This window comes from Euprymna scolopes, chromosome 2 (assembly GCF_053919585.1).
Source record: "Euprymna scolopes isolate OS-2025 chromosome 2, ASM5391958v1, whole genome shotgun sequence".
In the NCBI taxonomy this organism is placed as follows: domain Eukaryota; kingdom Metazoa; phylum Mollusca; class Cephalopoda; order Sepiida; family Sepiolidae; genus Euprymna; species Euprymna scolopes.
In genome coordinates this window covers 28,089,780-28,156,484 of record NC_136483.1, presented here as the reverse complement: position 1 = coordinate 28,156,484, position 66,705 = coordinate 28,089,780, and the positions used below count along the sequence as shown (strand labels likewise).

The following is a 66,705-nucleotide window of genomic DNA, read 5'->3' as shown; positions in this document are numbered from 1 at the left end:
TAAAAATTAAAAAAAAAGCCGTTTACAAGTGTTTTTGATATAGATGTACATAATAATACTTTGATAAGTATGTTTTAACTTAAATAGGGAGGGTATGATAAAATTGTGGGGTCTGCGTTCGCGCCTGGCCTCCATAGAATGGAAATAGGCACAAACTTTAATAAAGACTTTTCATACCTATCTGCGTAAGTATACCTTGTTAATTATGTTTCAGTTTGAAGAAATATAGTATAATAAAATTATGGGGTGTTCGTTCGCACCTGACCTCCATAGAATGGAAATATGTTACAAAGTTTAACAAGGTTTTTTAATATAGATCTACTGAATAGTGTGATAAGTGTTTCCGTGTGAACAGGTATGGTATAATAAATTATAGGGTTTATCTATTTTATTTTTACTTTCATCATATTTTGCTTTGGTTTTAATACTCCCAAATTCGAAGCTATCTCTTTACAACCTTTCCTTTTCATAACCTATCATACTTTCATAAATCAGAGTCCATTTTCTATAGGCTGCTTTTGAACCCAGTCAATGACGGACATTTTTGCTAGTATATATATATATATATGTTTTGTTTCGATACCACTACGATATATAAGGTTCAATATAGGAATCGATAGAGAATTGTCTCTATAATATTAAATAGGTAATCTCCATAAATTAAACGATCATTATTAAAAATATCTTACGAATGAACAACACTGGGTGGTTTGCTAGTTAATATATATATATATATATATATATATATATATATATATATATATTACCTCTACAAATGTCTAAATTCAATATATTTTAATAATTTTAAATTAATAGAGAATGTACTGTAATGTCACATATTTTGTAATCCGTATTCTATGATGTCTATATTGAATATTTATATCAGAATCCATTAAGTTAGAAATTTCTTTATAAATATTAATATCATTATTAATATTAATATAGATTTAATATAATATAAATATTAATATATTAATATAGATTTAATATAATATAAATATTAATATATTAATATAGATTTAAAATCCCTTATAAAAATAGGAATTTTGCTTTTCATCTATAGAATTACAAACGAATATTTACAAAAAAAAACAATAATTTTATTAGAATGTGTAGCATTTAAATGAAAGATTAATTGTATATAACTTTAAATATTTCCCAAAATTTAAGATCCATAAATGAATTTAATATTTCATAATATATATATATATATATATATATATATATATATATATATATATATATAGCTACCCCTACCACGATTTTTAGATCCATTTGTGCTAGTGTTAGTTACTTTATATTTTATCTCAATGTCCTTATACCCACTATTTTTAAGTGCTGTATTATAAATAGCTTTGCAATCATATATATATATATATAGATATTACTACCCGTCAATCACAAAGGATCTCTTTGGAAAGGCAATTGAATTTGCTAAGACCTATTTGCTAACCCCCATCAAATACCCCCCCACAAAGAGGATAAGTGAGGTCGCAACTATGATCATACCCGTATGGGTTACGTAAGTCGCTTAATATTCTACTTCATCGAGCAGTTATGGTATTACTAACCGAAATAAGTACCTGTATGAAGGTATATTTGTAACCAAACGAGTAATAGATTGTTTTTGAGTGAACCTCGTAATAATGTATGCATATGGATATTTTTGCGTGTGTGCATGTATGGATATAAGATCTTTATATACCCAGGTAAGAAAAGTAATTTATAAAAAAAAAATTTTTTAAATGAAGAAATATATAGATGAAAGAAAGTAAGGAATGAAAGGTGAATGAAAGAAAAGGGGATAAGGAAATTAAGGTGAATAAACAAAGATGAAGGTAAGTACTACAATATATAAGCTTGTATACTCGGTTTGTATAACCTAAATACTCTGATTTCTGTCATATGTCATTATATATTATTATTGTATCGTGATACATCTTATGTATATCTGCCTTACCATCGAAAGAGTGTTTGCTTAATATGAGGATAGGCCTATGAGCTTCATGCTGAATTCAATATAAATTTTTACGTAGTGTAAATTTTTACGAAAAAACCTACAACTTAGGAAAATGTAACAAGTGGGTGGAGCCATGAAATATAACTATGCGTGTGGAATTTGATAGAAAAAGGGAATTTATATGGTAAATGTATTCATGTCTGTTTCTAATTTAGATGTATCATTTGGTAGCAAGGTACAGGTATATATGTATATGTCTATATTTGTGTGAGTATGTATGTATAAGTGTATTTTATGTATGCATGTATGTTTGTATATTTATATATATGTGTATCTATATATCTGTGTGTAGGTTTGTATATGGATGAATTTCTGTGTGTATTGTATGTAGATGTATGTATATGCATATATATTCTTGAACTATTAGAATAGGCTGCCTCGTATATGATTGTTGTAACAATATAGACTACAAGAATGTATGGATGTCCGAATGTTGTTTATATATATGTTATACGTGTATGTATATGTGTGTATGTATATATGTCTATATATATATATATATGTATATATATGTATGTATGTGTGTATGTGTGTGTGTTTATGTATATATATATGTACACCCGTCTGGAGTGTGGTAGCACACTATTGCATATACGAACGGGTTACCACGCTACAGAAGTAAAGAAAAATGCTATTATTAGTCTCTGTATGTCTGTAATGTGTGTGTGTGTATATATGCGCGGGTGTAGGAAAATGTAGGCATTTATAAGTATATTGATATATGTATATAGGTACATGTGGGGTTTAGATAACTTTCGTGTTTTATATTTATTCATATTTTGTTTGTTTATTTGTTTTATTCATTTTTATTTAATTTTATTTAATTTTAATTAATTTTATTTTTTGTTTTGTTTTATTTACCTTAATGTAATTTTTAACTCTATTCCTGCGTAGTTTCAGAGTTATTGTCTAGTTTCAGTATGTGTGTTGTGAAAAAAAAAAAAAAAAGCATACAGCTTGGATTCGCTTTTGGATATACGTATTGATGTGTGTGTGTGTGTGGCAGTGTCTGTGTATGTGTGTGTTGTATGTGTGTTGCATGTGTGTGTGGGTGGATGTAGAGTAAAAGGCACCGTCAGTACTTAGTTGACCATCGCTAAGGTTCTTAACTTACAGACTCCAAGACAAGAAAACTAAATTCTCAAGTACCTTATGCCATAAAAACCAAAAGTTAGGTTGGATGGGGGAAAGGGAAAAGAAAAAGATGTTTATTATCTTCAAAGACCTCACTCATCCTTTTACCGTTTTTTATGACTCCCACCCAGGTTGCATGCTTACTTGATAAACGAAATAGGAAAGTGTATTTGGTGGAAATATCACTTTCGACGGTAATTCTTGGCCTGAAGACGTAATCCCTCAACGTGGGTGATTACAGAAACATGTATGCACATATGTAGCCATTAATGTTTGTATAAATAAAATTAATATACTTGCTCTGTTCACTCATTGAGCACTATTTTGGTAGACACATGTTGTTTCATTGGATGTACTTCTAGGAAACTAAACTCTACTGGTTATATATATATATATATATATATATATATACACACACACACACACACACACACTCGTGAGCAACAAATGGGCCAAACAAATTTTATGCATTTTATTGCACTAAAAGCTATATTGAAAAAAGAACAATTGAATAAGGAAACTTAAATGAGACTAATAACACAGAACAAGACATTTACTTTAATAAATGCTTAGTATGGAATCGCATTTCCTTTTGATTTCTTTAAAGGATCAATCCTTTTAGACATACTCTCAACCAAAGTGGAACGTTGTGAAGAGGAAATGCTATTCCATTCGCTTTGCACAGCTTCCTACAGTTTGTCATTGTTTGAAAAATTTCTTCCAGCCAATGCACGAGATATTACGGACAAAATATTCTCAATTGGGTTTAAATCGGGGCTTAGACCTGGAAAGAAAACTCACATAAATTGACTTATCAGAAAACCATTTTTTGTGACTTTAGCAGTGTGTGAATGGGCATTATCATGTTGAAAAATAATGTTCTGGGATATTCCCAGCCACTGGATAGTTGGTAACAGTACTGTTTCTAATATTCGAATGTATTCCTTTCTATTGATTGACTTCTCAAATCTAATAAGTTCCCCAACTCCTGTGGCAGTAAAAGTTCCCCATATCCTTATCCCTCCATTCCCGTGTTTAACTTTCGTTTTTATGCATCTTGGCGAAAATCTTTCTCCAGTTCTCCGAATGCACCGTTCAGGAGCATCACTAACAAGATAAAATCTTGATACATCTGACCAAAAAACATTCCTGAACCAGTCTGTATATTTTTTGCCATAACCTGAGAAAAATCTCTTTATCATAGATGTTCTTCTTAGATAAAAATGGCTTCTTTGCACACCTTTTAGAAGAAAATCCCATTTCTTTCATTCGTCTAGATATTGTATATCTGGAAAGAGAATTTCCAGCCCCTGTTTTGAATTCCTTACTATGGTCAACATAAGTTTCCTTTCGATCCTTCAAAACAGTTACTTGAAGCCTGTGGTCGTTCTTCAAGGTGGATGCTCTAGGGCGACCAGATTCAGATTTTCTTTTTACAGAGCGTTCGACTTCGAACCTTTGACCAATTCGCTTCACTACAGAAAGAGATGTTTTCACATTTTGTTTTCTGAAAATATAAAAAACCTGCTTGTAAGTTATTTTGGACTGCCTTAATCCTGCAATTCGGTTTTTTATATCCCCGCCAAGATGAGGTCTTACCATTTTAGGATTAATTTTCCACTTATTATTATATGCTATAATAATAATGATCTGCCACGTCTACTGAAAGCTCATGTTCCTTCACCAGTTAAGGTATTTTATTGTTTTCTAATGAGCATATCACTGGCAGCCTTGGTGTGAACTCGCGCTTTTCCGCTGAGAGTGTCTTACACCCAGTTGTCTACACACACAGAGTCGGTCTTTATGTGCAACACCTTGGTCTTCCACTGGAGTGACAAGTTAATTTCCCTAAACACGGCGTCCAATTCAGCTGGATTAATATACTGCGTATCGTTCTCAGTTCGCAGCCAACAAGCGTCCTCCACCACAGTTTCACCTCTTTCCAATGCCACTCCGGTTGCTAGCGCACTGGCACAGGCCCATACGTTCAGTTCCTGGCTGTCCACGTACCAGTCCCCACAAACTAGATCATGCGTCCACAGCCTCGCACTTCATATGTCAGAGGAGGGAGTCTGTCACCTTTTCATTCCAGCTGTTTGTGATTGAACAGGCTCTTCTCTTTATTACTTTGCATGCTACACACAGCCACGCACATACTGGGAGATGCCATACGAGCTTTACACACAAGGAAAATACAGTCTGTCGTGTTATTATATTGGGAATTTCTGAAATTGCATTCCCTCGCTTCTAGCGCAGGATACGATGCTCTCTTAAAACTGTCAGTCCCAGCACACATGTGCCGTCCCCAAGCCGTTCCGGGTCCTTACATTCTAGCCTAAGCTAAAAGTTCCCGGATTCGAGATGAGGACAGAACGTGTTAGTCAACAAAGATATTATCGATGTAAACCGATGTTGCGCGGTCCACATTTTCCTTCTGCAATAGCACCCTGCTAATAATAGCCTTCATGAAGAGGGAGCCACGTTAAAGCCAACCCCCAAACGTGACAGTATCTATTTCAATCGACCTCTACCATCTGGAATAGCTACAGTATCTTGCGGACTCCAACTTTGAGATATGCTCTCTGGATGTCCAGCAGTGACACGTTTGGCCCTTTTTAGCACTACTCGAGCCACTTAGCAGCGCAAATATCTGCATTCGCCATGAATGCATCTACATGATTGTTAAATTCGTGGTAGTCCATCACTGGTCGCACTTTTATCTCGCTGCATCACGACTATCAACGGAATTAATCCCTTGGGAGGTCCGAGTATTTCTTCCGAGTATCGCACAGATCAACCCTTGTCCACCCATGCCCGGAATTCTTGGTTATAATCTGCAGCAACTCGATATTCAAGCCTTATATTATGCATCCATTAAGGTGGGTAGTTATCTGCCCATTTTCATATCGCGATCCATGCTCGTTTGTTGAAATAGCGACTACTCCTCTTCCATAGCACGTGCGGGATGAGCTTCCAATAGTCAGGATGTCCACTTTTGCTGTTTTCCAGGATCGACATCGATTCGCATCTATTATTGCATGCGAGCCTCCTCTGTCAATTAATGCCGAACACCGCATTCAATCAATGTAGGCGACAATCTCCAGGAGCACCGCATTTACATCTTGGTTGGGAAGTAAGCTGGCACTGATGGCTTGTCTCCATGTTCGAACAGTGATTACGAAAAGTCGTTTTGTAGCTATCCTTGAATCACAAATTAGTTTTAGGAATACATAATTGAGCTAATATTTGTTACAAGACAAATACAAGATCAGTATATGAACAATGTAATCATTTATATAATATTTTAATCAAATGACTAATGTAGTCATCGGAAATGCACTCTGGATAAAACTTGCAAAGGTAATGTATATGTTTATATTGATGAGTATATGCCACAACTTATCCTCTCCCGCTCGACAGGCGCCAACGACCTCAATGCTGTTTGCGTGATCCTCTTCTCTTTCATCCTTTGTCGTTGTCGCTTATATTGGTGGCTACCGAGTGGCTGCATGCAAGGGTTAACAGGTATATTTTTAAAAAATCAAACGACTCAAAATAAAACATAGAAAACACATTCAGTGGATATCGGTTTGGCTCTGGGTTCGTACGTGTCACAATCACAGGTAACGACTCTTTAAGCGCTCGGATCGTCATCTGCGTCTTCTGCCGAGGTCGTGTTCGTCAGTTGTCGAGAACTCATCACGATCTTCTCCGAGCCACACACTGCATTCCACTGTCTACTGTATCAAACTTAAAACTGTCCACAACTGTTGCAAGCCCAAGACTGTCTGTAAACGGTCCCTAGCTGTCGTAAACTGTCTCAAAACTCATTACCACGCCTAAAAAAAATTTTTTAAGTAATGACTGATCTTTTGTTTCTATTACTGCCACACCTGGATTAACAATCATATTTTAGCTTTCTTTTGTGTTTCTTTGGTGAACATCTTAAACTATTTTCTGTTGATAAATTCATTTCCTCTTTTTTATATTTTTTTCTTTTCTTTTTACGTCCTAACAATTGGGAAGGAACAGCGACAGTATCACAAGTATAAGCCAACATGCATACAGAGATAAGAAAGCCTGTATTGTGTGGTTGGTTTACTCTCTAATCAAATCCATATTTATAGCGGCGAGAAGCAAGATGATAATTCACGCGCTAAAGTGTTTCTCAATTTTGTTTGCAAGCTGGCACAATAGTTGCATGATTTAGAACTGATAACTTAAGAAATTTTAACGACAAATAAAAATTTCAAATTCTTATCAGAGTTCATATACTTATCTAAAATGCTAATGTGACTTTTAGAAAACTGTAGCAGAAAGTAGTACAATAATATGTGTATAAAGAATATCATATAACTGCTATTTGGTGTTCTTTTTAAATATTGATACTTTTCTGAAAATATTTCAAATCCCTTGCATGTTTTCTGCGAAAATATATTATAAAAGTTTTATTGTTTGAAACAGAGCGATGTTTTATTACAATTTGTTTCATGAAAAGTAGCCTATCTATATGTTATTGCTATCTATTGTTATCTCCTATAATTATTGTATGCAACGTGTCAGGTAACATATTCCGTAATGTGTAAAACAATATTATATTAAAACAAAAAAATGGGTGCTCACCAAGTTATGTGCTTTATTAAATTTTTCGAATGATATATATGGGTTGAATAGGAGGACATTCAGTGAGATGAAAACTTCCTTTGTTTAAATTCGATCCATGGAAACAAAATAATAAAGAAGGTTGAATACACACGTTTTAAATATCAATTGAAAATGAGAAAAAAAAATTTTCAGAACACAAAACAAAAGAAATTTGTTGTCGTTTTTATTTATTAAGATACTACAATCAATAAAATATGTGAAATTCTCACGTTTTATTATACGTATAATTAAATCAAATATAAGTACAAGGTCTCCATTAACGCAAAATAATAATAAATAATAATAATAATAATAATAATAATAATAATAATAATAATAATAATAATGAAGAAGAAGCAAACATTGAATGGGAGGAAACTTCTTAAATGGTGTTTTCAAGTTGTCTTCTGTAATGGTCATTGCTTTGTTGAGAATGATACAAAAATGGCGAAGTCATCAGCCGTTTCAAATCCTAGAACAAAAAAAGGGTAATTTATAGAATTCTACTTGAGATAATACGACATTCGAAAACTATCTTTTTATTAGCATTGCATTTTTCTTTCCAGCCTTCAAGAAAATTATGTCAGAAATAAAAAATTATTTGCATCAATAATTATTACCATTTAATATCATTGATGATTTATAAAAAGGTTATGGTAAGTTGCTTTAAGTATTGCTACTAAGTAAGTAAGTAAGTGGATATTATTATATAAGCAACACTGTGAAAGCCGAAGAAGCGAAATGAAAAAAAAGAAAAGAAAACTGGCCGAGAAAGACAATACAAGTGAAAGTGTTCGTAAATAAAACATTTATTTATTTCTAAATTTTCAATATCTTTTCCACTCACTCTTGCGCGTGGAATTCCAGATCAAAATCGGTCGCAATAAAACAGCCCTCAAGTATTGATAGCCGATCATATCGAAGGTTTTCGACTGATCTAAATTGATCAGCGCGGCCTCAGTGCCGACTTTTCCTATGATCAAGTGTATTGAATGCAGGTTAGTTTAAAAAATCCTACTTTTTACAGCACAAATTTGCTCGGAGCTAATCAGGTCAGCTAGGACAAGTTGTACATAGCTGACAATAATTAAGCATCGTTAAGGGTCAATAATCGTTGAACCCATCCCCTCCATTTTTACTGTCGTGTAACAGCTTCACGATGCCTATGGTAAAGTACTTTCTGTAAACGTTAAAACAAGAATGATAATTTCTCACAGAAAAGCTGATTGTCGGAGTAGAAATAAAAACAATAATATATTTTTGTAGGTCAGCTGTGTTGTGATGTTTACTTCGCTGTCAGTGTGTGTATATATTTTGTGCCAGTGACAAAAGTACATGTAAACTTTATATAGACTGGACACAGGCATTTTGAACAACCGTGCAGATCGATTACATAACAACCCAGTTTTGGTGGCGTGACCAATTTTATTCTAGAAATAAGAAAGAAGAGAACCAGTACAATGAAGACACAACGAAAAAAGGGGCCTTGAAAAACATAGAAAGAAAAAACAAGAAAATGAATAAAGGAGGTAAGTGGCGTTTGAGGAAGATGACGTACCGTTGATTGAGCGAAAAGTCGAGATGGTGCCACAAGCTATTAACTTAGGGGCAAGTCATCCCCTGTTTGTGTAATTTTCAGATCCGGTAGAAAGAAAAAGGGTCCAGCCGGAAATAAATAGGATTAGCACGGAAATAAATAGGATTAGCACGGAGAAGGGAGAGTAAAAAAAAGATAAAGAGAGAGTCAGTTCTTTAAGATGGTTAAGGACTATAATCTGTTTTCAGTAACGTAGGATTTGCCACCCTAAAATAAAAGAAATTATTTCTATATTGGTTTATTCATGAATGACATTTGGAAAGATAACAGTGTTTCCTGTTTCAACAGATTATGTGGAATGGAAGAAGTTAAGAATCAAAGAAATTAACTAAGCAGAAGCACGCATTAAGCTATCCACTGTCATTTGCCGGTGCCAATTTGATAATTGCGACACGGTTACCGTCGATGTTTAATGAACATGCATCGAGGTATCTACAGGAAAAACAAGGGCATTTTTATGTGAAATTGGATTTTGTCTAAATTTTAAAACATAATGTTCATGAAAAAAATGAAGTAATGCGTACAATATTTCAAAATAAATGTCCAAGGAACTAAAACGTAAACAAAAGAAAAAATAAATAAAAGAGAAAAAATGGTTAATGAACATATAATAAGATAAATAAAAGCATTAACTCCCCACCACTACCCACCCACCCCCACCGTACCCTTTAAGTACCAGGAACAAACCTGCTAGCTTCTTCCTTCTTTTAGAGATGACCCCAGGAAGACGGGGTCGGGGTCTTAAACAATTCTTATCCATAACTGTTAATCTATTTTTGTCTTAATACTGCCTACATCTGTGTATTATAAATATATATATATATATATATATATATATATATATATATTTGTTTGCTTATTTTTTTTTTTTTCTTATCTCAGTTTTGACTTAAAACTCGAAACATCTTAACTTTACTTATCCTGTTTTGCTATTTCTTTTCTCTTGTTTTAAATTTTTTTTGTCAAATCTGCCTGGTACTACTCTAAACCAATCCTTAAATGAGATTCTCCAATTTAAAAACATAAGCCGACTTCACAATTCCACTTATTGGAACTTAATTATAAGGTACAGCTCAAAGGTTCTTCCTCGAGGTATCTAAAGCCCAAAAACAAAAACTTCCATGGATTAATATGGGAGGGGAAACTATCTTCAAGTACTATCCTAAACTGGGATTGGGGCAAAGGACTTATACTAAGTAGATATTAATAAGTCCCTCTTACCTTTTTTTATTTTTTATTTATTTATTTATTTATTTTTAATGGAGAGTAGATAATGCAGTGGATGTTATCGGCAGCTCCAGTAACTCTCGCTTCTCCTTTTCTGTCCCTCAGTCCTCATTTTCAATGAGTTATTTTTCTGACAAAGGGCGAAGAAAAAGATGCTTCCTAGGTAGGTAGTACTTCGTGAACAGTAGTCTGAGATGCCGGAAATTTTCTGTCTCTATGTCTATCCTTGTGGCCATGTCACTAGTAAGGGTGTTGGAGGTAAACGTTTTCATCTGGGCTGACGTTAACCCGAACCTTGGATTAACCACTAAGGAGGCTGTCCTATCAGCAGGTGCAAAGTACTGGGGCTGCTGTATTACCATTTGCTGAATAGATTCTGGACCACGCAGTAGTCTCTGGTGGGGCCTCTCGATGCCATACTAGTGGGTAATTTTTACGGTGTGACCTTATCATGTGCTACAAAAAAAAATCCCGTTTTTCTTTCTTACTTTCCCTTTCTGCCCTCGTCTAATCAAGTATGCAGACCTGTTCCACAAATCCCAAAATCCTAAACATGAAATATCTCAAAAAAAAACACGACTAAACCTAGAACCCCATTCTCAACGTAGACCCTTACTACCATGTCTCCTTCTCCAACATCAGGGGTCTACTTCCAAACTCCCAGAGGTTGAAACCCAATTACGGGTGACGAAACCAGACATATTCTTTCTAAGCGAAACTGGAATAGGGCCGACCATTTCCCTAGATGAGTTCATAATTAAAGGATACTCTAACTTAACACTTCAATCTGACCCCCAAGATCGCCATGGGCATGGAATATGTGCCTACATTAAAGATGGCTTCTCGTGTGGCAGGGATATCTTTAGAGAAGACCCTAATTTACCTTATATGTGCTTCCGGGTTGCACTTGCTTACACCAGCGCATTTATATTTGCCCTCTATCGGCCCCACAACAGCGGATTTATTATCTTTAAGAGTACATCGGATAAAATTGACCACATACTGTCTGCTCATCCTGCGGCTAACATTAACATTTGCGGTGACTTCAATGTCCATAATGTGGAATGGCTGACCCACTCAAATAAGACTGATGATGAGGGGAGGTTCTGTCATGATTTTTCCATTGTCTATGACCTCACTCAGATTGTTCGCGAACCCACCCGTGTGCCCGACACTATCGGTCAGTACGAAAGCCTTCTAGACATTTTTCTCTAAACTTCCCCTGAGCTATGCTCATGTGCCATTCTATCTCCTCTGTGACCTTCCGATCACTCTGTTGCATCAGTTAAGATGAAAATCAAATATAATAAGTCTATAGACGTACCTCCCCACCGTACTGTATACCGATACTCTATGGCTGACTGGGATAGCTTCCGTACATTCATATCTGATCTACATCTCCATTCTATGTTTAAAAAGGACGTGTCCTATATAGTATCAGACATGACCGAATGGTTACTTGTAGGCATAGACCAATTCATACGATCCAAAAAATTCCAACAAAAACCTAACAGCCAGCCATGGTTCTCCCCTGAATGTGCTGCTGCCATCACGCACAGAAATCACTTTTTCCATAGCTGCCAACGTAATAGATGTACTGAGACTAAAGCTGCTTTCAGGACTGCCAGCAACCACTGTAAAAGAGTAATAAAACATGCAAGAGAGCTATATACTGAGTCTGTTAAATCCAAAGTAGCTGAGCAGCGGCTTGGTTCCCACCAGTTCTGGCAAATAGCAAATAGGATCCTGAACAGAAGCGTGGGTTCTATCCCAACCATTATCAATGGACCAGATGTCATCTCGTCAGCATCAGACAAGGCCAAACTATTTGCCAAGAACTTTGCATCTAATTCTACCCCATGCGATGAAGACTATCAACTCTCCGTATTTCCTCCTATAACAGACAACACGCTATGCAACATACAAATATCCATACATGAGGTCGCCAAGCTAATCAAGAACCTAGATTCCAGTAAAGAAACTGGTCCTGACGGTATTCCAATTATATTGTTAAAAAAGCTCCAACCAGAACTTGCCCCCATACTTACGAAACTGTTTAAGGGTTGCCTTAAGGAGAAGTGCTTTCCAACACCCTGGAAAACCTCATCAGTATGCCTTGTATTTAAGAATTCAGGTGATAAGTAATCTCCCTCTCAATACAGACCAATAAGTCTCCTGTGTGTCATGACTAAGTTGCTGGAATCCATATTAAATAGAGAAGCAGTCAACAACCTCAGCAGAAATAACATACAATATGGTTTCCGTTCTGCTAGATCTACAGCAGATGTGCTAACGGCTTATATCACATAGGATTAGTGAATCACTTGACAAAGGTTTCCTTTCCAGGGTAATTGCTCTTGACATATCGAAGGCCTTCGATAAGGTATGGCATAAGGGCCTACTTTACCAGATTTCCAGCTACGGTATTACTGGAAATGTTTTCTCAATCATTAAATCATTTCTCTCTGATAGGTTCATAAGAGTAGTGGTTGATGGGCAGAAATCAGAGGCCCACAGTATTAATGCTGGAGTTCCCCAGGGGTCCATCCTGGGCCCAACTATCTTCTTGATCTACATCAATGATCTCCCAAAACACATACTTAAATCATTCGTTGACATCTATGCTGCTGACATGACTATCTATGGCAACACATCAAAGGACATAAATGACAATGTTCTCTCTGATTCTCTCTCGTTAGATCTTGAGCGCGTGGTACAGTGGGGGAAGAGCTGGCTAGTTATCTTTAATGCATCTAAGACCAAGCTCCTATCATTACATCATAAACGTTCTGATCCCCATCTAGAATCAATTGAAATGGATGGCTCTCGTCTGGGAGAGGCTCCGTGTTTTGACAAGCTTCTGGATTTGACATTTACTCCTGATCTGAAATGGAACACATGCATTAAGTCTGTGGCCAAGGTCGCTGGGAAAATGGTGGGATCCTTCTACCGCTCCAGAAGATATCTCACTACTGATACAATTCTCTATCTATATAAAAGCTAAGTTCGTCCAAGAATGGAGTACTGCTGCCATATCTGGGCAGGAGCTGCTAAAAACAGCCTATCCTGCCTTTACAGAGTACAAAATAGACTTCGTGGCTTGGTGGGGGATGCCTTTTTCTCTTCCCTGCAACCTCTCTCCCACAGAAGAGACGTTGCGAGCCTGTCTCTGTTTTTATCGTTATTTCCATGGCAAGTGCTCGTCTGAGGTCCATTCTCTGGTCTCCCCTCGCCAATCTATCACGAAAAACACCCCACTAGCTGAAACCACTGTCATTAATTTTCCCCACTCTTTATCCGTGCCTAAATCAAAACGTAGATTCCATGAACAAAGCTTCTTTTTTAGAACTGCACGCCTGTGGAACTCTCTGCCGCTTGCCTGTTTCCCTCCCGACTTCAACTTAAATGTCTTCAAGTCCAACACAAACAAATTCCTGATGAACCGCCCGCTTAAGTAATGATACTTTATCAAATCTCTAATACTAACTATTACTACGATACTATCCCATTGATTACTGCACACACAATAACCCTTATCCTCGAGTGGCTTCTGGGCCTTGATAAGTGATGACCGCCATGTAAAAAAAAACATCAGACTAAAAGACAGATTATTGTAACTGTTACCGGTACATGTATACTGACAGGCAACGCCGGGAAGAAAAAAAATCAGTGGGTTGCACACGTGCAAATGGATTCAAATGTTAAGAATTCGATATTTTCAATATTGTCTAACGGAATGTATAATTTGACCCAGAAAGTGGAAAAATATAGGTCAAAGGTTGAGACAATAGACAAAGGAAATAATAGACATTCCAATGGGAAAAATGTAATTATAAATAAAATCGTCACAGAAAAAAGTCGGAGAGAGAGAGAGAGAGAGAAAGAGAGAGTAAGAGTGTCATCATTTTTTTTCTTCAATCATCTAATCACACACCCGCACGCGCCTTTTGGTAAACGTTAAAAAAAGAATAACAATTTGTCACAGAAAAGCTGATTGTTGGAGTAAAATAAAAACAATAATATATTTTTGTAGATCAATTATCTTGTGATATTTTCATTCGCTGTCAGTGTGTGCATAAACCAGTGACAAAAGTACATGTTAACATCATATTGACTGGAGTTGCATTTGATTAATAACTGTTTAATCTGCCATAACATCGTAGTTAATACTTGCCCTGATACTGTATTATGTTTACCTGTTATGTTATAAAGTATTTAGTTTGACTGATCATGCATTTTATTTAACATATTTAAAACATGCATCATACTTTCTTTACTGATCGATACATAACATTGTTCGCTTTTGACCACCATTGACTAGTATTGCACCAATATTTTACCCACCTTTGCATCATATTTCATACTAGTAATAATCTTTGATATTAAACATTCAATTATTTCTACCACAATTAATGTATATGAAACAGTTACATCATTTATATTAACTTTTTCATTACCATTCCTGTATACTTTTTTTTTTATTTAATCCGCCATTGGATTATATCTAATATAATCACTGCCATTAATATTTATGTTCTTACTTATTAACCTTTATACGAGGACAGATTTTGTTTCCTCAATTGATGATCAATTATACTTTTTAGATAGCTGAAACATTCTTTTATATTTGTCTGGGTGATGTCGGGAAACTGGTCATGCTACTATTTAATATGATAACATACTATTAAAATTTAGTAGAAAATTGGGTAAACCATTCTGTTATAGTTACAGCTTATATCCACTGTTAACTCATAATTTATTAAAATAATATCTAGCAGTAAGGTATAATTACGTATAGTTCTACTTACTTACATCCACTCGAGAGATTGTCCTTATTTATCAACTATTTATTACCTTTTTTATGCAATATTTTTTATTAATTATTTTCTTTTTAGTTGTTGAAGCATTCTGAAACAAAAATGTAGTAGGCAAAAAAAATAAATGTTCTGTCAGCAACAGTACAACTTCAAAATAGTCAATATCGCCCACCTCCAGAAGAGAGGGAATTCCTGTCCGTGATAACCGTGGTAAAAGAAGACACACTCCAATCGCCAGAAACACCCACACACACAATTTGCAGGACACTGCCGACTCGTCTCTAGCCTCCTGCTTTTATAGTGGCCGGGAATTATCCATTTGCATAATCACATGAGAAAGAAACGTGATTTTCCGAGAGTTGCATGGGGTAAACGCTAATAAAAACCCCCGGACGCCATCTTGGAATTCTCTTTTCCCCCCAACCGGTGACACAACAGACGTACCCGAGGTGAGCTCTTTTTCCCCTCATTTTAGTTATTGCTACTTCTGCTACACTCCCCCCTGATCTCATGATCACAAATGGGGCAGGGGGGCAGTCGTCTCTGTCTGGTACTTCTCCGAAGAACCGGAGGCAGCACTTCCTCCCTGCCATCCTCTTCATCGCCATTATTGCCACCAGTCTGCTCCATAGGCGGTGTTTCACAATCAGGGCAGGGGGGCAGTATTCGTCTCTGTCGGGTACTCCTTCGTAAAGGCAAGACGGGTGGTCCTTACTCCGCTTCTTCAGTATGTACATTATATGGCTCAAAATCCTCTCCGTCGTCCTGCATCATACTCTCTGTCTTTTCAGAAGACACCATACTGTCTGAGTCTCCCTCTTCCTCCGATGTAACAACATAATGGCGAGGACGCAAATCCTTCACGTGACGAGGCACACCGTCCACCAAAATCGACTGAGGGCTGATCACCTTGGTCACCTCACCCTTGCCGAACCTCGTGGTACATCGATTTTGCGGTCTTTTGACCCATGCGCGATCTCCAACCTGGTAAAAGCTGTTCTTGGGACCTGGGGACGCAGTTGCGAGATTGGTCTCCTTTACTCGAACTTCGTATTGATAAATCCTGTTGGCAGGCGCAGTGGAGGGAGATGTGTCGTCTCTTGGTGTGATGTTATACCAGTAGACAGCCTCCTGTATGGGGCAACACATTCTAGCCGCTATTCGTTTCACTGTACGGTGACATCGCTCCGCTATGCCATTCCCGGCTGGAGCGTATGCACAACGGAATCGCAAGTGAACTCCCCATTTACATGCAAATGCTTGGAACATATTGCTGCAGAAAGCTGTGTCATTGTCTAAAAGGAGTTCATGCGGCGCGCCATGCTCGAGGAACACTGCCTCCAACTGATGAATCACGCTTGCCGAGTCCTGCCTTGCCAATTTCCTCCAAATGGAGAAACGCGATGGACCACAGTCTGTTAAAGTTAAAAAATGGAAGGTGCCATAATGTGTGATATCCATTCCAATTCTCTGCCAATTCTCGTTAACTTCCAGCTTTCCCTTTTCCCACCTGACTGGCGCTGGGTCAATGGACTGACATTCCTCGCATTTCTGTATGACCGTTCTGACAGTTGCTTTTGTCGTGGTTGGACATCTTCTCCTGACAAAGTAGGTAGTGCGTCGCACCCCCAGATGTCCACTATCTTTGTGAATAGCCATGATTTGACTCTCATCCAGCTCGTCTGTGTGGACCGCGCCTATCACTGGGTCAAGACCGTTTTTTTTTTCATTGCCTCAAACCACCGCTGTGGCACTCGTGTCAGTTGGTCAGCAATGTTTCGTGCTGATGGAACCAGCGTCACATCCAATGTCAGCCCGTACTCTTTCACTAGCTCCTTATGAGTGCTTAATTGCATCCTAATGAGCATCTCGCTTGCTGCTTTGGTGCATACTCGCGCCTTTCCAGTTAGCGTGTCCAAGACCCAATGGTATACGCAAACAGAATCTGTCTTTATGTGTAGCACCTTGCTCTGCCACTGGAGAGCCAAATTGATGCCTTTCAATACGGCATCCAGTTCAGCCAAGTTGATATGTTGAGAGTCATCTTCAGGTCGCAGCCAACATGTATCTTCCAACACAGTTTCACACATCTCCAAGGCTGCCCCAATTGCTAGGGAGCTAGCATCGACCCATACATTCAGCTCTTTGCCGTCCACACACCTTCATCAGTGGATACAGAGACCGTTCCAACACCGCAGCATGCATGGGACATTCCACCAATTGTGTTGACATTTACGTTTGTTTTTCTCCAAGACCGGCACCGGTCTGCATGTAAAATTGTCCTGGAGCATCATGTATCAATAAGCGCCAAACATCGCATCCCGTCAACATGGATGCTTATCACCGGGAGCGTCGTGTTCACATCTTGGTTGGGAAGGAGACTGGCACTTATGCGTCCTCCCCTTGCTCGTTTCCCGAGCAGTTCCGAGCCCAGTGTCCACTCTCACCGCAACGGTAACACCGTGTTCCACATTTTCGACAGTCCCTTGCAAGGTGGCCTTTAACATTGCATTTGAAACAGGTCGCGTTAACAGGATTATTCTGGGCCCTGTTGTTGGGTGAGCGTGTGGCCGCAACCACATCCTGATTTTGTTCGCCAGTCGTCGTCAAAATTCTCGCTCTCGACATTAGCTCCCCCATGGTCAGGGCTTTGATGTTCGGCACCTGTTGAAGAGCAATTGAGATGGTGTTAGGGAATCCAGTGACAAAAATTAATTTTGTGAGTCTCTCTAAGCTTTCTCCTGTGAATCCGGCCAATCCAACCAACTACCTGATTTTGTTGGCGTATACATCCACACGTTCACCAGCCCATCTAACCATAGTTATTTTTCTATATGCTGCAAACGCGTCATCAGTAAATGCCTCCTTTAATCGAGCCTCAATCTGGTCTATTTTCTTTTGATCGTCCTCCTCCATTTCCATGTAGAGGGCCAGCGCATCGCCTTCCAGGTATAAAGGTAGCAGACTCGCTACGTCATCCACCTGCTGAAGTTGTGCGACAAGTCTCACTTTTTTCAGCCACGCTACAACGTCTCCCTCGCCAGAGAACGGCTTGATAATATCACTGCTTATCCGCACCTTCGCCATATTCGGGCCGAAATAGCTTGAAACAAAAATGTAGTAGGCAAAAAAAATAAATGTTCTGTCAGCAACAGTACAACTTCAAAATAGTCAATATCGCCCACCTCCAGAAGAGAGGGAATTCCTGTCCGTGATAACCGTGGTAAAAGAAGACACACTCCAATCGCCAGAAACACCCACACACACAATTTGCAGGACACTGCCGACTCGTCTCTAGCCTCCTGCTTTTATAGTGGCCGGGAATTATCCATTTGTATAATCACATGAGAAAGAAACGTGATTTTCCGAGAGTTGCATGGGGTAAACGCTAATAAAACCCCCGGACGCCATCTTGGAATTCTCTTTTCCCCCCAACCGGTGACACAACAGACGTACCCGAGGTAAGCTCTTTTTCCCCTCATTTTAGTTATTGCTACTTCTGCTACACATTCTTTTATATTTGTCCGGGCAATGTTTGAACACTGGTCCTGCTAATATTTCATATTATCCCTACCATTAAAATTTATAAGAAAATTGGCACACTATGTTGTTATATTTACCAGTTGCATTCACTGTTGCATATAGTTCACTGAAATGCTACTTAGTAACATTACATATGTTCCTATTTGGTTGCCATCACGAGGGCAGATTTGTTTTTTTTCAATTGATAATTAGTAATCATTTTTTATAACTAAATCATTCTCTTATATTTATTTAAGCAATGTCAAAACTCGAATCCTGCTAGTATTCAATAAAATCATTGCCTATGTAATTAAGTAAAACGTTGAAATACCATTGTGTTATATTTACTAGTTCTATTCACTCTTACATAGAGTTCACTTAATTGCTATTTCGAAGCATAAGATACTTACGTTTGTTTTACCCATTTACCTCCACACAAAGGCGGGGTGTTTTCCTCAATTGATTATTGTTTTTTATTTAAAGCATTCTTTGTTATTGGCCAAGGCAATGTTGGGACACGGGTCCTACTAGTATTTAATATGATCACAACCATTAAAATTTAGTAAAAAATAAAATACCATTCTAGAAGTTGGAATGATAAAACTGTTGCCCTAAAGAAAACAACAGTACAGCTTTATTTTAAAACTTTTGTTGAAAAAAATCCATTTAAGTAACTTGATTATGTAGTAGAGCTGAAATCATTTCAATACTCAATCATCGCCTCTATAAGGGTCTGGAACTGGGAGCATGCGGTTTCCACAAGCGCCGACGGGAGCTCGCCAAATACTTGGCGAATGGTGGCGATCAGGCTGGCATTGGTGTTGTGGAAGGTCATGTTAGTGATGTTCTCGACGTATAACCAAACGAAGTAGTCCAGCGGATTTTTACAAGGGGAGAAGCGGAACCAGTGTGAGAGTGGTACAAAGTCGTAGCACTCCTTATGAAGCCAAGTTTGGGTGTCTTTGGACTTGTGAGCCGACACCGAGTCTTGCCACCACACTCCAGGTCTGTCAGCAGCCACCTGATTGCATAAGGGGATCACCACAATCTTTAGTACATCCAGGTATACTTTAGTGTTGAATTTCAAGCCGACTTCGAAGATGTGAGGTGGCATGATGAGGCCGTTATGTGAAACCATAAACGTGGCCGGAATCTTTTTCATAATCCCGAGCACGTCCCTGTTATTCGCGGCAATCCAACGACGCATTTTGAGGATGCTGGCAATAATCCTGTTGTTATAACTTAGATCGATAGAGAGCATGAGTTGTACAGCAGCGTACCTTTAATCTCACTCCTTGAACATTGTGTCAATTTCAGACATGATAAGTAAATAAAAGTATACGTTTTCTATCGCTCTTGGGATTTGTGCACAACTGACCAACTAGTAGATAGCCTGCAGCAAAAACAGAAGACCGGTTTTCGTCAAACGGAAATGGAATCGTGTCGTCTTTTCTAGGGCGACAATTTTATCGTTCCACCGTTTATTATATCAACCAGTTACACCTACTGGTACATAGAAGTCAATGTAATACTATTAAACAACGTGACATAATGTTTATCAGTTCCAAGTATCTTTCATTTTACTCAATAGTAAATAGTAGTGGAGTTTTGTGTTATTTAGACAGACTTAAGTTTATTTTTGTAAGTGAAACCATGTCACAAAAAAGCTTACCTTGGCTCCAAGTGGTAAACGTAGTTTTGTTTGTGTACAAGATTTGGGGATATGGTTTCTTCTTCTCGTAGTCGCACTCGTGAACATACCCAGTCACCATAAACCAGCCTTTGTTGTCCGCACATTTATTGTGATATGATGAAATATAGAATTTCCTATAATTACTGAAAAATGTAGAATTTAATTAAAAAATGTGAATTTTGGCAATGGTATAATATCGCTTTTATTTAATTCCAAACATAACTATGAGGAGGATATAGTATAGAAAAAAAACGAAGTTTGTTTTCTGGGGGTTTTGGGGTGGGTGAACTGAATTGTCTTTTGCGACCGGATGGCGATCTGTTGAGTGTTTTTCAGCGTACGGCCGACCTGCAAAACAAACGGCATATCAACCCTTGACTCAAGGAGGACTGAGAAACACCCAACCACGATTGAAAACTTACCAGGTGTGACCAGAGGAGTGTTCAGACTGGGTCCTGCTATATCAGAAAATGGCATATGGGCAACTAGCTCCATTGCCTTGAGAAAGGCAAAAGCTAAAAGAGTAAACTCTGACAAAAATTTGATTTACATTTATGTCGAACTCTGCTAACTAGGCAAACCTAGATCTTATGACCTGCTCAGGTCTACTTCTGGAGACGCAACTCCAGCTTCGACTGTATAGCCAGAGAAGACGTTGAAGTACACCAGACTAGATGCAGAACGCCATTTTCTCACATGACAGAAAGTTGCCATCATCATCATCATCATCATCATCATCATCAATTGTAAAGAAGGATCAGTTAGCAACGCCCACTTTAGAAACGTAGGGGTCAAATTCTTTTACAGCTAGGGATTATGACTTTACATTTCTAACAATAATATTATTTGGTTTTCTAAAATTTACAAATTAACTTGACGAAATAATATTTTTAAAAATCTGGCGATATTTCTTTTATTTATAATTCGCGCTAACTTCGGGGTATACTATCAAGAAAATGAAGAGAAAATGACAAGTTTCCTTTTTTTTTATATAGACAAAGGTGTCTTACACCGGAAGTCTCAGGAAAAATTATATTAATTATTTAATAAAATGTTTTATAAACATTATTTCGTTTTCTAAAATTTAGAATTAATTTAATGTTTTCAAAGATCTGATAAAACTCCTTTTATCTTTTCCCTTTCTCTCTCCTATCTCTCTCTTTAATTTTCGGTGGCCTTGAAGTAAATATGATAGCCTATGAAGTCAAGGTTTCAATCTTCCGACCAACAAAAATTAATACTTCATACACTGATAATTGTGGAAGCATGAAGCACTAATGTCTTTAGGTAGAAAGATATTTGTTAATATTTATAAAAAATATATATATATCATAATTATAAATCGCCTATAAGAAATCAAAGTTGAGCTCTTTTTGGAGATTTGAGGAGAAAGCGTTGAACTTTAGCGCGAATGAAACATTCCATCTTCGGGTCGTTTAATATTCTCCGGCTGTTTACTAGAAATGGCATTTATAGGCTCTATATTTTAATCAATTCTTATGTTAATTACCGATGGTTTGAGATAAAGATGCTGGTCTACGAAATCGAGAGTGGCTTTGTGACTAGGTTCAAGTCTCCCTATCACCGGAATTATCACTTCCTATACTGGTTATTGTGAAAGCATGAAACACAAGTGTCTGTAGGTGTAAAAATAATTGTTAATATTTATTTTTTTAAATCTATATATACCAAATTAAAAGTATTAAGACTCATGAATTAAAACGAGGTTATAAGAGTGCTCGATAAAAAACAGCAAAATATAATATTTTTATTTATATAGACAAATATTACGTAGTCGCTACACTGAACATGCTAATGTTTCGAATAATTGGTTGGCAAGAACTAAAAGTTTTCATCATATAGCTGATTTAGCACTGAAGGCGACTGGTTCTCAAAGAACCAGTCGCATTCAGTAGCATATAAGCTATAATACGTTCAGCGTAGCGGCTGTGTAATATTTTTCTATATAAATAAAATTATTATATATATATGATATACGTAGGCATTGAGAAATTTCATATATTTGACGATACATATAAAACGAGAATACGAATTTCACAACACAATAATCAGAAACGTAACTGAGAAATGTTACTTTGGAATAAATTTAATAATAAATTTAAATAGTAAAATAATATTTTTGTAGTTCTGACATTTTATTTTAAAGAAACAAATATTGTAAAATATTAAAAACTCTGGAATTTTGTATTCAATTATGAACCAACAAATAGACGTGTTGATTAGGATTAACAAACTAGAAAAATTAGAATGAACAATTTATTGAATCCTTTAAAATTAATAATTACATGTCTACATCTCTAATATATTTAATATATATCCACCCAACCGTAATTTAGTAAAAGCTGTCGACTTAATGTAAAAAGACATATAGGGAGCTTATCCGATACGACATTTTGAAAAATGTAATATGTATATTCATATGTTTATATTCTGGGAGATCATAAACAAGTGATGGTGGACAAGGAATATTATCAAAATAAATTAGATCCTGTATTATAGAAACAAACAAAGAAAACGGGCACATAAATAAACAAGAATGTAATAAATTCTACTGACTCGACCTCAATGCCGAATTTATTAGTTGGGGTTTCATTTGTAAAATTTTCCCAAGATGATTCCAATACACGAGACTTTGAAAACCAATTTTCTTTTGTCGACTTTTGACCATCAAAAATCAGTGTAACAACATCTTTGTTGTTTTTTCTTGCAAGCATCTTCACCTGGAAATAAAAAAAGACATGAAAAAGAAATATCATTTTATTACAACAATAACGTATTAAACGGAATCTGAAATAAATATACAAGGTTTAGTAAGTTTTCAGACTTTTTGTACAGGCATTTAAAATTGTCGTAGACTCTTGAAAATTCAATATATTATTGCCATACATTTTATTAGGTAATTGAGCAATGTTCATGATTTCAAGTTCAAATGACCAGGTACAGCATGAATTGGAATACACTCTACTAAAGTATGATTGTCAAAGCTAGTGAATTTCAAAAATGCAATCTGAACGTGAGGACAATTTAGAAGAACGATATGCAATAAAATTCTGTTTTAAACTTGGAAAAATACCTAGAAATGTACTAAAATTTAAAAATGCGTACATTTTTTGAAAATAAGGGTGGTAGGAATATTTAAACACAGCCGCCGAGAGTAAGTGAATAAATATGAGATAGGATAGCCGAGGATTCGAACTTGCGAAGCTAGATTTGGAATTGAGAATTCCGATCATAAATTAAAATAAATAATACAGAATGGTATTGAAAATGGAATGTAGAATTACTATTGTTTAGTTCACATTAAATAGTTAGATATCTGTTTATTGAAAAAGGAATGTAATGATGTAATTTTGTTTCTGCTAAAGAAATGAAATTAAAATAAGGAATTTAAAAAACGGACAATGGAACTTGTTTGTAAAGTGGGTAAATCAAGGTCTCCTTCTCCAACATCAGGGGGCTACGTTCCAACCTTCCAGAGGTTGAAACACAATTACAGGAGACGAAACCGGACATATTCTTTCTAAGTGAAACTGGCATAGGGCCAACCACTTCTCTAGACGAATTCATAATTAAAGGATACTCCAACTTAACATCTAAATCTGATGGCTTCTCGTGTGGCAGGGATATCTCCAGAGAAGACCTTAATTTACCTTATATGAGTTACACTAGCTTACACCACTGCATTTATATTTGCCTTCCATCGCCCCCACAACACTGGGGTTACTATCTTTAAGAGTATATCGGAGAAAATTGACCATATCCTGTCTGCACATCCTTCGGCTAACATTCACATTTGCGGTGACTTCAATGTCCATAATGTGGAATGGCTGACCCACTCAAATAAAATCGATGACGAGGGAAGGTTTTGTCATGATTTTTCCATTGCCTATGACCTCACTCAGACTGTTCACGAACCCACGTGTGTGCCCGATACACCCGGTCAATATGCAAGCCTTCTAGACCTTTTCCTCACAATTTCCCCTGAGCTGTGTTCATGTTCCGTTCTTTCTCCTCTGGGATCCTCTGACCACTTCCTTGTATCAGTTGATAAAAATGAAATGTAATAAGTCTACAGACGTACCTCTCCACCGTACTGTATACCGATACCCTATGGCTGACTGGGATAGCTTCCATACATTCATATCTGACAGACCTACCTCTGCATTCCATGTTTAAAAAGGATGTGTCCTCTATAGTATCAGACATGACCGAATGGTTACTTGTAGGCATAGACCGATTTATACCATCCAAAAATCCAACAAAAACCTTACAGCCAGCCATGGTTCTCCCTGAATGTGCTGCTGCCATCACGCACAGAAATCATTTTTTCATAGCTACCAACGTAACAGATGTACTGAGACTAAACATTAACTCATTTCTCTCTGATAGGTTCATAAGAGTAGTGGTTGATGGGCAGAAATCAGAGGCCCACAGTATTAATGCTGAAATCCCTACGGGGTCAATCCTGGGCACAACTCTCTTCTTGATCTACGTCAATGATCTCCCAAAACAAATACTTAAATCATTCGTTGACATCTATGCTGATGACAGGACCATCTATGGCAACACATCAAAGGCCGTAAATGACAAAGTTCTCTCTCATTCTCTCTTCGATCTTGAGCGTGTGGTACAATGGGGGAAGAGGTGGCTGGTCACTTTTAATGCATCCAAAACCAAGCTTCTATCTTTACATCATCAGCGCTCTGATCGGTATCAATTGAAATGGATGGCTCTCGTCTTGGGGATGTTCCATGTTTTAACAAGCTTCTGGGTTTGACCTATACTCCTGATCTGAAATGAAACACGTACATCAAATCTGTTGCCAGGGACGCTGGGAAAATGGTGGGATCCTTTTACCGCTCCAGAAGATATCTCACTACTTATGCAATTCTCTATCTGTATAAAAGCCAAATACGTCCAAGAATGGAGTACTGCTGCCAAATCTGGGCAGGAGCTGCTAAAAATAGGCTATCCTGCCTTTACAGAGTACAAAATAGATTTCGTGGTTTAGTGGGGGATGCCCTTTTCTCTTCCCTGCAACCTCTCTCCCACAGAAGAGACGTTGCGAGCCTGTATTTGTTTTATCGTTATTTCCATGGCAGGTGCTCGTCTGAACTCCAATCCCTCGTCTCCCCTAGCCATTCTTTCATGAGAAACACCCGTCTGGCTGAAACTACTGTCAATAATTTTCCCCAATCTTTATCTGTGTCTAAATCCAAACGTAGATTCCATGAGCAAAGCTTCTTTCTTAGAACTACACGCCAGTGGAACTCTCTGCCGCTTGCCTGTTTCCCACCTGACTATTACTTGGACGTCTTCAAGTTCAACATAAACTCCTGACAAACCGAACCCTTTCAAAACTCCCAGTACTAATGATTACTACAATACTATCTCATTGATTACTGTACATGCAATAACCCTTATCCCTGAGTGGCCTTCGGGCCTTGATAAGTGGTGACCCCCATGTAAAAAAAAAATTAAGTTACAGAGTCGGCTTTGTAGACACGTTAGAAACAATGCATGTAAGGCAACGTGTCTGATATGCACGTGTTGGTCATGCAATGACGTCATGAGTTTTCAATAATGTTGGAGCTTGGCAAAGGGTAAGTCAGTCAGTTCGTCAGGGGAGAAGAGAGGAGTCAGAGACAGAGCTGACATTGAGCCTTGGAAGCGAAGGGGAGAAGAAAGAAATCATGTAAAGACTTGAATTCCTTGATGCAAAGTCATTGACTGGTAAGAATGGAATAAACGAATATCATCATAATGTTGTATCTGTGTCTTCATGTTATATTATTCAACACCAGAAAGGTATTGTGAATTTATATTATAAAAACTTTATGAAAATCATCATCTCAAAAATAGGTAAAGAAATATATGTGTCAATGTTATAGAAACACTCCCATTGTCAGAACTGTCAAACAGTATAAATGTCAATATCACTATCAATCTCTCGATCTATCTATCTATATATCTAAATCTCCTCTCATTGTGATTACATGACGTCAGCTCTCCTGCATTAACATGTACCCTGTCTCTTTATATATGCAGAACTGTCTCTCTCTTTATCGATACGCGATATATCTGCACACAGCATGAACACTCTAAGACCCTCTCTTACTAACAATATTAACAACAACAAATATATAACATCAGTCCTCTTCTAATAAGAACTATGCAATAGGCATCAAGTTCTCTGTGACTTTGGTTATTCTCTAAGCTAAATGAAAGCCTTAGAGGCTGTCGCTATGAGACAATTGAGGATTGAAAGAGGCTGTGACGAGAGTCATTGACACGCTCACACAAGAGGACTTCCATGGTGCCTTCCAGGAGTTGTAGCAACGGTACAGCAAGTACATTGCAGCCGGGATAGATTACTTCGAATAGGGCTAGAGTTTAATGTGTGTAATATCAATAAAAGTATCTATAGAAAAAAGTATTTTTTTAAATGGAGAGTAGATAATATAGTGGATGTGTTATCGGCACTCCAGTAACTCTCGCTTCTCCTTTTTTGTCCTCAGTCCTCATTCAATGAGTGATTTTTCTGACAAAGGGTGAAGAAAAAGCTGCTTAAAGGTCGGTAGTACTTGGTGACCAGTAGTCTGAGATGTCGGAAATTTTTCTGTCTCTGTCTGTCCTTGTGGCCATATCACTAGTAAGGGTGCTAGAGGTAAACGTTTTGTCTGGGCTGACGTTATCCGCCTGATAGTCAGGGACCCGAATCTTGGATTAACCACTAAGGAGGCTGTCCTATCAGCAGGCGCAAAGTACTGGGACTGCTGTATTGCCATTTGGTGAGTGGATCTGGACCATGCAGTAGTCTCTGGTGGGGCTTCTCGATGCCATACTAGTGGGTAATTGTTACGGCTTTACCTTTTCGTGTGCTACAAAAAAAAAGTTTTTCCTGTCTTTTTCTCTCATACTTTCCCTCTCTGTACTGCTCTAACCAAGTATGCCGACCTATTCTACAAATCCCAAAACCTCAACATGAAATATCTCCAGAATAAAAACTCGATTAAACCTAGAACCCCATCTTCCAACGTAGACACCTACTACCATGTCTCCTTCTCCAACATCAGGGGTCTACGTTCCAACCTTCCAGAGGTTGAAACCCAATTACAGGAGACGAAACCGAACATATTATTTCTAAGTGAAACCGGAATAGGGCCGACCACTTCCCTAGATGAGTTCATAATTAACGGATACTCTAATTTAACAGCTAAATCTGACCCCAAGATAGCCATGGGCATGGAATATGTGTCTACATTAAGGATGGCTTCCTGTGTGGCAGAGATATCTCTAGAGAAGATCCTAATTTACCCTATATGTGCTTGAGGGTAGCACTTGCTAATACCACTGCATTTATATTTGCCCTCTATCGGCCCCACAACAGCGGAGTTACTATCTTTAAGAGCATATCTGAGAAAATAGACCACATACTGTCTGCAAATCCCTCGGCTAACATCCACATCTGTGGTGACTTCAACGTCCATAACGTGGGATGGCTGACCCATTCAAATGAGACAGACAATGAGGGGAGGTTTTGTCATGATTTTACCATTGCTTATGACCTCACTCAGATTGTTCGTGAACCCACCCGTGTGCCCAATACACCCGGTCAATATGTAAGCCTCCTAGAAATTTTTCTCTCAACTTCCCCTGAGCTATGTTCATGTTCCGTTCATTCTCCTCTAGGATCCTCCGACCACTCCGTCGTATCAGTTAAGATAAAAACAAAATGTAAGAAGTCCCCAGACGTTCCCCTCCACCGTACTGTATACCGATACTCTATAGCTGACTGGGATAGCTTCCGTACATTCATATCTGATTTACATCTGCACTCCATGTTTAAAAAGGAAGTGTCCTTTATAGTATCAGATCTGACCGAATGGTTACTTGTAGGCATAGACCAATTCATACCATCTAAAAAATTCCAACAAAAACCTAACAGCCAGCCATGGTTCTCCCCAGAATGTGCTGCTGCTATCGCGCACCGAAATCACTTTTTCCGTAGCTACCAACGTAATAGATGCACTGATACTAAAGCTGCTTTCAGGACTGCCAGCAACCACTGTCAAAGAGTAATAAAAAATGCAAGAGAGCTATATGCCCAGTCTGTTAAATCCAAGGTAGCTGATCAGCGGCTTGGTTCCCACCAGTTTTGGCAAATAGCAAATAGGATCCTGAACAGAAGTGTGCGTTCAATCCCAACCATATTCAATGGACCAGAGGTCATCTCGTCAGCATCAGACAAGGCCAAACTATTTGCCAAGAACTTTGCAGCTAATTCTACCCCATGCGACGAAGGCCATCAACTCCCCATATTTCCTCCTATAACACAGACCAAGCTAGGTAACATACAAATATCCGTGCATGAGGTCGCCAAGCTAATCAAGAACCTAGCTTCCAGTAAAGCAACTGGCCCTGACGGTATCCCAATTATAGTGTTAAAAAAGCTTCAACCAGAACTTGCTCCCATACTTACGAAACTATTTAAGCGCTGCCTTAAGGAATAGTGCTTTCCGACTCCCTGGAAGACCTCATCAGTTTGCCCTGTATTTAAGAATTCAGGTGATAAGTCATCTCCCTTTCAGTACAGACAAATAAGTCTCCTGTGTGTTATGAGTAAGTTGCTGGAATTCATATTAAATAGAGAAATAGTCAACCACCTCAACAGGAATAACATTCTTAGTGACACACAATATGGTTTCCGCTCTGCAAGATCTACCGCAGATGTGCTGACGGTTATATCCCACAGGATTAGTGAATCTCTTGACAAAGGCTTCCTTTCTAGGGCAATTGCTCTTGACATATCAAAGGCCTTCGACAAGGTATGGCATAAGGGTCTACTTCACAAGATTTCCAGCTATGGTATAACTGGAAATGTTTTCTCAATCATTAAATCATTTCTCTCCGATAGGCTCATAAGAGTAGTGGTAGATGGACAAAAATCGGACGCCTGCCATATAATGCTGGAGTCCCTCAGGGGTCAATCCTGGGCCAAACTCTCTTCCTGATCTACATCAATGACCTCCCTAAACACATACTTAAATCATTCGTTGACATCTATGCTGATTACACGACCATCTACGGCAACACATCAAAGGCTGTAAATGACAATGTTCTCTCTGATTCTCTCTCCTCTGATCTCGAGCGCGTGGTTCAGTGGGGGAAGATGTGGCTGGTTACCTTTAATGCATCCAAAACCAAACTGCTATCCTTACACCATCAACGCTCTGATCCCCATCTGGCATCAATTGTGATGGATGGCTCTCGTCTGGGTGAGGCCCCGTGTTTTGACAAGCTTCTGGTTTTGACCTTTACTCCTGATCTGAAATTGAACACGTACATCAAGTCTGTTGCCAAGGTCGCTGGAAAGATGGTGGGATCCTTCTATCGCTCCAGAAAATATCTCACTACTGATGCAATTCTCTATCTATATAAAAGCCAAGTACGTCCAAGGATGGAATACTGCTGCCATATCTGGGCAGGAGCTTCTAAAAACAGCCTATCCTGCCTTGGCAGATTACAAAATAGACTTCGTGGCTTAGTGGGGGATGCCCTTTTCTCTACCCTGCAACCTCTCTCTAACAGAAGAGACGTTGCGAGCCTATCCTTGTTTTATCGTTATTTCCATGGCAGGTGCTCGTCTGAACTCCAATCTCACGATAAACATCCGTCTAGCTAAATCCACTGTGAAAAATTTCCCCCACTCTTTATCTGTGCCTAAATCAAAACGCAGATTCCATGAACAAAGCTTCTTTCTTTGAACTGCACGCCTGTGGAACTCTGTTCCGTCTGCCTGTTTCCCACCTGACTACAACTTGGATGTCTTCAAGTCCAATGTTAACAAATTCCTAATGAACCGCCCCCGTAAGTAAACACTTCATCAAATCTCCACACTAACGTAATGTACTTGCAATAACCATTATCCCTGAGTGGCTTCCGGGCCTTGATAAGTGGTGATCACTGTGTAAAAAAAAAAAACTTATTTAAGACACCTCGTAGAATTTCTTTATTTCATACACTTAAATGGTTAATATTTTAACACTTCATGTTCAGAAAAAGTTAACTTGATAGATGTATATAAAACATAAGTTCATCGATAGATCAATAGATAGACGTGTAGTTATATATTAAAAGAATAAAATCAAGACATGACGGTTAGAAAATCAGACACGTGCGATTTTTTTTTCATTTTAAAATAAACATTCATTTATTTAAAGTTTCTCATTTTCGACTTATAACAAAGCGCTCAATGTTTTTAAACAATACATTTTTTTCTTACTTGCCATGATGCAGTTGGACGAAGTCTCTATTTGTCGAAGATAGATGTTGCATCGTTCAGTCCAGTGGACAAGCATACACTCATGCACACATACGTAAAAATTAATAGAAATCCACATTTTTAATGTTCAGAGATATATAATATTTAACTAAAATAAAAATAAAAATTGGGTTATTAGAATAATATATTAAAGTATATAAACGTATAGAATTTTCTTATTTTCTATTTCCAAATGGTAAATATTTTGGCACCCAGTGAGTACTAGAAAAAGATAAATCGATAGTACGCTATGTATTTCAGAACATTAGTTCATCGATAGATAGACGTGTAAGTAGTCTTTAACAAAATAATATTCAGAGATAGGCAACACTTAACTAAAGGGGGAAATTGTCACTTTGTCACCACAATTACATATAAACGGAAATATTTAATAAATATAAAATGTCCTTGTTTAGTATTTTTAAATTGTAAACATTTTTGCACATAAAGTTTAGAAAAAGATATACCGATACATAGTTACGTATTTTCAAACATAATTTCATCGAAGGATTGATAGACGTGTATTTTTATATTTTGATAAATAATGTTCAGAGATATATTACTTTTCATTAAATAATTTTCGGACATAACTAATCAACAATGTATAGACAAAATTCGACTTTATTAATCAGGATAGACTCCTCCGAAGATAATAAACTGATTATAACGTTATATTAATAATTAGATTTTTTTTTTTACAGAACAATTAGCAGTTTTCTCACTAGCCGATATCACTTGCTTCATTGAATTCAAGTATATTTGATTGAAACAATATTTTGGGGTCTGGAAACAGAAAGTAGTGGTTGGGTCAGACCTGGAGAATAGGATGGGTGCGGAAGAAATTCATAGTGCGATTCATGCAGTTTTACATCGTTACGATCGATCTGTGACGCGGTGCATTGTCGTCGTAAAAACACACTTTCTCCTTTGTGACTATTATTTGGCAATTTCTTCCTTAAAACGCATAATGATAGCATATAATAGTCAATATTTCTCAAGGTAATCGATGAACAAAATACGTTCCATATATCAAAATACGGAGATCACAACCTTGTCTGTCGATGCTTGCGTTTTTTTTTTTTTTTTTTTTTTGCTTTGGGCGAATTTCATCTGATGCTGTCTACTCAACTGACAACCGATTTAACTTCAGAGTTGTATATTATTTGTAATCTGGAAACCTGAGATTATTTAAATTATGCGATTATTTTTTATTAGCAGCAAAATTCAATATTCATCAAAAAAAGAAGCGTGGTAGCATGAAACTTGGACAAAGTAATTGACATAGTAATTGACAGGTTTTCTTACGCTACTCAACGATGATTCTTTTTAATGTCCCCTTTTATGTAACATTACTGCGAGTTCATTTTTCATGCTTTTATAACAATGATCATATACGAGGGGCGTGCAATAAGTAATGCCCCTGACCCACTTTCCATAATAGTAGAGCTACGAAACTTGTCACAGTTATTAGTTTTTCTCTACATAGGAACCACCCAGAGTTGTGCATTTCTCCCATCGTTTGATGCTGCTCTCGAGACCGTTTTTGTAGAACACCCCAGGTTGGTCCTCCAACCACGACGTGACTTCAGAAATCAATGCTGCATCATCTGGGAAACGCCTTCCTTTCAAAAACAACTTCATGGCTGGGAAGAGGTGAAAGTCAGAGGTTGCAAGGTCAGGAGAGTAGGGAAGATGGGGCAGGATTTCATAACCACACACCCGTGCTTCTGATCTAGCGACATGCGAGTTGTGGACCGGAGTGTTGTCCTGAAGGAGGAGGGTACCTTTGCTGATCTTGCCTCGCCTCTTGATTTTGATAGCTTCCTTTAATTTCCTCAAAAGTGAAGCATAATAGGCTCTTGTAATTGTGGTAACCTTTGCCAGGAAATCTGTCATCACTACTCCGTCCTTGTCCGAGAAGACTGCGAGCATGACCTTGCCAGCGGAGAGCTGCACCCTTACCTTCTTTGGAGGTGGTGAGTCCAAGTGCTTCTACTGCATTCACTGGGCTTTGGTATCTGGATCATAGTCATGGACCCAGGTTTCATCCTGTGTAATCAGTCTTTTGAAAAACTTTGACTCATCTTCTTGGCACAAATTCATCCTCAGGCACTCGAGGCGTTCTCGCTTCTGGCATGGTGTGATCAGCCTGGGAATCCATCTGACAGACACCTTATGTATATGCAAATGGTCATGAATGATAGTTTTCACAGACCCTGTACTAATCTTGGCATCTTGGCCTATTTGGCGAATAATAATACGCCGATCTTCCAAAATGCCAGCCTTAACTTGACGGATAAGTGCCTCATCAATGGCAGAAGGGGAGCGACCAGGTCTGGGAGCTGTTTTCACAACCTTCCGACCATGTTTGAATTCACAATGTCAGCGTTTTACAAGGTCATATGATGGGGCATTATCACCATAAGTTTCTTTTATTTCATCAAAAGTTTCGTGTGGTGTGTGTCCTTTCAAATACAAAAACCGGATCACTGTTCGACATTCAACAGGCTCCATTTCACACGTGACTCGGTTCAAACACCTGTAAAACAGAAACCACAATTAGTTCAGAGCTGTAATTTGACACATAACCCGTATAGATATAAATCGTTGCAGATGCAAAATTTCAGCTAGATCAGACAACTGGAAGTGGGTCAGGGGCATTACTTATTACACGCCCCTCGTATTTTGATGATGAAATTTGAAAACAAGGCTATATCAAAGGGTAATCATTCTCATATGCCTAGCCAGAGTTGTCAGATTAGACTTTCTTAAAGCAAATATTGCGAATCTGGCTTCTTTGAAGCAGCTTGGCTTTCCAAAATTTTATTGGGCATTTGTTAAAGCGTAACGTACGTACTAAGGAAAGAACAATCAGAATATTATATAACTGACTCACTTACGACAGACAAGCATCGTTACACAATTTCATAGATGGAAATACACAGGTATAGAGGTGGAAGCCTAATTAGAATTTATTTCAACATCGTACATTTTTAAATGACTTACTTTTTGTATGGGTAATGTATTCCAAGCGTCGATCAAATTACTCCGAAATAAATCCGAACATAGGGTATGTGTACACTTTGTTGGACCCCAGCTGTCGTAAGTACCAACGCCCAAAAAAGAGGACACAACCTTAAATTCACTTCCGCTCTTCACAAAATACATTTTAAACCATTCGTCATCTGAAAGGCAAATGAAATGATTAAAAACAATATATATAAACACTATGGAAAACGCACGAAGTCTTTAAAAAGCGGTATTTAACATTACGTCTTAAGTAGAAATTATTTCGAGTTATGATTTTAACTTGTTATAACTAGATGGATGTAGAGCGTTGATTTTATCATTGGTTCGAGAAGTACAATTCAGACACCTTTGAAAAACTGGGGCATTGAAAAAATTATCAACCAGTGAATTAGTGAGGTTAATATCATATTAAAAAGGCTAATGACTCTCTAAGAATATGCTTAAAAGAGAATATTCGAACAATAATAAATATATTAAATTACTAGTTCGCAGCCGAGCGTTTCCCGGTCGTACAATACGCTTAAATATGATATTTTAATTTATGCAGATTGCATATACATTATTATAGAATCAATCCGCTATTGATTATATATATTATATATATACTATTATGAGGAATAATTTACCCGGTTGAAATTTTATTATCTCCCTTGCTGATGTAATGTAAAATATTCCCCTGCAAAATTTTTCTTTTAACTTTAAAAGAGAAAAGCTATTTCTAAAATCGGATTTTTTCGATTTTCGATACTTATTTGCTGTACGAAATATGCGAACACTGCCTGGCATATAAATTAGCTTTGTGTGAAATTTGCAAAAGATAGGTTCAGCTGTTTCGAACCATATGAGGAAGGAATTCTCTCTCTCACACACACACACACACAGTGACTTTTATATAACAATAAAGATAGAGATAGAGATAATATACGAGTGCGCAGAATTGATGATTGTATGGAGGGCCAGGCTGGGCGCTGTAAGCTATTCTTTCATCTCAGAGTAAACTCACAAAAATAATTAAATAACATGTATGCATCTATTTTGGAGAATCTCAAGTAACCTTTTATTTTCCAATTTAAGCTGCTTATAATAAGGAAATAAATGTCAGATGTAACGATTACTGCTACATCAGTACACATTTTATGTCAGGAATAAATGGTGCAATAAAGGATGATGTCTTGCTGCATGATATTTTTTACATTTAATTTTAGTTTAGAAGTATTATCGAACAGGTATTTCCGCTCAATCTAACGGAAACGTAATAGTGTGTAGCCATTATGTAGAACAGATTACAGCCCAAAATCGAAAAAGAGTTAGATCTCATAATGAACGATCACTTAATTTATTATATTATGTTAGCTAAAATCGAGGAAGATTCTAGACTGTAAGGAGAGGTAGGCTTGGATTTGGAGTCTGTGGGCCTTTGCTTTCTTCACATGAAAATATTAAATAAATAAACTGCAATTCGTTTAATAATCAAGAATAATAAATGCTCTAAAAGTTTCAGGACTTTCTCCAAATCGTTATGAAATTAAGAGTAACAAAAACATATTAAAACGTAAACTGCAAATATGAAACATGAGACACGTACATCAAATCTGTTGCCGAGAGTGCTTGAAAAATATGGGGATCCTTCTACCGCTCCAGTAGGTATCTCACTGCTGATGCAATTTTCTATCTATATAAAAGCCAAGTACGTCCAAGGATGGAGTATTGCTGCCATATCTAGGCAGGATCTGCTAATAATAGCCTATCCTGCCTTGACAGAGTACAAAATAGACTTCGTAGCCTAGTAGGGGTGCACTTTTCTCTTCCCTGCAACCTCTCTCCCACAGAAGAGACGTTGCGAGCCTGTCGTCTTTTTATCGTTATTTCCATGGCAGGTGCTCGTCCGAGCTCCAATCTCTGGTTCTCCCTCGCCAATCTTTCACGAAAAACACCCGTCTCGCTGAAACCACTGTCAGTAATTTTCCCCACTCTTTATCCGTGCCTAAATCAAAACGTAGATTCCATGAACAAAGCTTCTTTCTTAGAAGTGCACGCCTGTGGAATTCTCTTCCGTTTGCCTGTCTACCTTCTGGCTACAACTTGGATGTCTTCAAGTCCAACATAAACAAGTTCCTGATAAACCGACCCCTTAAGTAAGACACTTTATCAGATCTCCATTACTAACGATTACTACGATATTGTCCCATTGATTACTGTACACGCAATAACCGTTATCCCCGAGTGGCCTCTGTGCTTTGATAAGTGGTGACTTCCATGTAAAAAAAATCAACTTAACATCATATTTTAAGAACAACATTTACTTTCTGTGTACATGTTTAGTAATTAAAAGTTTATATCATATCTAAATATAAATGAGTATCTGTTTTTCATATGCTTTAAAATGTTAATCTAAATACACGATCATTTGTATCGACTGCAAATAATACATAATTCATGGAAATGTGTTTAATTGTAATAACATCAAACTATTCAAGAAGTGTTTTATTAAAGCCAAAACAGAAAATGAATTTGCTAAAATAATAATGACGCATGATTGACGAACAGATTCCGATGCAAACAATGAAATCAGCTGTGCAAAGTTCAAATACTATCAGACGGTATTGTGATCATTTAAAATGTGGTAATATCGGAAAACTGAAAAACTTTCTCCCATCTATAGCAAATGTCAACTTAATTTTTAATCTACTATTTTAATTATTTCTCTTTATATGTAATAAACAAGGATTAGAAGTTTGTTTCCTTGATATATTTTCAGCTTCAGTTTGTGCTTTTCTATTCAGCCTATTTTCTTGACTTTGTGTTGTTATTGATGTTTGTGTTATTTTCGGTGATCTAAGAGAAACAGGTAGATATGTTAGCTAGTTTTCGTTTAGCATGAGATAATTATGTGCAGACAAACTGATACCTGGCTGCTTAGTGAGGTCAAAAGATTGGTTATCTGAGAGTTGTTGAAACCATGATAACACGAAATAACATATGCGATGCGGAACTGAGGGCAAAAGGAAAAACAACCGATTCTGAATAAAAGTGAGCATAGACAAACGTATTGAAATGCAGATTAACATATAATTAGAAAAAGGGAGTGCTTGTCTCTCTCCTAGCAAGATAAGTTATCTTTTTGACTGTATTTTACGGATGTGGATTTGATTGATTGTTTTCTTTTTTACATTTTGACCCCAAACAAGGCACATTGCCACTTTGGTGTAGGGGGCTACTATCAGAGACATAAACTACTGGGGTACAATCTAGGGAGTTGGGCAGCATGATGTCGGTTCACGTTACACTTGAACTTCTGCATGTAAGTACAGTTCGGGAAGCAGGGACGCCGAATGGAATTCCAAAGTGTAGCGTTTCTGGGAAAGAAATGTCTGGAGTGGAAAGCTCTCTTATATCTAGGGATTTCTACTGTGTAGGGGTGGGATTTAGCTGCTTGTCGGGTTTCTCGAGGGTATTTACGTCGTAGGGGCTCAAGCGCTTGCAGTTCGCCAGAGCATTCATCATTAAAATACTTGTAGAAAAGGCAAAGGGATGTAACATTTCGTCGGTGGGACAAAGGCTGAAGCTTAGATGACAGTTCAGGACCTATCAAGTTGAAGACTCCCTTTTAGACCTTGCCTAGAAGCGAGAGACTAGTAGCAGATGCACCAGCCCAAATATAACAACAATACTCCATACGTGGGCGAATGGTGGCCATGAGAGGTACAGGATATTTTCGGGTGTTAGTAGCTTTCTAACACGGTAGAGAGAGCCTACCTTCTTCGCAGCGGTCCTGGCAATCCTCTCAATGTTCCAAAAAATATATATATAAATATATATATATTATTACCGTTTTATCTGTTTTATTTACACATGTTTCTGTAACAGAAACATGTGTAAATAAAACAGATAAAACGGTAATAATATATATATAAATATATATATATATATAACTACTTCATTTATTCACATAAATTTAATATGCGAAAGTATAGATTTATGCGTAAATTTAAGTATTTACTTCAAAAGTGCTCAATACGTAGGTAGAGCTAGTTAGTAATTTATAAAATATATATGGCGATTAAGCTACACTGAATATTCTGTGTTTCATCCAACTATAGGATTCGTTAGGCTTATGCGCGAATTCTGTCGTTGCTTCTTGTTTTTATATATGTTGAGGATTTCTAGTTGGCCAATCGGCTTTCTAGTCTCCACCGCGCCCCTTCCTATCAGCCCATGGGCATGCATTTTATCAAACAAAGGATCTGTTTTAGAACTAGGTTAATGGTTTTTTGGTGGCCGTTCTCCTTTTTTTTATACATATAAATATACCTATGTGTACACAATAATGCACATATATATACATATATACATATATATATATACATACATATATGTGTGTGATCGTTTATGTATATTCATGTTTATTTAGTTTATTTATTTGTTTGTTTTCTATTGTTATTGTTAGTTTTAGAGCTATTAACAAACCAACCCCGGACAAGAACAACCATACCATAAATAAAAATACTAATAACGAACAAGATAAATGCAATTGTAGACACTGCACACTTTGCCCAGTCCAAAATAAATGTCTAACAAAAAGCGTAGTTTATAAAGCAACAATATTTGTGAAAGAAAACCCGAATAACAAGAAATATTACATAGGCAGGACTTCCTTAGATTTCAAAACCCGATACTATGACCACAAAAGCACATTCAAAAATAAAAAAACACCGTATAAAAACAACACTAGCGAATAAATACTGGGAACTCAAAGAAAGCGGACACTCGCCGGTAGTCGAATGGAAAATAATGAGACAAGCTACCACATGCAGACATTTAGACGACCCATGTAAATTATGCCTCCATGAAAAATTTTCTATCCTGTACTTTGAAGAACCTCAAAATCTATTAAACTGTAGGCGGGAAATAGCAAACAACTGTGTTCACAAAATAAAACTTACTCTAGGATAGCGATACAAAATAGCTCTAAAACTAACAATAACAATAGAAAACAAACAAATAAATAAACTAAATAAACATGAATATACATAAACGATCACACACATATATGTATATATATATGTATGTATATATGTATATATATGTGCATTATTGTGTACACATAGGTATATTTATATGTATATAAAAAAAGGAGAACGGCCACCAAAAAACCATTAACCTAGTTCTAAAACAGATCCTTTGTTTGATAAAATGCATGCCCATTGGCTGATAGGAAGGGGCGCGGTGGAGACTAGAAAGCCGATTGGCCAACTAGAAATCCTCAACATATATAAAAACAAGAAGCAACGACAGAATTCGCGCATAAGCCTGACGAATTCTATAGTTGGATGAAACGCAGAATATTCAGTGTAGCTTAATCGCCATATATATTTTATAAATTACTATATATATAAATATATATATATATATATATATATATATATATATATTACTACCGTTTTATCTGTTTTAATTACCGTTTTATCTGTTTATTTACACATATTTCTGTTACCGGACCGTACGCTATATATATATATATATATATATATATATATATATATATATATATATATATATATATATATATATATATATATATAAGCCTGACGAATCCTAGCGTGGATGAAACGCGGAATATTCTGTGTAGCTAAATTGCCATATATATTTTTATAACTTACTACCTATCTCTACCTATTTATTGAGCACTGTTGAAGTAAATACTTAAAGTTTACGCATAACATAATACGTTCGTATATTAACTTGTGCTTAAATGAAGTAGGCGTATATATATATATATATATATATATATATATATATACACATATATGATCGTTATATATATATATATACACATATATGATCGTTTTATATATATATATATATATATATATATATATAATCAATAAACAATTTTATTCTCCACTATCATGTCTAGTTGTAGATAATAGTACATACAATGATTCAAAAACGTCAAACTCGCGTGATTGTGACCCTTCTTTTGAGTAACCTTATTTTCGAATATCATTATAACAATATATGATCATGTTTGTAATCGTGTGAGAAAAGAAACTCATAGTAATTACGATTTGTCGCAGTTCCTCACCGAATAAAGAAATCAGTGTAACGTTACATAAAACAGGGTAAAACAGGGTAAAAAAAACATTGTCTGAAAAATTGTACTAGACTAAAGGAATAAATTGAAAATTGTTTCTTACAAAGCGATTTTATTTCTTTTTGTATTGAACTATATAGCACAATACTACTGTCTGGGTATTTATTATTACTTATTAATTTGGGTCAATTCCATATGTAAAATACAATGGACACTATTTTCAAATGTTAATAAGCTTCTACTTGCTGCGTGTTATTGATTTTTGTGTCCAAAAACAAATCATTTTTGCGATATCCAGAAAACTATAAGCTTTATCAAAACATATTTTTTGATTAAATATATTTTTCATTCCATGGAATTTCTACGGGTCCTGCTAGTATATATATATATATATATATATATATATATATATATATATATATATATATATATATATATATATATATATATATATATATATATATAACAATGTTGTGGTTTGTATATAAAATGATGCTTATTAAAAGTAACTCACCTTCCTCGGTTTCGTAATAAGTCTTTAATGATGGATCATTTGTGTTTATCACTTTAAGCTTGTCTATCATGGAGTGAAAAATCTGACATTTACCATTCTGAAAGGTCCAAATATGGCAGAAGGTCTCCAGTGCACACAATCTGAAACACTTGCTTCGATCTGTCCAGTTGATCGGTTTATAAAATGGCTCAACATTATCTTGAATAAAAACATGATGTCCATCTGTAAGTACTTTGTGTTCATTTACAGGACACTCTGTTTTCAGGTAACTAGCAAATTGCAGTAGAATAAGCATAGTATAAAAGATGAAGAAACCGTTTACAATTTCCATCGTTAAATCTGCAATAGAACAATTAATAGGAATTCAAGAGAGAATTAATAAGTTTTTATCTGCGGTTTAAAAGAAACTAATGCGAATTAACATAAGCTTAATAAGCTCTAGTACAGGAAACTAAACCAGACCTATTATTCCTAAGCGAAACTGGCATTGGAGCGTCTACTTCTCTAGATGAGTTCGTAATTAAAGCATAATCTAACTTAACCTATAAATCCGAACCCCAAGACCGCTATGGGCATGGAATATGTTCCTACATTAAAAACGACATTCCATGTGGTAGAGACAAGATCCTAACTTACCCTACATGTGCTTCCTGGTTGCACTTGCTCACATTACTGCGTTTATATTTGCACTCTATCGCCCCCACAATTGTGGAGTTACTATCTTTTAAAGCGTATCTGAGAAAATTGACCATGTCCTGTCTGCGTACCCCTCAGCAAACATTCATGTATGTATAGACTTCAATGTTAACAAGACCGATGACGAGATGAGGTTCTGTAACGATTTCTCCATTGCTTATAACCTCACTCAGATTGTTCACGAACCCACCGGTCAGTCAGTATGCAAGTCTCCTAGACCTTTTTCTCAAAACTTGCCCTGAACTATGTTCATCTTCTGTTCTGTCTCCACTGGGATCTTCTGACCAATCTGTTGTATCAGTTAAGATAAAAACGAAATGTAATAGGTCCTAAGACGTACCTCTCCATCGTACAGTATATCGATACTCTATGGCTGACTGGGATAGCTTCCGTACATTTGTATCAGATCTACCTCTGCGTTCCATGTTTAAAAAGGATGTGTCCTCTATAGTATCAGAACTGACGAAATGGTTAATTATAGGTATAGACCGTTTCATACCCTCGAAAAAGTTCCAGCAAAATCTAACAGCCAGCCGTGGTTCTCCCCAGAATGTGTTGCTGCCATTACGCACAGAAATCACTTTTTCCATTGGTTCCAACTGAATAGATGTACTGAAACTAAAACCCCTTTCAGGCCCGCCAGCAACCTCTGTAAAATGTAATAAAGAAGGCGAGAGAGTTGTATGCTCAGTCCGGCAAGTCCAGGGGAGCTGGGCAGCGGCTTGGTTCCCATCAGTTTTGGCAAATAGCAAACAGAATAGTAATTGTCTGTATTTTTGAGATGAGGTGTTTTCATTGATTGAGATTGTCGGACTGACTTCCTCATCTTGGTTGTTATTGTCACAACGTTTCGGCCGTTTTGCCCTCCGGCCTTCGTTAGGTGTTTTGTATCGAACTGGGGAACCGTTTGTTAGAAGTCTCGAACCCAACCCTTTATCATTATTACGGGGGTACCGTGTTCGGACTCCAGTTAGGCTTTGGGACATAGATGCTAATTCTCTGTTTTGAATGTTACTTTTTTTCACTGCATTGATTGAACTCAGCACCTTTGGGTAACTGTAAACTTTGCTACAACGTCTAGGACCACTCGGCCATATGTCACTAGCACAATTCCTAGTTGATTTTTGTTAATGATAAACCTATGTTGTTATTCAAGGTGTTCTCTCTCTATCAGAGGTGTCTAAATTGCATTCAGCTCTATGCTTGGTTTGCTCAGTAGGTTGTTATGTCCGAGCATGTGAGCTGTTTCTTTAAGTTTTCTCACTCTTGGAGTGAAAGGATAGTGTTCAGACAGTTCAGACATTGTGTAGACATGATGTAGATTCTCATTGTGGATGAGAAGTCGAGATGTGTATGAAAAGACATTTTATAACACAAATATATAATACAATTTAACTTTACCTTTTTGTAAGAATCATAAACACAAGACGAGTTTTACAAAAAAGACTTGATGGTTTATTTCGTCACACGGCCGTGTTTCCATCACCAAGAATTCAAAGTCTCACATTTTTTCTTGAAGTGACGTCTCGCTCCCTAGACGACTGACTCTCTCCGAGTTTTCTCACTGACTGACTAACTCTAAAGTTTTTTTCTCTGTTCCTAGAACTTTCTATTTTTCGTGACGTCATACACATGTTAAAACATGTGCCTTCTTTCACGTGCTCTGGACATACGTGTCCAAAACTTTTCCTATTTCTCAGTAACCTATTTATCTAATATGTTAAAAACATTATCTTATAAGCTGCATTCTTTCAATTTAAAATTTCATAACAAACTTGAGAGTTCACATTCTTTCCTTGAAATATTTATCTATATTCTAAACAAATGTTTGTTTTACATTTTTAAATTCTCACACGTAATCTATTTCTAAACTAAATTACGAGGTTCGAATTTGTCTATTGCTACTTCATTTTCATTTTAAACTAAATTCTCCATTTTTATACTTACATGAAAAGGGGACATCCCTTATCATGTAACATCCCTCCCTTCCATATTTCACAAAAAAAATGTATGCATTTTTAAATGTAGTACATTTTTTTATTTTTACATCTACACAACCACACAGCTAGAAAGATCAGGCTAAAAAAATCAAAAAAAGATCTTTTTCAGTCAGCCCTTGACGGCCGACTTCACAATTATTTATTTATTTATAAGATCAGAACCTTTCTGATCTTCGTGGCATTTACTTTTTTGGGTGTAGGGTCTTTACCTATGATTCACATCAGCTATTTTCCAGCCACCCATATGCCGCAGACTAGAGGTTTTCACCTTTCTCGAAATGGACGACTTCCTGCGTCCCTAGTGTCCTGCTCTCTCTTTCCGCATGGTTAGTCTTATCAAGTATGGCTTTGTTTTTGTTTTTTCTATAACTATCTTATACGGGACGTACCAAAGCTCATATACTTAAATCTTTGTGGTTGGCTTCAGAAGTTTAAGATATACCTTTTTTCTCTCATACGGATTCACTCGGATTTCCTTGCTTGGATTCTTGAAACTTCGACGAGGATTTAGAAATATCACCCCTAACTAACTAACACCTTTCGCGCCCAACACCTTAATTGCGCTTAAATTCTATCTAATAGCCCGATTGTTTTGTGGTCTTTCTTTTCTCTCACCAGCTTCTAAGATCCAGCAGATATATCGCACATTCATGCATCTCTAAAAAAAATACAAGGTTATATCTTTCTTACGTAATCTACTGCATATTTTTGCCTGTCTCTTACTTCATTATGCTATATGTGATTGCCTCGGGACTACCTCTCATCGGTTTATTGGTCCCCTTAAGAATTTTCGTATTCTTTCCAACGCCTGTTTATTAATTAAGCCAAGTCTTACTTACCACTTGCTTGGAGTCGTTACATGCAACCAGCTTATTTTAAGCACTTAATTAACCAGGTTCCCAAATTTTTCGTATAGGGGCACATCTTGTGCTTATCAATCCCTACCAAGTCACTTTTCTTGGAGAAAAATTTTTAGGATCTCTAAAAAAACAACAACAAAACCAATTGCTAAAAAAACATCTTTCTTGCGGCTTATCACATCTAAAAACTCTCTAAATACCCGTTTACGTAATTTTAATTCTTGTCCCCCTTCTAAAATTCTAACTGAATCTGTAAGCCAACCATACGTCTTAATCTTATTTTCTCCTAGACTGTTTAAATCTAATGTATATTTACTGTTGACTTTGAATTCTTGCTGTGAAAATCAATACATTTAGATACATGTAAGACAAATTACAATATTTGTTCAACATCATAAAAACATTTTCAAAAAGAAATACCTTAATACATTTAAACATTTTGCAACAGTTATAACTTTTTTCCAACAACAAAAAAATCATCTGTAACAAACAACAATTCAACAGTCTGTCCAAAACAATTGTCCCTTTTTTTTTCAAAAACAAAACAAATGAAACACACAAAAAAAATAAAAAGCCGAAAAGTTAAACTATGAACACAAAAATGCATTTCCAAACAGAATGTATATGCTGTTTCAAAGACTACATGAGACCTTTGAAAAATTTCTATTTGATTGACATATTAAATTCAACAATTCGTCCAAACGATTTCATATTGACACAAATTTTCTAATGACACTTCATACACATTTCAAAACAATAATGGGTGACACAATCTCTGCATTTGCGTGTATGTGTGTGTGTGTTTTTTTTATCAAACCAATTCATTTATCAATGAATTACGCATGGTGACTTGTTTACTACATTTCCATTCATTACTACGGATTTCTTTTACGGCATATCGGCCTTTTCTTCTTTTTCTTTTAAATATTTCTTGTATCTTTTGTTCTCTGTGTGCGTGTGTGTTCAATTTTTTTTTCTTTTTTTTGTTCGCATTTCTGTGATCGTGTAATTTTTTTTCCGTGGTATTATTTATTTGATTACTTTTTTAATTACCTTGGACCCTTTTAAAACGTTGTGTTTCTTTTTCTTTTTCGCATTTTGTGATCGTCTAGTAAACGTTGTGTTTTTTGTTTGTTTTTTTGTTTTTTTTCGTGGTATCGACCCCAGGTTCGGTTTCTGCATCGCTGATGCAAACTGGTTCACTGGCACCAAAATATGTATATGTTTCATATTGGTTATATTAGAAGGGAGTTTTAGAGTCTTATTACAGTGATGCTTTTTCTTAGTGAGAGAGATTTATTAAGAGGGATGTTGAAGGACTCCGAGAGAGAGAGAAGTTGTTGTAAGAGACTTAGATAGATTGTTCATGTTAGGAGAGATTCTTATATATCAAGATGTTCATTCCTTAGACGTGTAGAAGAAGAAACTCTTGGAGTGAAAGGATAGTGTTCAGACAGTTCGGACATTGTGTAGACATGATGTAGATTCTCATTGTGGATGAGAAGTCGAGATGTGTATGAAAAGACATTTTATAACACAAATATATAATACAATTTAACTTTACCTTTTTGTAAGAATCATAAACACAAGACGAGCTTTACAAAAAAGACCTGATGGTTTATTTCGTCACACGGCCGTGTTTCCATCACCAAGAATTCAAAGTCTCACATTTTTTCTTGAAGTGACGTCTCGCTCCCTAGACGACTGACTCTCTCCGAGTTTTCTCACTGACTGACTAACTCTAAAGTTTTTTCTCTATTCCTAGAACTTTCTATTTTTCGTGACGTCTTACACATGTTAAAAAATGTGCCTTCTTTCACGTGCTCTGGACATACGTGTCCAAAACTTTTCCTATTTCTCAGTAACCTATTTATCCAATATGTTAAAAACATTATCTTATAAGCTGCATTCTTCCAATTTAAAATTTCATAACAAACTTGAGAGTTCACATTCTTTCCTTGAAATATTTATCTATATTCTAAACAAATGTTTGTTTTACATTTTTAAATTCTCACATGTAATCTATTTCTAAACTAAATTACGAGGTTCGAATTTGTCTATTGCTATTTCATTTTCATTTTAAACTAAATTCTCCATTTTTATACTTACATGAAAAGGGGACAGCCCTTATCATGTAACAGAGTCATGGTTGTCTGAGAAACAAATGTCTTGTAAAATCCTAAAAGAAATAAGAGTGCTAGGAAAATATAAAATTTCTAGAACTTGGATTACTTTACTTATCTTTGTTTTTGTTCTTAAATCCTTTTTGTAAAATATGCTACTATTAACTAATACTGTTTTCTTACATATAAAAGGGTGACAAAAGGTGAATTAAAAGGGTGAATTAAAAGCTGCTTTCCAGGTCGGTAGTACTTCATGAACAGTAGTCTGAGATGTCGGAAATGTTTCTGTTTCTATGTCTATCCTTGTGACCATGTCATTGTCACTGCTGGAGGTAAACGTTTTGTCTGGGTTGACGTTATCCGCCTGATAGTCAGAAAACCGAACCTTGATTAACCACTAAGGAGGCTGTCCTATCAGCAGGTGCAAAGTACTGGGACCGCTGTATTTCCATTTGGTGAGTGGATCTGGACCATGCAGTAGTCTCTGGTGGGGCCTCTCGATGCCATACTAGTGGGTAATTGTGTCGGCGTGACCTTATCATGTGCTACAAGAAAAAGATTTTCCTCTCCTTTTCTCTCTTACTTTCCCTCTCTATCCTGCTCTAACCAAGTATGCCGACCTGTTCCACAAATCCCAAAACCTCAACATGAAATATCTCCAGAATAAAAATACGAATAAACCTAGAACCCCATCCTCCAACGTAGGCCCCTACCACCATGTCTTCTTCTCCAACATCAGGGATCTACGTTCCAACCTTGTAGAGGTTGAAACCCAATAACAGGAGACGAAACTGGACATATTATTTTTAAGCAAAACTGGAATAGGGCAGACAACTTCCCTAGATAAGTTAATAATTAAAGGATACAACATCTAAATCTGACCCCCAATCCTGTCTGCTCATTCCTCGGCTAACATTCACATTTGCGGTGACTTCAATGTCCATCACGTGGAATGGCTGACCCACTCAAATAAGACAGATGATGAGGGGAAGTTCTGTCATGATTTTGCCATTGCCTATGACCTCACTCAGATTGTTCGCGAGCCCACCCGTGTGCCTGATACACCCAGTCAATATGCAAGCCTTCTAGACATTTTTCTCTCAACTTCCCTTGAGCTATATTCATGTTCCGTTCTATCTCCTCTAGGATCCTCGGACCACTCCGTCGTATCAGTTAAGATAAAAATGAAATGTAATACGTCCTCAGACGTACCTCTCCACCGTACTGTATACCGATACTCTATGGCTTACTGGGATAGCTTCGGTACATTCATATTTGATCTACCTCTGCATTCCATGTTTATAAAGGGTGTGTCCTCTATAGTATCAAACCTGACCGAATGGGTAATTGTAGGCATAGATCGATTCATACCATCCAAAATATTCCAACAAAAACCTTACACCCAGCCATGGTTCTCCCCAGAATGTGCTGCTGCCATCGCGCACAGAAATCACTTTTTCCATAGCTACCAACGTAATAGATGCACTGAGACTAAAGCTGCTTTCAGGAACGCCAGCCACCACTGTAAAAGAGTAATAAAAAATGCAAGAGAGCTTTATACTCAATCCGTAAAATCCAAAGTAGCTGATCAGCGGCTTGGTTCCCACCAGTTTGGACAAATAAGATATAGGATCCTGAATAGAAGCGGGCTTTCTATCCCAACTATTATCAAAGGATCAGAGGCCACACAAGGCCAAACTATTTGCAAAGAAATTTGCAGCTAATTCTACCCCATGCGACGAAGACCATCCACTCCCCGTATTTCCTCCTATAACACACAACACGCTAGGTAACATACAAATATCTGTGCGTGAGGTCGCCAAGCTATCAAGAACCTTGATTCTAGTAAAGAAACTGACCCTGACGGCATTCCAATTATAGTGTTAAAAAGGCTTCAACCAGAACTTGCCACCATACTTACAAAACTGTTTAAGTGTTTCCTTACGGAGAAGTGCTTTCCAACACCCTGGAAAACCTCATCAGTATGACCTGTATTTAGGAATTCAGGTAATAATCAGGTCCCTCTCAGTACAGACCAATAAGTCTCTTGTGTGTGATGAGTAAGTTGTTGGAATCCATATTAAATAGAGAAGTAGTCAGCCACCTCAGCAGAAATAACCTTCTTAGTGAAACGCAATATGGTTTTCGTTCTGCTATATCTACAGCAGATATGCCAACGGTTATATCTCATAGAATGAGCGAATCACTTGATAAAGGCTTCATTTCTAGTGCAATTGCTCTTGACATATCAAAGGCCTTCGACAAGGTATGGCATAAAGGCCTACTTCACAAGATTTCTAGCTACTGTATTTCTGGAAATGTTTTCTCAATCATTAAATCATTTCTCTCTGATAGGTTCATAAGAGTATTATTAAACCATTTTTTAGCAACATTGCACATATTTTTTTTCCTGTCAACACGAGATGGGCATTTTATTATTTGGCTGCAAAATTATAAAGTCCGGAACCTGTACAGAGTAGCTGTCTACTGAGAATTTGTCATCTCCAGGACTTGTATAGAATAACTACCCATCGGAAACTCTTCTGAAGCTAAACATGGCATACAGTTCAAGAGGTTATGTGTCCAATGTAAAACTTTAGTTCGATGGATCAGAATCAAAATTCGAAACGTAATTTTTAGGATATTTATGAATCCAAAAGATACACAAAGTAATTCAGGCACAACCTAAAAACGACTCCGACTTTATTGAAAAAAAAATGCAACCGTCTTTGCGGAATTAATACAGTGCTTAGATGACCGAAGTTTATCGTTGGTAATGAGAGAAGCCCTGGACGATGGCTGCAAATCATTGAACATATAAAGAGAGCATTATTTATCGAAAGGAAATCCCAACATTATCTCTTTATATACTGAACTGACATCTCTAAAACGTATGGAAGCCAGGGCGATTACAGACTATATTATAAGGACCGAAACAACAGCAAATTTATTAAAAATGTCTGGCGAAGTTATTAGCGAGAGTATGTTAATTTCCATGGTCCTGAAAGGGTTTCCAAGTGATTTCAAGCTATTTACCACCGTGATAACAGAAAGAACCCCCCGTGACTTTAAGTCAATTCAAGGTGGCACTCAAAAGGTATGAGGAAACTGAGAAAATGATTACAAAAAAACGAATCTACAAATATCATGAAATTTAAAAATGCACACATAAAACACCAAAATGTAATTATATCCTTACCTCAAATAAAAACTGCAACTTTTCCAAAAACAATTTTTCTCCTAAGAAAAATACGAAAATTTTTTATACAATTGTGGGCGACCTAATCACAAAAGTTTCCAATATAAATACAAGAATTTCAAAGGAGACACTGTTAAAAATTTGGAGAGCTCCGTTAGCGAACATACATTTTTATTTTCATGTACGTTTGACGTTTCAACCAACAGTAACAATTTTCTTGTCGAATGTGGTGCAATGGGACATGTGATTACGAAGGAATATGATTTTATCAATTTTGATCTCAACTTTAACCTTCAGAGTCACTTTGTAGAGCTTGCCGACGGCAGTCGAGTAAAAGATATCGTTTTTAAGAGAGGCGAAGCTAAAATCTCGCTAAGGAACAATAAAGATCAACTATGTTTTTTGTATTCTAGAAAACGCTCTTCTAATCCCGAAATTTAAACAAAATATATTTTCCGTACAAACCGCCATGAAAGAAGGTGGAAATATAAACTTTAGTCCCAACAAATCAAAACTAGTCTGCCCGAATGGAATTGTATTCGATCTCGAAGTGTAAGCCATGTTTAGTTTTAGAACAGTTTCCAATGATTAGTTGTCCTACACAAGTCCTGGCTGTGACTGGTTCTCAATTGACAGTTCTCGAGTTGGAATCCACAGAGCAAAAGATTCTTCCCGTGTTGACACGAAGAAAACATATGCGAAGTTTCCACAGAAAGGTTTAATATTTATGGAGCAATACTGGTTTCTGATTGGTTGGTAGTAGAACGTAAATTGATTCGATTCGTTAGTTTCTAGCGGCAGCGTTTATACATAGAATCTCCCGACTGTGTGGTATCATACCCCATTATAGAGTAAAAATATTGCAACAACCCTCTCTATTTTTTATAATGCGGAAGTCCCTTTGGTTCATTCTACTCAAAATAAATATATATGTTTATATTCAATTATACACAACAAAATTAGAAATCATTTGGATCTTGATCCTGTCGGTGGGGCATTAGAATATGTCGACTGCCCACCCGCAGAGGGTAAAAGTCCCTCAATGGGGGTCCTGGATATGACCTTAAACTATATCCAATGGTGAGGCCCCAGCTTGTGGGCTTTGGGGGGTGTAGAGCCACCCTTTAATTACTATTGCTCCCAGGTCCACTTTGACCCGGAGTGGTAGTACCTGTTAGGGTCCCAACTATGGGTTAAATAGAAACCGACGTGAAAACAACAAATATATTCTATTAAAAAAAAATTCTTAAAAATCTTTAAAAAATATTCGGCATTAAATAACCCGAAAGGGTTTCATATGCCGTAAAACAAAACCAACCAACCAACCAACAACCAACATTTGGATCTTAATTTTAGCATGTAAAAAAGAAGCCACTTTCAATTTTGTCCAAATGTCAAACATACATATATATGTGTACAGAAAACAGAAATAAAAAAAATGGATTTGTATTTTTACATTAAAAGAGGTGAGCATGTGAAATAGAAGCCATTTCTTAAATTTGATTATGCAGTTTTGTTCAAAAACGCATACATATACACATATAAATAAATATACATATAAATAAACATACATGCAATATGTACCCGTTAAAAAGAGAGTTTTCTTGTTAATTAAAACAATGCAAAAAAGTAGGACATTTTGATAAATAAGAAAGAAAACTAATGTGAATAAAAAGTAAAAGTCAATTGTAATTTATGTGCGCCTTAAAATAAGCATGCAAAAAGTATTTGTCAAAAAGAAAATTCACAAAGAAAATGTTTTCAAAAAGTAACTATTTTGTTTTACGTTTTTTTTTTCAATAAAAGTATTAGTTACGCATTAGTAGGTTAAAGTGTTACTACAAACAAAATGGATGCCGTTTAACGCCTTGCCCAGGACATTTTTTTCAATATATAGAAATTTATATACATATAGGCCCGTGAAAAATTATTCAAAGTCGAATCCCCCGACAAGTTTTGAATCAAAATGTTTTAACTTTATTCTTGTTGTGGGTTTCGTGAATACATCAGCGATATTTTGTTCTGGTGATATGTAATTCAAAATAATGGATTCCTTTTTCACCTCGTTTTTTTATGAAATGGTATTTTATATCTATATGCTTAGATCTTTGGTGGATTATTATGTTCTGTGCTAAGACAATACTAGCTTGATAATCACAATTACTACGGAACTTTTAGTTAATTCTGGCTCTAAAATAGTATTTAGGATATTTTTGTTGGTAGAGTGCTTCCTGGGTCGTGTGTGTGATCGCGATAAATTCTGCTTCACACGGGGAGAGAGATACAATCTGTTTCTTTTTAGATTTCCATGGAATAATAGGCCCATTTTCTGATAGTCTGAAACAATATCCAGATATACTTTTTCGATCTTCGTCGTTTCCTCAATCCTTCTAGTTTTAGGGGATTTTTTGATTTTCTAAATAGTAACTTCTGTTCTTTAGTTCCTTTTAAATAACGAAGGAGTTGTTTAGCTGTTCTTAAATCCTGCCTTGTCGGTCTTGATAATTTTTGTGATAGTTTTGTTACTGTATAGCATATATCAGGTCTTGTCGCAGTCATTAAATATATAAGACTCCCTATGCTTTCTCGGTATATTTTATCCTCTATTATTGAGGATTTAGTGTGTATATTTTTATTAATATAATTTTCGACCGGTGTAGAGTGTTTCTTGCACACTCCCATTCACAATTTTAATAGTATTTTGTCAATGTATCTCGATTGATTCATCGTAATAAGTCCTTTCTTTTGGGTAAATTCTATCCCCAAAACCAGAATATTTTGTAAAAATTGTCATTTTGAATCTTTTATTTAACTTGTTCTTAATATCGGTCAACATTATGTCACAATTTCATGCAATTAAAATATCATCGACCCATAAAACCAAAATCAGTAGTTTATTGTCTTTGTGTTGGGTATATAAACAGTGGTTTGCAGCGCATTGTTTAAATTGTTGTTTAATCATATAATCATGAAATACTGTATTCCAACACTGAGCACTCTGCTTTAGACCGTACAATGACGTGTTAAGTCACCACACGCTATTTTTATTTTTCATTATAAATCCCTCTGGAGGGGTAATATAAATTTCACATTCTATTGGGGAATTCAAATTCATTTTTTACGTCCATTTGATGGGTGGTTAGGTCAAATTGCGATGCGATTTGAAATAAAATTCTGATTGTCGCTAGGTTTGTGGTCGGTGAAAACGTAGAAAAATATTCTATACCGTAAATCTAAGAGTATCCTTTAGTAACAAGTCTAGCTTTGTATTGCTCAACGCTTGATGCTATAGTCTTTTTTGTAAAGACCCATCTTGTCGAAATGACGTGTTTATCTTTTGGGAGAGGTACTATCGTGTAGGTATTATTCTCGATCAAAGCAGCTATTTCTTTTTTCATTGCTAATTTCCATTGATCACAATTTTCTGAATTAATTGCTTCGTTAAAGCTTTTTGGCGTATTTTCCATGGAATAGCAATAGTCGATTTGATAATCTTTCATATTGTCGACCACAAAAAATCAGGCCGTTTTCTATTTCTTTTGAGGTATCTTTCGACTTTATCATCATCATCATCATCATCATCATCATCATCATCATCATGGATCTTCTTGTCCCCATCATCTTCAGTCTCTTCATTTGTTTTATTAATTAGAGGAAATATCATTTCATCCTCTTCATATTAAAATTAAAAGTGTCTGTGAATTTTACACATCGGATCCTTTTTATTTTATTTTTCTCTGGAAAAATACTAAATTGGCTGGACTATTTTTATCATACCCAAGAAATATACCTCTATCGGTTTTAATATTTAATTTACTCTTTTTATCTAAATATGCAAAGCAAGTTGAACCAAATACATGAATTCGGCTTAAATTTGGTTTTCTACCGCAGAAAGCTTCATATGGTGTTTTAGATAGTGTTTTGTTAAAGCATCTGTTGCGTATATAGGCAGCCGCCATAAGTGCGTATGTCCAGAGGTTTTGGGGGAGTTTTGATTCAATGAGTAGACATCTTGCTATTTCAAAAAGTGTCCGTCATGCTCTTTCCGCAGTCCCGTTTTGGTGTAGTGATTTAGGAGCTGATTTTTCATGCTTGATACGATGGTTAATTAGTAAAAGTTCAAAGTCTTTATTAGTGAATTCCGTACTGTTGTCGGAGCGAATACACTTTACTTTACCGTAAGAAGCCATGCCGGCTAAATATTTTTTAGTTGCAAGCTGGGTATCAGATTTGTTCTTTAAAAAGTAACCCTTTTGTAAACCTGAATGGTCATCTACGAAATTCAACACATATCTATAATTTTCTCTGGCTATCGGTTCCACGGGACCGTTCAAGTCACAATGCGCCAGTGATAGGATTTTCTTGGCCTTCTTGTCTGGTATCTAGTTTTGAAAAGACGTGATCCTAAAATCTCACCAAGGAACAATAAAGGTGAACTATGTTTCTGTATTCTAGAAAACGCTCTTTTAATCACGAAATTTAAACAAAATATATTTTCTGTACAAGCTGCCATTAAACAAGATGCAAATATAAACTTTAGCCCCAATAAATCAAAACTGGTGCACCCGAATGGAACTGTATTCCACATTAAGGAAAATGGGAGACTATATTATTTAAATACTGTAGTCCCATCAAAAACCGCCTGCCATGATTTACAAACATGGCATAAAATTCTTGGGCACTGCAATATTCCAGATATAAAAACGTTGCCGAATGTAGTTGACAGAATGAAAATAAAAACTTACAAAAACCTTTAACTGCGACGTTTGTACGCAGAGAAAAATCACAAACTGCCAAAATAAGATACCAGACAAGAAGGCCAAGAAAATCCTATCACTGTTGCATTGTGACTTGAACGGTTCCGTGGATTATTTATTAAAGAAAACATCTGATATCTTGCTAGCAATTAAAAAACTATTTAACTGATACGGGACCCTACGGTGCAGTAAAGTGTATTCGCCCTGACGAGCGTACAAAATTCACTAATAAAGACTTTGGACTCGTATCAAACATAAAATATCGGCCCCTAGTACACCACACTAAAACGGGACTGTGAAAAGATCATGGCGGATACTTCTTGGAATGGAAAGATGTCTACTCATTGAATCCAAACTCCTTCCAGAAAAACCCCGGTCGTACGCACTTATGGCTGCGACATATATACGCAACAGGTGCTTTAACAAAACACTATCTAAAAACACATATGACGCTTTCTGCGGTAGAAAACCAAATTTAAGCAGAATGCATGTACTTGCATTTATAGATAAAAAAAAAAGAGCAAATTAAATATTAAAACCGGTAGCGGCATATTCTTTGGGCACGATAAAACAGCTCAGCATATTTAGTATTTTTCCATAGAAGAATAAAATAAAAAGGATCTGATGTGTAAAATTTCATTTCAAAGACGAAAAGTCATCATATAAAGAGGATGAACTGATATTTCATCAGATTAATAAAACAAATGATGACAATGAAGTCGCCGTTGACGGGGACAAGAGTATTCGTAATGATGACAGATATGATGCTAATGTTAAAGTTGAACGTTATCCCAAAAGAAGTAGAAAACGACCCAATTTTTTTGTGCGCGACAATTTGAACGATTATCAAATCGACTATTGCTATTTCATGGAAAGTATGCCAAAAAGCTTGACCGAAGCAATTAATTCAGAACATTATGATCAATGGAAAATAGCAGTGAAAAACGAAATAATGCTTTGACAGAAAATAATACCTAGTCGGTAGTACCTCTCCCAAAAGATAAACATGTCATTTCTACAAGATGGGTCTTTACAAAAAAGACTAAAGTATCAGGCGTTGCACAATACAAAGCTAGATTTGTTGCTAAAGGGTACTCTCAGATTTACGGTATAGAATATTTTTCTACGTTTTCACCGACAACAAACCCAACAGCAATCAGAGTTTTATTTCAAATCGCATCGCAATATAACCTTAACATCCTTCGTAAGAAATGCTTATTTAAATGCCCTAATAGACAGTGAAAATTACATTACTCCTCCAGAGAGATTTATAATGAAAAATAAAAATTGCGTATGGAGGCTTAGCAGATTACTTTACAGTCTAAAGCAAAGCGCTCATTGCTGGAATACAGTATTTCATGATTATATGATTGAACAACAATTCAAGCAATACCCAGTTGACTTAGGTTTTTATACCAAAAACAATGATAATAAATGACATTTTAATCGCATCAAACTGTGACATAAAGTTTACCGACGTTAAGAACAGATAAAATAAAAATTCAAAATTGCCGATCACGGTAAAATATGATGGTTTTGGGGTATGGGATTTACTCATGAAAAAAGAATTATTAAAAATAAATCAGTCGAGGTACATTGACAGAATTCTATTGAAATTTGGAATGGGAGAATGCAAGAAACGCTTTACACCGGTCGAAAATGATATTAATAAAAGTATACACACAATCTGAAATAATCCACGATAAATTATACCGTCAAAATATCTAATTTAATGACTGCTACGAGACTCGACATATGTTACACAGTAACAAAACTATCACAAACATTATCAAGATCGACAATGAAAGATTTAAACAGAGCAAAATAAGTCCTTTGTTATTTAGGAGAAACTATGGAACAGATTTTAGTATTTAGAAAATTTACAAGTCCCCTAAAATTCGAAGAATTTTCAGATTCAGATTGGGGAAACGACGAAGATCGAAAAAGCACATCTGGATATTGTTTCAGACTATCAGAAAATGAGCCTATTATGTTATTTTTTCCGCTACCTTAGCGGTTTTTAAGAGCTATAAGCTTTTATTGTTATTCATATATCTATATGAATGGATCGCCCTTATTGTTTATGGGATGTATTTATTTATTAATATTATAAAATATTACTTTACGTGCATAAAATGATTTTCGATTAAACAAATGGTTGCTCTTTTATATTCAGATGTTTAAACAACTTAATACAAGAAATAGACATCAATTATCATGCCAATATACATTGCGACACAGTGTGTTAAAGTATTGCCTTTTAGTGTTTTATATTTTTTATTGAATGAAAAGTTTAATTGTTATGAATTGTTATCTGCCGTTTACATTTTTCTCATCTTGAAAAAGGTTTAAAAAATATTCCTTAATTGCTCACTTGTTAAAATTCAACGTAGAACTACAGTTTAGAAATTGCTAGTAGAAAAGAAATGACACTTACCTTGAGGTTGTCCTCAGTGTTGATATATCGGCAGGAAGGTGAGTAATGATATGCACTCCTTGGAGAGACTCTGTTGGTCGATTCAATCAATATCCATTCTATTTCATAAATATCTTAAATAGTTTTTAATTGATCTTAACGCTGCACAATTGTTGCCTTTGTTACAGCAATCATTATGATCACTTTGCTGCCTTTTGTTCATATCAATGGCCTCAAGTATCATTTATTTAGACACAGTGCATATAAAAAAAACAAAAGAAATGCACTGCAAACGCATATTTCTGTTGATACAAATTGGAAATCTTATTAAATCATAAATTTAATATTAAATTAAGTATGTTTGGAGAGTTAAAATAATCGGTCCCGCATGATTCGCTATCTATATATAAAAAGTAGTTGCGTTCGTGTGTGTATGTTTGTTTGTTTGTTTGTTTGTTTATGTGCGTACAACTCTCCTACAGCCCAAACTATTGGACCAATCATGCCCAAACCTGACATAATCATGGTCTCCCACCTAGGGATGGTGCACACCATTATTCAAGGTAATAGCCGATGCATATATATACTCTCTTACAACCCGCATCATGGGACCGATCATGAAAAAAACTTGGCATGATGATGGTCCCCCACTTAGGGATGGTGAACACCATTTTCTACTGTTAAGGTCTAAGGTCAAGGTCACACCCTATGCAAATATACTCTTATACAGCCCGCACCACTAAACTGATCATGACCAAACCTGACGTGATTATGGTCTCTGACCTAGGGATAGCGTACACTATGTTTCAAGGTCAAGGTCAAATGTGAAGGGTGGGACTTTGCTGTACGCCACTTCAAAAGCATGTGGACCTGATCTCATCCCAGCTGTGCCATTAAAAAGATGCTCCACCGAAATAGCTCCAGTTCTCTCCAAACTTTGCAACAAATGCCTTAATGAATCTTGCTTTCCAGACTGCTGGAAAACTGCTTCTGTGGTACCAGTTTTCAAGAATTCTGGCGAAAGAAATGACCCATTAAATTATCGCCTAATTAGACTCCTCTCACTTTTCGCCAAAATATTTGAGTCCATAATTAATCAAGCTCTATTCCATCACCTTACAGATGCTAAGCTTCTAACCGACCAAAAATATGGATTTAGGCAAGCCCGTTCCCTGGCAGATATCCCAACTGTAATCTCTGAACATATATACCATTCACTTGACAAAGCGGGGGAGGGTAGAGCGGTAACTCTAGATATATCTCAGGCTTTTTACAAGGTATGGCATGAAGGTCTTCTCAGGAAAATCAGATCATACGGTATTACTGGACGAATACTTAACATAATTAAATTCTTCTTAGATAAGAGAAAAATCCAGATTGTCCTTGATGATATAAATGCGGGAGTGCCTCAGGGGTCTATCCTTGGACCTTTATTATACCTAATATGCATAAATGACCTCCCCGACAAAATTATCTCTGAGATGGGCATATATGCTGATGAAACCACGCTCTATAACAGGCACGACAGGTAAACAAATGAACACATATCTAAGGAAATGGCAGAAACACTAGAGGATAATCTCCAATCTGTAGTGGAATGAGGACAAAGATGGATGGTCACATTCAATGCTGCCAAGATTGAACTTTTTTCCTGCAATAATTACAAGAAACCTTCTCTACCACCAACAGCAATGGCCAAAAATTAATTATCTGAAAGTACTTATTTTAAACTCCTCGGTCTAACGTTCAACGTTCACAGTAAACATGAGTCGGAACAATTACATTGAGAGCTTTGCCAGGACCGCTGTGAGGAAGTAGGCTCTCTCTACCGTGCTAGAAAGCTACTAACGCCCGAAAGTATCCTGTACCTCTATAAGGCCACCATTCGCCCATGTATGGAGTATTGCTGTCATATTTGAGCTGGTGCATCTGGTACTAGTCTCTCACTCCTAGACAAGGTTCAAAAGAGAGTCCCCAACCTGATAGGTCCTGAACTGTCACATAATGTTCAGCCTCTGTCCCACAGACGAAATGTTGCATCCCTCTGCCTGTTTTACAAGTATTTTAATGGTGAATGCTCTGACGAACTGCAAGCACTTGTGCCCCCACGATGTAGCTAAATACCACCCCTACATAGTAGAGATCCCTAGATATAAGAGAACTTTCTATTCCAGTTGTTTCTTCCCCAGAACCGTTAGACTTTGGAATTCCCTTCCCGGTCCCTGCTTCTCGAACTGTACTGACATGCAGAAGTTCAAGTGTAACGTGAACCGGCATCTTGCTGCCTAACTCCCTACATAGTACCCCAGTAGCTTATGTCCCTGATAGTAGCCCCCTACACCAAAGTCGCAATGTGCCTTGTTTGGGGTGAAAATGTAATAATAATAATAAAAACTGGGCGTACAGCAAAGTCTTGCGCTAATCACGGGTATCTTTGCTAGTTAACAATAAATAATTATAAACATACACTTGCTGTACCCGGCCACGCGTTGCTGTGGCTCAGTTTATTTAAAATGGAACACATGTGAAAGTAGAGAAAAGTTTGATTCTTTTTTTCAAGAGAATGTACAAATTATTTTTTTTTTAACAGATGTTAAGAAAATAAACAGAAAAATACTTCCATCATTAATTATGCAAAAAAATAAATAAAATGTTCATATAGTGTTTCAATATGCTTATAAATTACGCTAAAACTTGCTGAGTATGCACTGTTTTACGGTTGTTGTAAGAATGGAACGGAAACTTAAATTTCGCTTAATTTTAATCTTTCTTAATTTTTTAATTGTGCCCCCCCCCAAACGAATATAATCAAAACAGTAACATTCAACAATTGTACTTTATGTATATAAAACACAAAATGGGTGTTTGTATTACTGTACACATAGATTCGAAAAAGTTGTCAAAAAATAAATATATAACAAATAAATGTTATCAAAGGCAAGATAAGTTACTTTTCTGCCAAACTGGATATATTTTTTGTGTTTTTATTCAATGTAACATATTTATTCAGCTCGAAAAACATACAGTGTTTACCGATGTATTCGAAAATTAAAGATGGCGTCTCACACCCTCTTTAACACCGTAAGTATGGAAAAAGGTGTTATAAATAAAAAAAACTATACAAAATACTATTAAAAACCCGCCGAATATATGTCAACCTATGTCACGGTAACATATATTGAGCGAGTTTTTAACAGTATTTTATCCGTTTTTTATTTATAACATCTTTTCCCACACTTACCGTGTTAAAGAGAGAATCAGACGCCATCTTGAATGTTCCAATACATCGGTAAACACTGTATGGTTTTCGAGCTGAATAAACATGCTACATTGAATAAAAACACGAAAAATATATCCAGTTTGGTAGAAAAGTAACTTATCTTGCCTTTAATAACATTTATTTGTTATATATTTCTTTTTGGACAACTTTTTCGAATCTATGTGTACAGTAATACAAACCCCACAAAATATTTATTAAAAAAAAAATTTTTTTTTTTTTTAAAGTTAATAACGAAAGGGAAATAATTCCATTTTTAAACGAAAAAGTCAGTTTACCTAACTTACTGTATTAATGCTATTTTTTTAAGCAAGAAAAAAAAAAGGTAAATATCCAGATACGCTACTACAGAACACCGACCACTCTAATTTGTTTTTTTATAGGTAATTGAGGTCGCTGACAACGAATATGATAGTCAAACTTGGGGCAAATTTACCGTTTGCATGGTATTTACCCCTGAACCCACGAACTTCTTTCCACCGTTTTGCAGCATCCGTTTATGCTACGCGCATGCACGCTGTAGCATAAACGACGGCTTCACCAAGCAAACTATGTTGGGGGGGAGGGGATTTTTTTTTTCCAGGACATAGAATTTTCTAATTTTCAAAAATACATTATAGCGCTTTTTGGGTGGAAAATTTAAAATTAGCTGAAAAAGAAATAAAATAAGAAAAGGAAAGCACACCCAGTTGAGTAGGGGGGGGTAATTTATCTGTTTTTTTTTTTACCTGGAACATCGAATTTTCAAATTTTCCGTAAGTAACGCACCGACATTTAAAAATTAGAACACCATTTAACATTTTCCGAAGATTTTACTTTGTACATTGGGGCCGCAAGCGGAGGGGGGGAGCGAGCGGATGTGATGTTGGCGCGTGCATGCTCCAACATCACATTCCCCCCAAAAAAAAACAAATTAGAGTGGTCGGTGTTCTGTAGTAGCGTTACCTGGATATTTACCAAAAAAAAAATATTTAGGTTTGGCTCCTAAACTCTTCACCCTAAATAATTTAGGTGACTGAAATAGGAATCTAATTGAATCTTTAATTTCCTGAATAGTATCCGATAATTCATTTTTCTTCGAGTTATATCGAATACATTAATACGGACTTTAGGGGCTTTTTTCGTAATGTTACTGTAAAAATTATTTTTTATTGTTACAAATTACGATGCTTTAAAAAAAAGCAAAAATAAATTCTTGCGTTTTTTATTTACTACTGAAAACCATAACTTTAGTAAAGGTATTTTTTGTTTAAACAAAATAAAACATTTTCACCAACAGTTAAGTAAAAATAATTAGTTCATTATATTTTGCGATCATTATTTGAAAAATACTGCAATTTTCATTAAAATTCGTTAATTTCCTGATTTTTGGTGAATTTTTAAGTAAAGGGAGGAATCAAAATGTGTATACACTTTGAGCGTCGGCATTCATTTTGCGACCAGGTGTGGTTAATTTAAATTAAAGTTCAATCACATGGTTACATTATCAATAAACCCATTGAAAATTTACCGATATTGTAAACACATTCTGTTTACATTAAGCCTGTGGTGTTCTTTTAGTGATGCAATGTTGTCAACTGAGATTTAAAAAAAACCCGCGAGATCAGGAGAAAGAAATGTCCAGAAAATCGCTAGCCAGTTTGGCAGAAAAGTAACTTATCTTGCCTTTGATAACATTTATTTGTTATATATTTGTTTTTTGACAACTTTTTCGAATCTATGTGTACAGTAATACAAACCCGTGTACAGTAATACAAACCCCTTCGGGGAGATTGGAAGGCCCCCCCTACCTAAAATGTACTTGGAAAAATCGATTTTATAGTGATATTTAAGAATGGTTAGTCGAAAAAAAAGGTGAAAAACAAAACAATAAATGCTACTTTTTTTTACTTACATGAATGAGTTTATTTTATGTTTTAAAGTATTTTCAAGCAATCTAATGCGAGTGTCTGGGTGCCAAATACCTCCAGATTTTCTAGAATTTCCCGCTAGATTGTGAACGAAATCTCCAGATCTAGCAGGAAAACCGCTAAATTGTAACACTGGTCACGTGACAGGAAGCGGTAATAAATAATTGTCCCTAAATAAAAAAATAGCCTCTCGGTACAAAGAAATCCAGCTATTTATCATAGAAAAATTAAGTATAATGTTATAATTAAAAAGAAATATATAAAAACACACATGGATATAGTAAACATATTATACCAAAACGTGGAAGCCATCAGTCCAGTGGTTTTTTAGACAATTAACTCCGAACGAACCAACAGTTACATTTTTATATATATAGATTAGTAACATCAATAGATTGAATGCAGAGACAGTATTAGCAGTTCAAACAACAAACTGGTATCTAAAACATTGGTATTGTTCAAACAACAAACAGGTTCTTCTGGAACTGTATCAGTTTATTGATCACACGTCTAATGCCTTCACATATTGAGTTTTCGAATCTTTTTTACAAATTCTTTTCTGTTTTTGTCATCTATTAATGATTCAGCGAGGATTTAAAAGTACGTGTGATAGTTCTAGAACATTGATTAATCTTTCTGATTTTGATACGCAAATATTAGAAATTTCAAACAATATATTAGGTATAAACACCTGGATAAAGCTATGTTTTCAAATGGTTTCTTAAACACACACACACACACACACACAGACAGACACATATATATATACATATATATATAATTACACACACACACACACATATATATATATATAATTACACATACACATACACATACACACATATATATATATATAAATACACACACACATATATATATATATAATTACACACACACACATATAAGCAAGATACGATACTGATAGCATTCAGATGAACATCCTGATAGATATTACTTGAAGTAATACTTTCAAGGAGAGCCTAGCCAAAAAGGAAAAGCTCAATATTTAAGAATAGAACAATATATAAGTTTCGTGGTTTAATTTTAAGTTCTGAAAAAACAACATATAGAGGCATATATTCGATTTAAAAATTTATTGCTTGACAATAAATTTTTATTTCCTTAATCCATGGATTTTCAACAATGGCTCATATCATCAGAGGAAATGAAATGCAGTTAGCAAAATGTTCAGCTGCGAATGGACGCTATTTTGCTTTTCAGCACAATTATTGAAAATAGTTTTTGAGTGGTTGTGGATGATTATATAGAGAAAATATAGTCCATTATCGGAAGGAGTTCAATGTCATTCGGGATTAGAAATCCGGGTGGGAAGAAAATAGGCTCATGGGAGAAAGTGATATTCCCATATAGCGAAAGCGTACAACTCCTTCTTGATATTTCGAAACACCGAGAAAGCATTTGGACCAAAGCAAATAACACACAATCAACGCAACAACGAACAAGACTGCCCGGTATACTTTTCGAAATATCAAGAAGGAGCAGTACGCTTTCGCTATATGGAAATATCACTTTCTCCCATGGGCCTATTTTCTATATTCTTTTAACCATTCATTTTAATTAATTCGTTATTAGTTTTTTCGTTTTTTTTTTATGGGATGATCATCTTTAGTTAACTATTACGTGTAATTATATTAATGCAGATGTTCTACATGATTTATACTTGCATAATATTTGCGTAAAAAGTTCATAGTAAACACAAAATTGTTTCCATATATATCCATGTATACGTATATAAATTTTTTTAAAAAATGTTGCCTACCAAACTCCTCCTAGAGTTTTTGGTCTACAGACAAGAAACTTGAAAATCGGTGCAAAAGTGTGGAAATTAAAAATAAAATGAAATTTGCCAGGTGAAGGTCGAACGCCGCCATTACAAATGCATAATGTAGTAGGTATTGGTTTATGTTTTAATTTTTAGTCTTGTGGTAAATATGTCTTCATGGCTCAGAAATTGGCGGCAGAGGCAAAAATAAGTCGTAAGCTGAAGGCTTTGGTTTCGATTCTCGGTGGTGGCGCACGAGCCTTAATATTGTTTTTGAAATTTTTAAATCATTACTATATATTGCGTCCAATATAATCTATCTATCTATCTATCTATCTATATATATATATATATATATATATATATATATATATATATGAAAGTGTATGTCTGTGTGTGTCTGTGTACATTTCCCTACGAAATAACTCTGTCAATTTTTAGTCTACAGACTCGAAATTTGATATACAGGGTACTGAGATTAGGGTGAATTTATGTGATCCGTTTTCAGACAGAAATTTGGCTATTAAGGGGTCAAAGTTCAGCAATTTGACCTTTGAGAACTCTACTTAACTCCTCCGACAATTTTGGGTCTAAGCCTTGAGATTTTAGATATAGGTTCCTTGGACATGAATCTAACTTAATAACTTGATTTGAGCCCAAAACCATACATGTAAAGGGGTCATAATAGTGTGTCTGTGTACATTTTCCTTCGCAATAACTCTGTTAATTTTTAGTCTACATACTCGAAATTTGATATACAGGGTACTGAAATTTTGGGAAAATCTTTGGGATCAGTTTTTCAACCAGAAATTTGGCTGTTAAGGGGTCAAAGTTCAACGATTTGACCTTTGAGAACTCTACTAAACTCCTCCGACAGTTTCGAGGCTAAACACTTGAAATTTTAAATATAGGTTCCTTGGACATGGATCTAACTTAATAACTCAATTTGAACCCAAAATAATAAATTTTAAGGGGTCATAATAGGAGTCAAAGTAAAAAATTGACCTTTTTTGTTTTGTTTTGTTTTTTTGCTCAACATACACCTCTAAACACCAGGGCAACGCCGGGCACGCATGCTAGCATATATATATATTGTCTCCTTCAAATCCGTTTCATCATGAAATTAGTCCGGTTTTTTTTTGGTTTTTTTTTTACACAGTGATCACCACTTATCAAGGCCCGGAAGCCACTCAGGGATAAGTGTTATTGCAAGTACATTACGTTAGTGTGGAGATTTGATGAAGTGTTTACTTACGGGGGCGGTTCATTAGGAATTTGTTAACATTGGACTTGAAGACATCCAAGTTTTAGTCCGGAGGGAAGCAGGCAGACGGAACAGAGTTCCACAGGCGTGCAGTTCTAAGAAAGAAGCTTTGTTCATGGAATCCGCGTTTTGATTTAGGCACAGATATAGAGTGGGGGAAATTTTTCACAGTGGATTCAGCTAGACGGGTGTTTTTCGTGAAAGATTGGCGAGGGGGGACCAGGGATTGGAGTTCAGACGAGCACCTGCCATGAAAATAACGATAAAACAAGGATAGGCTCGCAGCGTCTCTTCTGTGGGAGAGGGGCTGCAGGGTAGAGAAAAGGGCATCCCCCACTAAACCACGAAGTCTCTTTTGTACTCTGTCAAGGCAGGATAGGCTGTTTTTGGCAGCTCCTGCCCAGATATGACAACAGTATTCCATCCTTGGACGTATTTGGCTTTTATATAGATAGAGAATTGCATCAGTAGTGAGATATCTTCTGGAGCGGTAGAAGGATCCCACCATCTTTCCAGCGACCTTGGCAACAGACTTGATGTACGCGTTCCATTTCAGACCAGGAGTAAAGGTCAAACCCAGAAGCTTGTCAAAACACGGGGCCTCACACAGACGAGAGCCATCCATCACAATTGATGCCAGCCGGGGATCAGAGCGTTGATGATGTAAGGATAGGAGTTTGGTTTTGGATGCATTAAAAGTAACAAGCCACGTCTTCCCCCACTGAACCACGCGCTCGAGATCAGAGGAGAGAGAATCAGAGAGAACTTCGTCATTTACAGCCTTTGAAACTCAGTCATGAAACTGTAACAATTGAATTAAAAAATGGAACGTTAGTTAACGATTTCAATGACTTTAAAACATTATTACAATGATCCAAACATAATTCTCAATGAAAAACCAAGACACGGAATAATAAAATAATGTTAAAAAATACACATTGTTGGTGACTACTCCCTTATTTAAATACTAGCATGGGTGCCCGGCGTTGCCCGGGTGTTTGGAGGTGTATGCTGAGCAAAAAAAAGGGGGTAATTTTTTAAACTTTGACCCCTATTATGACCCCTGAAAATTTATTGTTTTGGGCTCAAATCAAGTTATTAAGTTAGATCCATGTCCACGGAAGCTATATCTAAAATTTCAAGTGTGTAGACCCAAAATTGTCGGAGAAGTTTGGTAGAGTTCTCAAAGCTCAAATCGTTCAACTTTGACCCCTTAATCGCCAAATTTCTGGCTAAAAACCGATCACATAGATTTTTCCAAATCTCAGTACCCTGTATATCAAATTTCGAGTCTGTAGACTAAAAATTGACAGAGTTATTTCGTAGGGAAATGTACACAGACACACACACACACACACTTTCACTTTTATAGATATATAGATTTAAAATTTGAGTCTGACAGAATGACAAAATTATATTGCAAACCGATATATTAAACAAACGAACTTCAAAGAGACAAATGAACACATAAGTAAAAACAATTTGTATTAGAAAACATTTATTATTCCACGTCTTTTTTTACAGACCTGACGACTGAGGTTCGCTCTTAATAAAAATTGTTTTTATAGTCTTAATTTTGACTTCCTTTTTCATAAAAAGCTAAAAAAAAAATCAAGAAAGAAAAGAAATTTAATTTTATTTTTTCATTAATTTTTTTTCTGTGCAAAGCAATTCTTTCAAACTTACTCTGTTTCCAAAATGTTTTTATTTTATTCCCCTCCCCCTTCATTCATTTTCCTCCGCATCCTGGCAAGTATTAAAATAAACCATTTATAATATTTAT

General features: G+C 36.2%; 1 protein-coding gene across 1 annotated transcript; it reads right to left on the bottom strand.

Annotated features, from left to right (window-relative positions):
- Positions 1-23,146: 23,146 nt before the first annotated feature.
- LOC145303449 (uncharacterized) lies at positions 23,147-56,739 on the bottom strand. The gene is made up of 4 exons (XM_080144786.1): positions 56,710-56,739; positions 40,638-40,976; positions 34,006-34,184; positions 23,147-23,395 (listed from the first exon to the last, which is right to left on the bottom strand). The coding sequence occupies exons 2-4, from the start codon at positions 40,966-40,968 to the stop codon at positions 23,147-23,149; spliced, it is 759 nt and encodes a 252-aa protein (XP_080000912.1). The 5' UTR covers positions 40,969-40,976; positions 56,710-56,739.
- Positions 56,740-66,705: the final 9,966 nt, after the last annotated feature.

Excerpts from the sequence above, each read along its gene's own strand:
- LOC145303449 (XM_080144786.1), bottom strand. The coding sequence starts at position 40,968 with ATGGAAATTGTAAACGGTTTCTTCATCTTTTATACTATGCTTATTCTA. Across the intron at positions 34,185-40,637 it reads TTATTACGAAACCGAGGAAG|ATGACGAATGGTTTAAAATG; the intron begins GTGAGTTACTTT and ends TTTGCCTTTCAG. Across the intron at positions 23,396-34,005 it reads ATACATTACCCATACAAAAA|GTGAAGATGCTTGCAAGAAA; the intron begins GTAAGTCATTTA and ends TTTTATTTCCAG.